We start from the raw sequence: 67979 nt of genomic DNA on the forward strand, positions 1-67979 counted from the left end.
AGCACATTCTCAATATGTGTGACATGGCCAACAAGCTTAAGGAGATGCAGATGAAGATCTCTGAAGGCTTTCTTGTGCACTTCATCATGACACTTTTGCCTTCACAGTATGCTGCGTTTAAGATTAACTACAACACCAACAAGACTGTCTGATCTATCAGTGAGTTGATCAACTACTGTGTTGAAGAAGAAGAAAGGTTTAAGACTGAAAAAATGAAGGATGTTGTCAACTTGGTTGGCAACCTCAGCATTTCAGGCACTCCTAAGAATCAGCATGAGTCAGGTAGCAGCAAGCAAGGCCAGAAGAAGTTTAAGAAGAATGGAAACCAGAACTTTGGTCCAAGGAACAACAACAAGTTCAAAGGAAAGCAGTCCCAAGGTGGAAAAATGTTGTGTTCATTCTGTGCTTCACCCAAGCATCTTCAGAATGGCTGAAACAACAAGGTAATATTAAAATTGATGTTGTTTCTTTCATTGATGAGTTATTCTTAGCATATTTATCCCCTAATACTTGGTTAGTTGACTCAGGTGCCACTGTGCATATTTTTAATTGATTACAGGTATTCAGTACGATCCGAACTATAAGAAGGGGGGATCGAAGCCTAAGAGTGGCTGATGGGAATATGGTTGAAGTCGAAGGTATTGGAAGCTTCACCTTAGAGTTGCCAGGCGGCTTCCAGCTTAATTTAGATGATGTCCTTTATGTTCCTAGTTTAAAGAGAAATATTATTTCTGTTTCACGTTTAGATAAATCTGGACATGTGTGTGAGTTTGCCAACTCGGTTTGCAATATTAAATTTCATAATATTAGTGTTGGCCTTGGTCATTTGCAAGGCGATCTTTATTTGCTCTCTCTTGATGATAATTATTCTGTAATGAATGTCTGTGATGCGATGCATAAGCAAAGCGTGATAATGAGACTTCTTCGAAATTGTGGCACTGTCGCCTTGGCCACATTTCGAGGGGGAGAATGGAGCGTCTCATTAAAGATGAGATACTTCAGGAGTTAGACTTTTCAAATTCAGAGCAGTGCATCGACTGCATTAAGGGAAAATATGCTAAGACTATTAAGAAAGGAGCGACTAGGAGTACGGGCGTAATAGAAATAATTCACACAGATATCTGTGGCCCTCTCTCAGTCACATCAGTAGACGGTTATGACTCTTTTATAACATTTACTGATGATTATTCCCGTTATGGACACATTTACCCCATCCAAAAGCGTTCAGACACTTTAGAAATATTTAAGATTTATAAGGCGGAAGTTGAGAAGCAGCACAACACTTCCATTAAAATTGTAAGATCAGACCAGGGAGGTGAATATTATGGGAAACACGCTCAATATGGTCAGATTAAAGGACCATTCGCTAAGTACTTAGAAGAAAATGGCATTAGAGCGCAATACTCTATGCCAAGCGAACCACAGCAAAATGGAGTCGCTGAGCGACGCAACCATACACTGCTTGATATGGTACGGAGCATGTTCAGTTATTCTAGTTTGTCTGTGGAGCTGTGGATGGAAGCATTAAAAATAGCTGCTCACATACTTAATCGGGTTCCATCTAAGTCAGTTCCCAAGACACCTTATGAGCTGTGGAATGGGAGGAAACCGTCACTTAATTATTTAAAAGTGTGGGGCTATCCTGCTGAGGCTAAATTATTTGATCCACAGCAAAAGAAATTAGATTCTAAGACGATAGGCTGCCACTTCATTGGATACCCAGAAAAGTCTAAGGGGTACATATTCTACTGTCCTGGTCGTCACACTAAGTTTGTAGAAACCAGGCAGGCTGTATTCCTAGAGGACTCAGGAGTTAGTGGGAGCTTACCAAGGAGGAAAGTGAGTCTCGAAGAACTACGGGTTGAGCTTCCTGATCCAGTAGTTCAAGAGCCTACAGAGGTATATCAGTTTGTACCACCAGTAATTCCTCCAGTTTAGGTAAGTAGCGCCATGCCTTCTACTGCTGCTTAGCAGGAGAATATGGAGCAAATGGTTGGGAACCAGGCGCAACCTGCGCCACAAGATCAGATTCCTCAACCAATTTCTCAACCAGTTGCGATTGAACCAGTAAGAAGGTCGCAATGGGCAAAGAGATCAGCTATTCCTGATTATTATGAGACATACTTAAGTGAGGATGTATATCATATCGGGAATGTAAGTGACCCTGCCACATTCAGACAGGCAGTGTTAAGTGAGAATTCCACTAAATAGATTGAAGCCATGGAAGATGAGCTAAGGTCTATGAGTACTAATAAAGTATAAGATTTAGTAGAAATTGCCGATGGAGTCAAACTAGTAGGTTGTAAGTGGGTCTACAAAACCAAACGTGATTCCAAAGGGAAGGTCGAACGATTCAAAGCTAGACTCGTAGCAAAAGGGTTCAAACAGAAGGAAGGAATTGATTATAATGAGACATTTTCTCCTGTGTCTACCAAAGATTCTTTTAGAGTCGTCATGGCATTAGTAGCCCATTTTGATATGGAGCTACATCAGATGGATGTTAAGACTGCATTCCTAAATGGAGACTTGTCGGTACCCTGTAGCAGGGATACTCACTCCTACTGCAGCAAGGCAGGACTCGCGTAGTCATCCATAACTACGCGAGGAGGGGCGGAGCAGCCAGGCCCCACGGGTCAGGCTCTTTCCTCACCGAACCAACGGTCCCAGACCCGCTTCCCGCTCTGGGACGGGTCCGGAGATGCCATGTGTCCCTGAGGAGGGGAAGCTCCGAGCCAACAGCCGAGGGCTCGGACCCCCCCCCCCCCCATAGGGGTCCGGGACCTCCCGCGTCCATCCGGACCTCTAGCGCGCGTAGAACCAACATACCGCCGGTGGGGGGGGGGTCCGGAGGCGCTACATGTCCCGCAGGCGCAGGCGCGGGCGCGGGTCTTCCGCTAGAAGACTCGCCCACCCACCGCATTCAATGCGGGTGGTTGAGGCGTGCTCTGCCGCCGCGGCACGCGTGGCAGCCTTTGTCAGGTCTCACTGTAGACCGCATATTACCGAGGTACACAGTGCAGCCGCCTGCGCCGCATCCGCGCAGAGCCCGTCTGCCGCATTAATTGGATACGACGGCACGGCACTTTTCCATCATACCGCCTACGCCGCAAGCTACACGGCCCGTTCAGCTATGCTGCAGGCAACGCTGCAAGCTATACCCTGGCGCCGTTTCGACAAGATAGGGCATGGATATGTTGGACGAAGGATCCCCGTGGGCAGGCAAGGAAATCTAGGAATGAGATCTCCTTCGCCTGCAATGCCATAATGTATGAACAATATGTTATTTTATACTACATCGATTGGGCCCACCTGTCGGGGACCCAACGGCCATGTACGCGCCTCCCTTGAGATATAAAGGGGAGGCACTCGCTACAGACTCTCAGACTCACGCTGGACTCAGCACTAGGCTTTCCCAAGCTCTCACACTCTCCAGACTCTCTCGAGACTAAGGCAACACAAGCAATACAACACACAATGGACGTAGGGTATTACGCTCCGGCGGCCCGAACCACTCTAAACCTGTTGTGTTCATCGTGTTCTTCAGCGAGATCGAACTAGTCCTAGCTAACCCCCGAGTACTCACCCTCTGGGCTTAGGCGGGTGCATTACGCCACCCGGCTGTGGGTTTGCACACCACGACATTTGGCGCGCCAGGTAGGGGCATTTAGCTGGTTTCAGTTCATCTCTTGCTCGTCTCCATGGTTCGGGTGGCTGAGCACTCCCACCACCACGACGACGTGGAGATGACGGAGGGTGTGGCGTCATCCGCGCCACATGTCTCTCGCCTTCCTGCTCCAGGGGCAACCGTGCCCGCGGAGCAGCCACCGTCGGCGGCGGCGCGCGCTACACGTCGGCAAGAGTCAGGGCGCCCGTCAAGGGCCCCCTCACAAGCTACGAGCGGAGGAGCACTGGCGGCAGCTAGGGAGTTGCTTCGCAACCCTCCGGCTACTGCAGCCTCGCCAGACGCCCTGAGGCAGTGACGGGACGACGTTGACCGTCTCCTCCATCTGGCTCAGGCCTCCCCCATTTCTGCAAGGACTGGGCAATGACCTCCGCCTGGCAATGCGGTGGTACCCTACCACCGGAGCCAAGGCGGTGCATCGGCGTCCGTGCGCTCTCCCACCGTGAGGGGTGCACGAACAGAAGACCTGCGGGCGGAGCTCAACCGTAGGAGTGCAGGTGTGGACGCCCGCATCTCCGTGGAGAGGGCGCGAGAGTGCCGCCTCAACATTGAGGGACGCAACCTCAACTCCGACTTGGACGCAGCGGTACTCAAGCCTCTGGTGAACGCCCGGATACAGGCGGGCACCCCGATGGATGGGGTGGGCTGCACTACGCTGTCGGATCACCTCCGCGCGGTGGCGTGGCCGTCCAAGTTCTGCCCACACCTGCCGGAGAAGTACGACGGTACCACTAACCCGTCAGAATTCCTGCAGGTGTACGTTACCGCCATCACAGCAGCTGGTGGTAACGACGCCGTTATGGCGAGCTACTTTCATGTAGCCTTGACCGGGCCAGCCTGGACTTGGCTCATGAACCTTACTCCTGGGACGATTTAGTCCTGGGAGGAGCTCTGTGCGAGGTTCACAGCGAACTTCGCCAGCGCGTACCAGCAGCATGGTGTGGAGGCTCACCTCCACGCCGTGAGGCAGAAATCCGGAGAGACGCTTCGGTCATTCATCTCACGCTTCACCAAGGTACGGGGTACCATTCCTCATATCTCTAACGCATCTATTATCACAACTTTCCGCTAGGGGGTACGTGATGAGAAGATGCTCGAGAAACTGGCGTCGCACGAGGTGGAAAGCGTTACCACGCTTTTCTCCCTGGCTGACAAGTGCGCCAGGGCCGCTGAGGGCCACGCATGGCACTCAGCCCCCCAAGACGGAGACGCCAAGGCTGGTGGCTACGGGGCTACCGCCCAGGGCGGTGGCAAGAAAAAGAAGAACAAGAACCGGAGTCGCGGGGAGCCACATCCCGGGACTCCAGTCGCTGCAGCGGCGGCACCAGCTGCTGCGGCAGCGGTAGGGGGCCAGAATGCGCATGGAAAATGCCCGCGCCTGCAAGGTGGCAGCGGATGTTCATGCCCAGTGCATCCCACCGCTCGCCACAGCGCCGCTGACTGCCGCGAGATCTAGAAACTCACGAAGCGGGTCAGTGGGCGGCGTGAGCAGGCCTCCAAGGATAGCTCATCCCCTCCTCGCCAGCGGTCTGGCAAGGAGAAAGCCTCCGACAGCGAGACCGCTGCCGGGGAGAAGGAGCTGGGGTACCAATCCCCCGCTCGGGAGCTGAAGGGCGTTTACCGCCATGACAACTCCGACTCCGACAACGAGGAGCGCCGCAAGAAGCTGTACGTAATGTACGGCGGAAACTGGGAGCTAGTCTCCCGGCGGGACGTGAAGACCCTTCGCCGAGAGGTCCTTTCGGTGAAGCCGGGGGTCCCGAAGGCGGCGCCGCACCACAGGTGGATGAACACCACCATCTCTTTCGGGCCATCCGACTGCCCGGAGAACATGGCTGGGGCTGGTGTACTACCTCTAGTCACTGCCCCTGTCATAGCCAACATCAGGCTCTATCATGTGCTGATAGACGGTGGGGCAGGCCTCAACGTCATCAGCTATGCAGCGTTCAAGCAGCTGCAGATCCCGGAGTCCAAGCTGACTCCCTCTCGTCCATTCTCCGGAGTGGGCCCACATCCGGTGTTCCCTCTGGGGAGCATCACTCTGCCGGTCACGTTCGGGACCGAGGAGAACTTCCGCATAGAGAGCGTCCAGTTCGATGTTGCGGAGGTGAACCTCCCGTTCAATGCCATCATTGGTCAGCCGGATCTCTACCGCTTCATGGCCATTGCCCATTACGGGTATTTGGTCCTGAAGATGCCTTCCCCTGCCGGTGAGGTCACCATGCGGGGTGACCGCACCGCTGCCGTTGCTGCAGTTGAGAGACTGCATGCTCTGGCGGTAGAGGCTGCACATTCCGAGGAGGACCCATCCACCTCGTGACCCAGGGCGCCTGCAAAGGCACCTAAGGTTCAGCCGTCTGATCCGGACGACGTTCCCGTGAAGACGGTGCAGATCGGAGCGGACTCCTCCAGGACCACACATCGTAGGAAACCTAGAGGAGAAATAGGAAGACGCGCTCATCACTTTCCTCAGGGTAAATGTGGACGTGTTCGCCTGGGAACCGTCACAAATGGCCGGGATCCCCAGGGAAGTGATCGAGCACAATCTGAGGATCTACCCCGACGCCATGCCGGTACGCCAGAAGCCTCGGAAGCAGTCCGTGGAGCGGCAGAACTTCATCCGTGAAGAAGTCCGCAAGCTGCTGCACGCTGGCTTCATCGAGGAGGTCTACCACCCCAAGTGGTTGGCCAACCCAGTCGTCGTCCCAAAGGCCAACGGGAAGCTTCGGATGTGCATCGACTACACCAGCCTCAACAAGGCATGTCCTAGAGACCCCTATCATCTTCCACGCATCGATCAGATCGTGGACTCCGCCTCCGAGTGTAACCTTTTGTCTTTCCTAGATGCATACTCTGGTTTCCACCAGATTCATATGTCTGGAGAGGATAGGAAACATACTGCTTTTGTAACAGTGGATGGACTTTATTGCTATATTGTCATGCCATATGGTCTACGGAATGTCTTACCCACATTTGTACGAGCTATGAACAAAACCTTCTGTAATCTAATTAGAGATATTGTTGAGGTGTATGTTGATGACATTGTGGTCAAGACTAAGGTAGGGTCAACACTAGTTTTGGACCTGTCCCTCGTCTTCGACCGGCTGCGCGCCACGCGCACGAAGCTGAATCCCGAGAAGTGCATCTTCGGCGTCTCGGCAGGGAAGCTGCTGGGTTTCCTGGTCTCACATCGAGGCATCGAGGCAAACCCAGCCAAGATCAAGGCGATCGAGGCGATGAGGCCTCCTGGCCGCATCAAGGATGTCCAGAAGCTTACTGGATCTCTGGCCGCTCTTAGCCGCTTCATATCGAGGCTGGCTGAGAGGGCCCTCCCCTTCTTCAAGCTATTGAGGAGGTCCGGTCCATTCTCTTGGACTGAAGAGGCTGAACAAGCCTTCTAGGAGCTGAAGCAGCACCTCACCTCATGCCAGTATTGGTGGCTCCAGAGCCAGGTGAGACATTGTTTTTGTATCTTGCTGCGTCTGCAGAGCCGGTCAGCATGGTGCTGGTTGCCGAGACGACGGAGGAAGCTCGCTAGGGGGACACCAGGGTCTCCCCAGCCAAGGATGGTGAGCTGGACCCCGGACATGGGGGTCCGGCAGACACTCCTCTATCTGAAGGACTGGACCCCGGACAAGGGGGTCCGGAGGAGCCTCGTCCCAGAGGGAACCCAGAACTGCTGGGGGGCCCAAGGACCTGACATGGTGGACAAGGGCGAGCTGGACCCGTTCACCAGGTTCCGGACCATCCAGAAGCTAGTCTACTACGTCAGCGAAGTCCTCCATGAGGTAAAGGCCAGGTATCTTGAGACGCATAAGCTTATCTATGTCATACTTATTGCGTTTAGGAAACTGTGCCACTACTTTCTGGCACACTAAGTTGTCGTAGTGACCTCTTACCCGCTAAGAGCGATCCTGCACAACTCCAACGCCACGGAGAACATCGCCAAGTGGGCAGCAGAGTTGGCTGAGTTCCAGCTGGACTTCTAGCCCTGCCATGCAGTCAAGAGCCAAATCCTGGCTGATTTCATAGCGGAATGGACTCCTTCCCCAAGCAATTCTGGGGGTCTGGACCTCAACGCCGGACCCCCAGAGCCGGACGTCAGGACACCAGTCTTCACCGAACCCCACTGGACACTCTTCTTTGACGGGCCCGTCCGCAAGCAGTGGGCCGGAGCTGGTGTGGTCCTCATCGACCCAAACGGAGATCAGCTGAAGTACATGGTGCACCTTGAGTTCAAGGCCACCAACAACATGGCGGAGTACGATGCTTTGATATTTGGCCTGACACAAGCCCTGTCTCTGGGGGTCCGGCAGCTTCTGGTGAAGGGAGATTCTTAGCTAATCATCAAGCAGGTCCGAGGGGATAGCAGCTGCAACAATCCCCAGCTCGCGGCATACCTCATCCACGTGAAGAAGCTCGACAAGGACTTCGACGCCTTGGAACTGCAACATGTTCCCCGCGAACTCAACTCAGCGGCAGATGATCTCTCCACGAGAGCATCTACCTGGGCATCCGTGCCCGAGGGTGTTTTCAAAAGACGGTTGCTGAGACCTACCTCCCAGCCTGCCGAACTGGGTGAAGGGGATCAAGCTAGCACCTCGAAGCTAGCGGTCCCGGCGGCATTCCACCTGTGGTGCCCACCCTGGGTTGTGTGCCCTGTTGAGGATCCTGGAGACCTCACAGAGCCACTCCCACCTGCTCAGGGAGCTCCCGATGCATGGATCTCTGAGATCCGGGACTACCTAAAAGACAATATCCTTCCTGATAAAGATGTGTCCGCTGAACGCATAGTACGATTGGCTAAACGCTACGCAGTGGTAGAAGGGGATCTCTACCACCGTGGCGCCAATGGTATCCTCATGCGGTGCATTTCCCAGGGAGAGGGCCGCGAGTTGCTCGCGGAGATCCATGGAGGCGAGTGTGGAAGTCATTCCTCATCTCGCACGTTTGTTGGCAAGACCTTTCGGCATGGCTTCTACTGGCCGACAGCACTCCAGGATGCGGCTGAGCTGGTAAAGTCCTGCAAAGCATGCCAGTTCCATGCAAAGCAAATACACACACCGGCTCAAGCTCTGCAAATGATCCCGCCCTCATGGCCATTTGCCGTATGGGGCGTGGATATCCTGGGGCCGTTCCCCCGGGCCGTCGGCGGGTACCGGTTCCTCTACGTCGTCATTGACAAATTCACAAAATCACCGGAGGTTACCCCTGTGGTGAACATCACTAAAAAATCAGCAGTCGCATTCCTCTAGTCCATTGTATGCAGATTTGGCATCCCAAACCGCATCATCGCGGACAACGGGACCCAATTCAAAAGGACTCTTCCAAGAGTACTGCGAGGACATTGGCATCCAGCTATGCTTTGCGTCCGTGGCACATCCCCGCAGCAATGGACAGGTCGAGAGAGCAAATGCAGAGATCCTCAGGGGACTCAAGACCCGCACCTACAACTGCTTGAAGAAGCATGGTGCCAAATGGGTTGATGAGCTTCCGTGCGTGCTATGGGGCAATCGGACCACACCCAGCCGAGCCACCGGGGAGACTCCATTCTTCCTGGTCTACGGGGCTGAAGCATGCCTTCCCCCGGAAATTCACCTAGGCTCACCACGGGTCCAGGCTTTTGATGAATCCATGCAGGAATAGCTGCTGCGTGACGATGTGGACTTCGTTGATGAACGAAGGTGGCGAGCAGCAATCCGAAATGCACGCTACAACCAAGCGCTCAGGCGCTACCATCAACGGTTCGTGCACAGTAGGCAGCTCCGGGCTGGCGACCTCGTCCTGAGGCGGATCCTGAACCGAGCAGGGCTCCGCAAACTCTCCCCCAGCTGGGAGGGGCCCTTCAAGGTTACAGAAGTATGCCGGCCAGGATGCGTTCGCCTTGCCACAGAAGATGGGGTGCCACTGCCCAACCCATGGAATATAGAGCATCTGCGTAAGTTTTACACTTAGGCAGAGCAGGAATATGAATTTATCCTTTGTAATAAGATAGAATTAGCGTGCGGCCCAGAGCGGTGGAGGTCCGCCCTCGTAAACCCAGACTCTGGCATCCATCGCACCGTCGGCTAGCATTAACGCGCGGCCCAGAGTGGTAGAGGTCCGCCCTCATAAACCCGGCCTCTGGCATCCATCGCGCAAGCCATGTATATCAAGTTGCAAAGGAAAGATTTGCTCCCAGTTCTGTCTTTGTGTCAAATTTTATTTCGCATTTCGATTCTCGAGCTTTTTCCTTTCTAACCCCCGCGCGGACTGCCACTCTGGTCGCTACAGCTAAGATCTGTATTGAGTTGTTGGACTACCGTACAGGTCCGGACCCCCTTGCTGCTGGGAGAGGGGTCCGGACCCCTAGGGACCTGCTCTGGAGAGGGGGTGTTTGTTTCCTGGGTGGTTCGGAGTCCTGTGTAGCCACTTAGCCGGTTCCGTACCCAAAGCCTACACACTCCACCACCCTGTAACGAGTGCTCTAGTACCCGGAGCTGGGTAATTAGGGGCCCGGACCTCGTTCTAGCTCAAGGGTTGGCTTCCTAAGTCCTACACGACAGGTCCAGCTCCATATCTCAAAGGATCGAGTACGACAGAATGACCTCATCCACTATTAGGAGGGGTCTGGAACGTCGGAGCCAGGTCTGGTTTAGTCGTGTTTGTTTCCTGGAGTGGTCCGAAGCCCTGTGTAGCGCCTTAGCCTGGTTCCGCACCCTAAGCCTACACACTCCACCACTCTGTAACAAGCATTGAACTACCAGGACTTGTATATCCGGAGCTCCGGACCTCGTACTAGCCTGGGGACCGGTCCAGAATAGGTCCCGCGGGCCTGCTACTAAGCTGTGACTTTGAGTGGTACGTAGGTTAAGCCTTGACTGGTGGTAGTTAGCCTCAAACTATTGAGCCTACCTACCAGGGGGTCCCAGCATCCGCTTTAAGACTTCATGCAGATCGAGGTCCAGTCTCGGTGGTAGACAGACTCAAAACAACTGAGCCTGTCTCCCAGGGGGCCCGGAGCGTTCGCTTTGAGCCAGACACCACGGATCGATTCTGCATGCGTAAACAGTTAAGTTGCAGTATCATTACTACCATACAAGTGAGTTTGATTTTCCTCTCTATAGTTTTTTCTGCTATACAGGGAATAAGTCGCTCGTTCGAGTTGCAATTTATGCTACACCTATGCCCAAGGACGCTTGCTCAACCTCATACGGGGGTTCGGAGTGTCTTCTTCGGCTCTGATGGCAGATAGGTCCTAACAACTGAACCTATCTACCAGGGGGCCACGGCGTCGGTTTGCTGCATACCACAAACCACAGCAACAGACTAACAGCTAAGTTGAAATTTTCTTCTATTCAAAATTTCAACAAGTACAATATTTTTACATCCACAAAAAACAAAACAAAAGTGCTACTGCTGTGATGGCCCAGCTCTGGAATCTACAGGCTCAAGCTTGAAGTAGGCAGCGACGAAGTCGACGACGTCCCGCACGCCTTCTCGAGCAGAGGCCTCCACCTCCGCCACTGGACCATCGACCACGGGGGCTAGCGAGATGGCTGGGTCGTGGCTCTGGAGGCAGGTCAGAATGTGCTCCACCACCATCCGGATCAGCTCGCGGCCCTCAGCTTCAAGCTGGCCAGCAAGGATTGGCTCCAGACGCCGGAGTCTGTCTGAAGCAGAGTTCAGCACTGGGAGGGCGTCAGCAATCGAAGCTGGCAGCTCTGCCACTTGGATTGGACTCATCCCAAGTGGCACCAGCACTGAGCTCGCTTTGCTCGCCTAGTCGACGATCCGCTAGGCCCCCCTAAGCTGGTCCTCCTGTAGCTTCTGGACCGCCTCCTGGATCGCCTCCTGCACCCGGGTGTCCAGTGCTGCCTGGGCTGCCTCCACCTCGCGGGTCCTCTCCTGGAGCTTGGCCTCCTTCTTCGCCGCCGACTCCTTCATGGACTTGAGGGCCTCGCGCTGATGCGCAAGCTGGAGCTCCATGTTGGTGGCGTGGGATTCTCGCTTTGCAAGGGACTTCCTATCCTCCTCGAGCTCCATCTCAGCAACAGCCTGCTTGCTGGCGGCAGCCTGCAGCTCCTGGTGCCATTGGTGCAGAGACTCGGAGAGCTTGTCGAGCTCCAGCTTGCGGACCTCGAGTCCCAGGCTGCGAGACTCAAACTCGGACCGCTGAGCCGCAAGGCTGGCCTCCTCCTTGGCAATAGCCTCCTCCCGCAGCGCCACGGCCTTTTCTCGACTCGCCACCGCAAACTCCCGGTCGAACACCTTCCGAAGATTGGCTCGGTAGGACTCAAGGTCGGCCTTGAGTTCGGACCGAACACGCACAGCATGGGAGGCTTCAGCCTTCGTGCGCCCCTCCAGGCGGGTGTGCCAGTCACTGAGGTGCTGGCGCTCGCTCTCCAGAGCAGCCCACTCCCGCCGGAAGGCCACCTTGGCGGTAGAGGTCGCATCCTCTATCGTCTGCCGGACCCGGGCCAGCACATGGGGCAGGGGAGCCGCTTCCTCCTCCGGGGGACCCTGCAGGAGCCGCCTACAAAAGACCTCCTCCAACTCTTCCTCTGCTGCAGGTTGGGCGCTGGGGGAGGGGACGTCCGGTACAGGCGTCGGGACCTCAGGACCCGAGATGCTCGCCGTTGCCCCGCCCGCTGCCGCTGTGCTCGCCATTGCCATTCCCGCTGCCGCTGCGCTCGCCGTCGCCAAGCACGGTGTCGGCGCGACTGCCGCCGTAGCTGGGGCCTCGGGGACCACCGCGTCGGGTGCGGCTGCGCCTGTCACTCCGGGGGTCCCACGAGGTCCGGGGGCCCGGGAGCTACCCTGGCCCGCGTCCTCAGCGGTCTTCTGACGCTTCGCGGCGGGCTCCATAACTGGGGTCCCGTCGCCCCTTGCAACCTGTGACGGCCCGCTTCCCCCGACGGCTCCGGGCCTAGCTGGGACCACTCGTGGCGGCGCTACCAGCTACGGCCTGCTTGCCCTTGGCAGAAGGGCCGGACTCCGCGGTGCTCGGCACGGCCTGTTCCCCGGACGCACCAGGGATCCGGGATCCCACAGTCTGGGTCGCCTCTAGTCTGGCGCGCTGCCAGCCCACCATCGTCGAGGGTCGGCAGGGTAGCCAGCACCGCGGTCCTCAGGCGTGAGTCCTCGCAGAGGGGGACAACACCCTGAGGAAGGATCAGGTGCTCCGGGATGAAGATCTCCCGGTCACCGCCCGCACCAAGACCTCCAGGGCTTCCTGGGTCAGATCAATGTCCTCCCCGCCGTGGGTCCTGCTGCTGTCTTGGGGCCCGGTGAAGCTCCAGGCAGGACGCGGCCGCTTCTTCAGAGGGGCGATCCGGCGCTTCAGGAAGTCCCCGAGCACGTGCAGTGAAGTGAGGCCGCCCTCCGCCAGCGCCCTGATCTTGCTCAGCACGAAGTCGAACTCCGACGGTAGGGACGGCTTGGCCCTCCAGGACTGACGGTCGGAGGCGGGTCCCCCAGTCGGCATGACCAGGCGCTCGTTGGCTTCGGTGGTGGCGATCACCCACTTCCTGCGTCAATCCTCCCACTTCCCGCCAGTGAGCCCGGGGATGTACGGCATCCGCAGGTCGCTCCTCGTCTGGAAGTAGTACGCCCCCCACTTCGTCTTTGCCCTTCCCGGACTTCACCAGGATGAAGAAGTGGCGGAAGAGGATGACGCAAGGCCGCACCCCCACAAACATCTCGCACAAGTGGACGAAGATGGACGTCAGGAGGATGGAGTGCTGCGTGAGATGTTGAAGCTGGAGGCCGAAATCTTCCAGCAGCAGCAGAAAAAATGAGGAGATCGGCAGCCCCAAACTGGTGGAAATGTGCGAGATGAACAGCACAAATTCCCCGGTGCGCAGGTCGCCGAGGGGAACCGAGCCTGCTCGAATCCCCTAGGCAGTCTCCTGTGGACTCCACCCTAGCAGGCGGCGCACCGTGTTCAGCTCCTCCTCAGTCTGGAAACGACAGGGGCGAACAAGGGACGCCATCTTGCTATGGAGGCGAGCAGCAATATGTGCAGAAGAGCAGGGGGCGAGGAGGCTCGAAGGCAAAGGGGCGCAAAGGTTGGAAGGAAGAAGGCGAATGCGGAAAAGTAACCACGGTATGCGGTTCGTCCCTTTAAGAAGCCTGACCCAACCGGCGCACCCCAAAAACCGTCGCTGGAAGCCAAGCGACGCTCACGCCTGGTGTTAGCCGCCCAGTCCATGACAAGGGGGCCCAGGCCCACCTGTCAGGGAGGGCGGGTAACAAACAAAGGCATGAAAAGGCGGGATCTGAACCGTCGCCCGCGCGCGAAGAGAGGCGGAAGCTGAGCTGACGTGCGCGCATTAAGCGCTGGCATGACCAAGCTTTTCGGGGACTGCGCTGGTGGTAAATATCCCGTTTACTCCGGCCGCAACAATGCCAAGCGTCGCTCGCGTGACTAGGTGTACCACTGTGCGTGGGGGTCACGAGTCAGTAAGCCGTTGCGATGTGATGAGGCAGCGAAAAACCCGATGGATGGTCAAAGCCGGTCAAGACTCCTGCAGTATGCATAGTCTAACGCTAGAGGCTTCAAGTTATACAGAGTCAAATCACGATAGTGGCCCCACCTGCGGGTTCATCACCTCTCCCGAGATGGGCCCGGGGGGCACTGTCGGTACCCTTTAGCAGGGATACCCACTCCTACTGCAACAAGGCAGGACTCGCGTAGTCATCTGTAACTATGCGAGGAGGGACGGAGCAGCCAGGACTCACAGATCAGACTCTTTCCTCACCGGGCCAACGGCCCCGGACCCGCTTCCCCCTCTGGGACAGGTCCGGAGACGCCACGTGTCCCTGAGGAGGGGAAGCTCCGAGCCAACAGCCGAGGGCTCGGACCCCCCCCCATAGGGGTCCGGGACCTCCCACGTGGCCCCACAGTGGACGTAGGCTGTAAGTGGGTCTACAAAACCAAACATGATTCCAAAGGGAAGGTCGAACGATTCAAAGCTAGACTCGTAACAAAAGGGTTCAAACAGAAGGAAGGAATTGATTATAATGAGACATTTTCTCCTGTGTCTACCAAAGATTCTTTTAGAGTCGTCATGGGATTAGTAGCCCATTTTGATATGGAGCTACATCAGATAGATGTTAAGGCTGCATTCCTAAATGGAGACTTAAATGAAACAATCTTTATGGCACAGCCAGAAGATTTTGCTATAAAAGGTAAAGAACATATGTGATGCAAATTAAAGAAGTCCATTTATGGACTTAAGCAAGCGTCCAGACAGTGGAACCTTAAATTCGATGAGGTCATTAAGAAGTTCAGATTTAAGGAGAATGATGTGGGTAGTTGTATCTACGTCAAAGTTAAGGGTGGAAAATTAATAATTCTAGTACTGTATGCGGATGACATACTGTTAGCGTGCAACGATAAGAACATGTTGCATGAGACTAAGAATTTTCTCTCATCCAACTTTGGTATGAAGGATCTTGGTGATGCCTCATATGTCCTTGGCATTGAGATACACCGAGATAGAGCTCAAGGAGTACTAGAATTATCTCAGAAAGCTTATATTGAGAAAATACTTAAGAGATATAAGATGGATAAGTGCAACACTTCACCTGTTCCTATTCAAAAGGGCGATAAGTTTAGTCAACGGCAATGCCCTAAGAATGACTTGGAAAGAGAAAGAATAAACAATGTTCCTTATGCATCAGCTGTCGGAAGTCTGATGTATGCACAAGTCTGTACGCGTCCAGACTTAGCATTTGCAACCGGAGTTTTTAGTAGATATCGGTCAAATCCAGGATGGGCTCACTGGGTAGGTGTCAAAAATGCATTAAGATATTGCCAAGGCACCAAAGATTACATGCTCACATATAAGAGGGCAGACAATCTTGAGATTGTATGTTACACTGATGCTGATCTTGCTGGTGATGAAGATGATAGAAAATCCACTTCTGGATATATCTTCACTCTGACAGGGGGAGCAATTTCATGGAGAAGTGGTAAGCAAGGTGTAACGGCTGCATCTACGATGCAAGCTGAATTTGTGGCATGTTATGATGCAACAGGACAGATAGTGTGGCTTAAGAATTTTATTCCGGCATTAAGAGTTGTGGATAGTATCTCGAGACCTATCACAATGCACTGCGATAACCAATCTGCAGTATTCTTTTGCGCAAACGATAAGTTGTCTGGTCCTTCCAAGCACATTGACCTCAAATATCGTGTCGTGAAAGATAGAAATCGGGACTGCACAATTAAGATTGAGCATATAAGTACTACAGCAAACATTGCGGATCCGCTCAGAAAAGGTTTATCACCAACCCTCTTTCTGAAACATGTCCTAGGTATGGGTTTGGTTGATACTTTTGATCAGGTCCTGGTTCAGGGCCATTAATATTTCCTCAAATAAGAATAAGAATCCTAACAAAGTTTTTTCAGTAAGACTATGGGTAATGTTGTCCCAGTATGCCGTTGTGCTACTGACGATGCATTGGTCTGGTAGTTGCTGATTTACGGAGGATGGATTTTAGTTTAAGTTAAGTATGAGTTAGTGACATAATAAAATTAAGTTTAAGTTAAGAATAAGTTGTTGACCTTCGGTCAAGGGGGAGAATGTTGGTTTTGTTTTTGTTTGACCTTGGTCAGCAACAGAATCGGCAGAAAAAGAGGGATATGTCATCCCGTGACCTTAGGGATCGGTTCCCAGCAAACTATCCGCGATTGTCTTGATCGGGAGGCAATCCTAAGCCCATTGGGTTCGGCCCTGGGCCTACAGTGCTTATAAATAAGAGGAGTCAACCCCAGGGTTAGCAACCTAATTATTTCCACCATCTACCGATCAATTAGAGCACTGGAAGGCTCAGAAGCGCGAGCACCACCTCCGGGGCAGTGCCGGTGGCGTCCTAAAGGTCGACGCTACACCGCCAGGACGCTCAAGGAGCATCTGCGCTTCATCCCGACGCCGTCCACGCCATCGACGTCGTCACGCCTGCATCTACTCCCACTAGCGCCATGGACACCACTACTGCTGGTATAGAATCGAATCTAACCTATTCCGCATCAGTTAATGTACTAGAGATGATCTACTTTGGATTAGTGATCCTGTCAGTCAAGTCTGTTCTAAGTTTTGTTAGATTAATCCTAACAGTACATGACAATTGTCAGGTAGACCGCCCTGATCCACATGCCGCAGAGCCCGCCGGCGTGCGTGCTCGCCCCCCTCTGCACGCGGGCGTCATTGACGGACAGGGTTTTTCACGATGCAGTACTTCCCCTGGCTGGTGGCGACGTAACCCCACGACGGTCACGGCGTGGATGTCTCGCCATGGATGTCTCACCGGATGTTCTCAGAGCAGAGCAGCGCGTTGTCAGTGAGCTTGGGCATGTGGCTGCCCCCTTTGTTCCGCCAATCGACGGTGCGCCAGCGACGCTCGGGTTCCACCACTGCGCCAGCCCAGCGATCGGGCGTGATGCACGCTTCAGCGCGCAGCAAGATGGCCAAAATGTTGATGAAACCATAACTTTTTTTTTTGCATTGCCCTTTCTCCCAAAACTTTGCTAGAATTTTCTGGTCTGCAAATACATGCTGATCTGAGCCATATGAGGCTGTAGAGTCGCTGAAAAGGAAAATTGCAGGCCCCACCTTTTATGGAGATATTTATTATAATGGCCATGTTTGGATACTCTAATTTGGTTAGAAGTTAGAGTTAGTTTCTAGCTCTAGACTATAATGGCCATGTTTGGATACTCTAACTTGGTTAGAAGTTAGAGTTAGTTTCTAGCTCTAGACTAACTTTGAACTAACTCTAACCAAAGTTGTGTTTGGATGCAAAAGTTAGAGTTAGATTAAAGTCACTTTTTCAATCATTTGCCTCCTTTAAACCTTTTTTGCAGCCGGATCTGTTGTGGCCAGTTTTTGTAGTGGCGGACTCGGGGGCTGCTCTGTTGTGGCCAGTTTTTGTGGTGGCGGACTCGGGGGCTGCGGCGCTTGTAGGCCGGCCCGCCGGCGCTCGGAGGAGCGCCACTTGGACGGCCCGCCGGCGCTCGGAGGAGCAGCATTTGGACGGGCGACGCTCGGAGGCTCGGAGGGGCAGCTCCGAGGTGTGGAGCATCAAGGGGCGAAGAGACGGCGAGACTCAAAGGGGCGGAGAGACGGCGCGGCGTGGGGGCTTGCTGCCGGCGCCGGAGGCCGACCCCGCCGACCCGGGCTCGCTGCGGTGCGCCACGTGCGGCTGCAGCCGCCGGGTCCCCGAGGCGCCGCCCCTCCTCGCGCTGGCATCCCCCCCTCCGCCGCCGCTGCCGCAGCCGCACGCGAGCAGGCAGCTCGGAGGAGAGGGCGAGGGGCGGTGCTCGGAGGAGGGGCGGAGAGGGGGGCGCGGAGGGGCGACGCCACGCCCCTGGATCGGGATCGAGCTCGGAGGGGGGCGTTGCTGCAGGCCTCCGCGCGGTGCCTCCGGTGACGGCGAGCACCACCACCCGCCGCCGGCGGCGCCCCGCAGCAAGGGCCTCCTCGTTCGAGGAGGAAGGGCCGCGGGGGCGGGGCGGCGAGGGGCGGACGTGGGGGGGGGGGCGTCGAGGGGGGGTGCGCTTGCGGCGAGATGGGGCGCGGTTGGGGGAGGGCTACCACAGAATGATCCGAATAGAGGAGAGAAAGAGGTGAAAAGTGGGGCCCACTCCAATCTAACCCAAATAAGCACATCTAACCCACCCTATTTAGATATTTTTGGGTTAGATGACCCCAATCTAACTCTAACCCATGGATCCAAACAGGGCCAATGTTTTGGACAACAAGAAATGGTTTCATTCAAGAAACAACTGATCATTATTGAGGCATGCGAAGTGGTCCTCAAGTATGAGTTTGCTATGGTTATCCGTAGCCGTAGTGCAAGGAAGAAATATTTCCTGGAAATAGCAGAATGGTTCGACATAATGTCATAATATTTTCGTTTTCTTTTATTTTTCCATGTAATTTTTTTATCTAATATATAATCGGTAGAAGCATAGCCCCTGCGTTCCCATAAGAAAGAACAAAAGTCTCGACAATAGCAATGGATCCGTTAGTGAAAATTACATTAAAAAAGTATAGTTATCATTTGAAATATAGTTTTATTGAAATTGTTGTTTGAAGTTTCATCTTGTAGACCATAGTTGATGTTTCTCGCTGTGTTCGCTTGGCTGTGGCTGATGGCTGCTGCTGATTTGTTATGAGATAACAGTACTGCTGACTGGCTGGTAGCTGGTGGCTGGTGCTGATTTAGTATGAGAGAATAGTACTGCTGGCTAGTTGGCTGACAAGACAAGCGAACACAACGCAACGCCTGTATTTTGAATGGGAAGGACTATATCTTCCTGATCATGAAAGTTATATAGCACTCTATCCGATCCTTGCTTCATCGATCTTACAGGACCAGCATTAGGCGATAAAATCAATCTTTGACTGAGGAATCTCACGTAGCTTTTCCTTCCTTTGTTTCGGTGTTGCGCCTTGTAAAAAATCCTCTTGTACATACCCAACTTTTTTCCTTATATATATTATTTTTTGAGAAATTCCTTATATATATTAAGAAAATAGGTACTCTCTTCGTCCCATAAAAAATGCAATTCTGTTTTTTCAAGACAAATTAGTGAAAACACTCTTATGCTCTCATTTGTTTGCTACACACTGTTAATTTTTGCATGCAAATCAAATCTGACCACTTAATCCAAATTAATTTTGACTATAAATAGTAGCAGCTGGCTGACAATGCATGCAGCACGGCATTTGGAACTGAGGCTCATGGAGTCATGGGCAAGATCGTCATTCCACCTGGAAAACTTAGAAACTATATATTCAAAAAAGGAAATAAATTTCTTCAAAGAAAAAAGAAAATAAAAGGCGCTGCAACTAATTTGAGATGCCCGTCACCCTTTTACTTTCTGTTTCCTGGTCATTTCTTCGTTTCCGTCAGCCTCCTTTCTCGCACCCAAATAGGCATTTCCTCGTTCTAAAATAAGAAGTCTTCTCACCGCAGCTGATTGCAAACGGACCACGAAAAAATAATGATTATTGCAAACCGACATCAAGGTATGTTCCTAACGTCAGATTTTGCTCATGTCCATTTTTCTTTAATTTTGTTCGACTCTCTTGATTGTTCATTCCATGTCCAGATGTTCTTCCCTTCCCCACTTTTTTCTAACTGTTCATCCGTGTCGTTCATGCCCCCGCATGCAGCAGCCCATGACGAGCTTGGAGGATCCTGATTCTCAATCATGGCTAACATGTTCTTGACGCGACGAATGCGTGGAGGATCCATTTGATCTTGTTGTTAGTGACAGTTACAAGTAATAACAGCCGTACGGGGGATTGATCTTTTCTTTTTATCATGCACAAGCGCTCCAAATCTTGCGAGCCGTACAGAAAGATGGAGGAGCACGCCGGGTGCAGCAATGGCGCGACGTCGTGCGACGACTCCGCCGCCGGCGGCGGCAGGGCGCCGTCCTCGGCGCACTGCTCCACGGTGTCGGTGTACCTCGCCAAGATCGGCGGCGCCCCGCGCCTCGTCACCGCCGTCTGGAGCAAGAACCTCATCAACCAGTCCTTCACCGTCTCCATCGACCGGCCCGGCGACGACGACGCGGCGGCGTCGGCGTCCCACAAGGTGGAGCTGAAGCCGTGGCCGTTCTGGAGCAAGAAGGGCAGCAAGGCGCTCGACGTCGGCGGCGGCGACCGCGTCGACATGTTCTGGGACCTCCGCGGCGCCAAGTTCGCGGCGAGCAGCAGCCCGGAGCCCGCCGGCGGCTACTACGTCGCGCTGGTGAGCGACGACGAGGTCGTCCTCCTGCTCGGCGACTCCAAGAAGGACGCGTACAAGCGGACCAAGGCCCGGCCGTCGCTGGACGACCCCGTGCTGGTGTGCCGCCGGGAGAGCGTGTTCGGCCGCCGCAGCTTCGCCGCGCGCGCGCGGCTCGACGCCAGGAGCAGCAAGGAACACGACATCGTCGTCGAGTGCTCGCCCGCCGCCGGCACCATCAGGGACCCGGAGATGTGGGTCACGGTGGACGGCTTCGTGCTGCTGCACGTCAAGAACCTGCAGTGGAAGTTCCGGGGCAACGAGACGGTGCTCGTCGACCAGGCGCCGGTGCAGGTGATCTGGGACGTGCACGACTGGCTCTTCGCCGGACCGGGCTCGCAGGCGGCCTTCGTCTTCAAGCCCGGCGCGCCGCCGGAGATCCAGGAGGACAGCGGAGGGAATGGCATCCAGAGTGAAGGGACTGACTTCTGCTTCTTCCTTCAGGCATGGAGGACAGAATGAGGCCGTGGCATGGAGGAAGGGTTGAAATTCAGAGGGTGGGTGCGGGACAATGCTCATGTTCTTATTTTGATGTGTGCCACTGATCTGTTGATACGAGCCACATTGAAAGCTTACTCAGCTTTTTACAAATTTTAACAAGGAATACTTCAGGTGAACCAAAGTTTCAGTCACTGGTAATTCATCCAAGTTCTAAGCACAGCAGATGAAATGCCAAACATGCAAACATTTCATCAAAACACCGCCAGGTTATTATTGTTCATCAACACAAGCACAAAAGGTGATATGATGAAATGTTTAATTACAGAGATGAGACTTCTCGGACAAATCAATAGAGAAATAATAATCTTACATTGTGCCCAATGTTCTTACGGCGTTAATACGAGTTGTGGCGAGTCACCACCGCCTAGCCGCCTAGGCGGGCTAAGGCGACGCCTAGGCAGGCCAAAATAGGGGAGCGCCTTGTCGCCTAGGCGACGCCATAAGAACATTGATTGTGCCTGAACTGCGAGATAAAGATTTCAGCGATTGCGAGGAGTTTTTGAGTCATAACAGATACCCAAATTAAAGAAAAAAAAAGGTATGAGACATCAGTCATGGCAAGTCCACTCATTCACTGAGTTATGGTGCACGGCACTCCACCAGAAAATGTGTCAAGAGACCAACGAAAGCTTATTGTGGAACAAGTCAAAGTTATCATCATAGCTCACTTTGGTTACAACCATAGATGAACCATTTCATTCATCAGCACAAAGGCACGGCAATGTGCACCTCAAATGCCTCATAATGGTAACAACAAAAACTGGAAGAAAAGAAGCTCTGTTGTGTCCAGAAGATGATCCCTTCACACCATCACAGCAACACCACCAGCAGTCTTGATCTTCTCTATGATTGCTTCAGCTTCCTCCTTTGTAAGTGATTGCTTCAAAACGACAGGGGCCTTCTCCACAAGCTCCTTCGCCTCCTTCAGCCCCAAATCTGTAAACGTCCTGATCTCCTTAATAATCTTGATCTTTGCAGCAGCATCGAATTTCTCCAACTTTACATCGAAGACTGTCTTCTCAGCTTTCTTCTCCTCAGCCTTTGCAGCGCCAGCCCCGGAACCACCCTGCGGACCAAAACTGAAACCCTGGCCAGATATTGCCTGCGGTGGCTCTTGGTTCAGTCTGAAGAGGAGGGCTGGAGCGATCTGTTTGATCTCCTCAGGAGGGAGAACAGCGATGCGGTCAGCTAGATCCACAACTTTCTCAGATGGTGGTGGCATGGCCCCATAAGGATCGTATACATCAGGGTATTTGTACTTCTTAGTACCTGTGTCCTTTGCAACCTCGGTGCTGTATAGATGAGCCCAAACTGTTGAAAGACGACTGCCAGAGGTCGACCTTGAAAGACATAGCCGTCTTGCTATTGTACAGAGACTCATCCTACTATCAGCTATGTGAGTGGAGCACTCTCCCTGCACAAGGACCCAAACAAAATTAACAGCAAGCGGGAATGCCGTGAAAACTTTCTACATGCTCAGAGATCATTTTGAACAGAAAATGGAGGCCTATGTGTACACCCCTTAAAAGAGGACAACTTAAATAAAATGTTGACAAGTCCAGCATTCCAAGGTGGCTATCTTACATGTTCTGAAGCTATAAAAAAATGTGATAGATGATTTGGATAAGCTGGCAGGCACTGCATTCGCACCTACACAAGCAGAATAACTGGATCCATGAAAAATGACTGTTACATAACCATTTCCCAACATCCATAAAAGGTGAGATGCTTTAGCTTCACCCAGTTCCCAAATACTGCATACCAATATGCAGGGGAGAGCAGCAGATACAACACGAGGTCCAAGTGTTGGTCAAGTACAAATCATGAGCAGAGAAATCTGATAATCAATCTGAACGTCAATATGAGGAGCAAACAATCACATTGATCTTGCCCTCACCAATTAATCAGTTCATTGGTTAATCAGAAAAAAAGATTTTTTTTTCCAACTGAAACCTAATAATCAATCTGAACGCTGATATCGGGAGCAAACAACAGGCATAAGGATCGAGGCTTCCAAATTCCAACACGACGAACTAAATCCAGGTCATCCACGATGAACCCCTCTAGCGATACTTCCTCCCAGGCGCGGACCCAGCATAGGTCATGGGTGTAGACATGTACACCCAATAATTTTTTGCAAACGAAATTGAAGTTAGAAGGTAATATATTGCAACTGGATTCAGAATTTCAGATCCGAATACAAATGGTTTTGCTAGGGTTTGGGGGTGCTCCGTCTCGCACAGCAGAAGGAAAGATAAAGGGGTGGGCATACCTGGAGGATGCGCTCGTCGCCGGCAAAGGGCTGGGCGAAGACGTGACAAATGGCGCCGCCGCCCGCCAGGGAAGGAAGAGCAAGGGAGGAGAGTCCGAGAGAAGGGAAAGGTTCGAGAAGCAGAGGGAGGAGATGGCCGTGCGCCCTGAGCGGGCGGCGTGGATTCTCTCACATGTGACTTTCCCCTTCTCAGATGCCACTGATTCCTCATCCAACGGCTGCTGCAGATTTTAGCTTCCTCAATGCAAAACTAATCAGTCCAGCTTCAGTTCTCGGCCCAAGTAAAACCCAGCTCGGAAAAAAATAAACATTTGAATTCAATTTTATTATTACTAATTCAAAGCCTATCATTTGTGGGAAAAATGATTTGCATTTGCTCCCTGTTGCATGGATGGAAGAACAAAAATAGGATTTTGAAAAGGAAAGATACTGAAAAGAAAATAGACTTTTGAAATCCTTTTTATGTGTAATGAAAAAGAGTTGTGTTTTCTTCTTATTTCTGTAGAATGTCTAGTAACAAGAATACGAAAGTGTAAATAGAAAAAAAAAGCCTCGCACGGAAGAGATTCTTTTCCGAGCATGAAACAGTTCAAAATACTAAAATAAATGGTTGTTTATTTCTGCATTAAAATTGAGTGTATATGTTTTTTCAACTCATTTCTTCCTGTTTAAATCTCCCCTACTGAGTTGGACATGTTTCCTTCCCAAGCTGGTCTCTTATTTGGGCTAAACCATCATTTATGTTAAATGTTGTGCTTAAAAAAGCTTGAGGGATTTAGCAACTATAGGATGGAGAATGGGTGGCATCCAAAGAGGGAAAGTCACGTATGGCTTAGGCTAGGTGTGCCAATTCTCTGGTTCAAAATTTTATACTAATTCTCCAAAACGATATCTCAATTTGAAAAACTAGTAAAAAAATTTGAACTAAAGAGGGTTGGAGGTGCAGCTAAGGATCACCCATTTGCACCTTTAGCTTTAGCTTAGGTGCTTAGCTTCAGCAAATTAGAGAATGGGCCCTAATAGGGATGCTCAAAAGGTATATTTTTTATTGGCATCTATCTACTAAATGTTGTCGGCACTTGGACCTTATTCAATTATATTGGATCCATTCCAGACCGGAAATAATAGGTATAACAGACTTATGATAGCTACAATAAGAGACGAGAATTTATCCCGACCTTTAGTTGTGTGCATCATGAGTCTCTCTTGTTATACCTATTATTCCCGATATGAAATGAATGATATATAACCGATATTTAACAGAACAAGGCTTTAGTGGGTTGCCTGAATTTTATTGCCTATAACGAAGACACTTGTTGTACAAAGAGAGATTACAAATGGTTGCGATTAAACACCCAGAGGAAGGAAAAAGACAAGGAAAGGATCAAAGCACTTAAGGGCTGCTCCAACGTATAATCATGAAGGACGAACTATGCCATGATTTTTTTAGATAACGAAATTACATTCCGGCCTCTGCGGTAACGCACACAGCCAAACTTATTACAGAAACTAAGAACAAAAAAAACTTTAGTACATGAAGATATGTGTACTAAAATCAACTAGCATCCATGGCGTTGAAGAATTGAGATCCAAGGACATCCCACCTCAGCGCGCCCGACGAGAAGGCAAAGTGGTATGTCGCCTTCCGGACATCCCTGTCCACTGCAACTGGCAAACCGGCCCATGCTCGATCCAAAAAGCATAATGTGGATCAGATCCGGCGATGGATATGCCGCCGACTCTTTGCGTTACCGGGTCGCCAAGGTGCATCGCGACGCCGAATGGTCGCCATTGGAGAAGCACCTGTCCTCGGCGAAAGAGAGGTCGTTGCTCACTGTCAGAATGCGTGAGCTACGGCCGTCGTCATCGTGTCGGCGAAGACGGGAAGTCTCCACTGGATCTGCGACCCATCCCCTCCTCTTCGACCTCCTCCTTGGGCACCCCCGCCTGCAACTTATGCGCGAGCGGCCTGAGGTGCTGCCGCCGACATCGGATATGCTAGCGGCGTGAGGTCCGAATCATGAGACACTTCCTTGCAAGGTCTCTGGCGACGAGTAGGAGTGCCTCAGCAACACCTCCAACGAGGGACACGGCACCAATGGCGTCGTTGTTGCCGGACTCGGCACAAATTGTACCAAACAAAGCTTTCGCCTGGCACTCCTAACGCTCGCCGCCGTCGCCACGGTGTGACTTCCGTGCACCACCGAGACGGCCGTCAACATGGTGGAATGCCCAGGCCGTCAATCTGGCCATCGGATCCCGCTGCTTGAGAAGGTGGGGGCGCAGCCATGCACACCCCGATGAACCGGACTTGGGGTTGGTGGATCCACCCTTAGGACGGCTAGATCTGGTCAAGGAGAATCGAATCCGGCCATGGAGGCGATGGATCCGATCACGAGACCACGGATTTGGGGGAGAACGGACGCCTGGCTCGGACGCGCGGCGAGGAACACCGGATCCAGCCGACGGCGGGGGAATCGCCTGGGGAAACCAAATCCGGCCATGGGGGATGTGGATCTGACCATGGAGACGAAGGATCCGGCCATGCTCCTCTTGAATTCCGACAGCGGCGGAATGGTGGGGGTGGGGGAGGCGGAGATTGCCCGGCCGCCACCTTCCTCACGGCTGCTCGGCTTGTTGGCCAGCGAGCCGCTCCGGTGGCGGCGGGGCGGGGTGGCCTGCTGGGGCGGCGGCAGGGGTTCCTCAGGGAGATGCTGCCAATTATGTACTGGTGGGCTCTGTTAGTTTGGTCTGTTTTGCTCCAGCGTTTAGCAAAGCCTAGCACCGTCTGTGGGGCCCAGATTGCAAAGAAAAATCATCCAATGTGCTACCCTTTCCTTGCGCTTCGTGCCACTGGCAGGTTACGGTGTGAGAAGAGAATATTTATTTAATCTTAGCTCCGGGTGCTGAGTTTGGCTACCGGTGCTGTAACTTTCTAGCTTGGCATCAGTGCTCCAACGTTTGGCACCGATACATCTGCATTCTCTCTCCTCAAAGCACCCCCTTGGAACATAAGTTGCAGCTGCCCTAATAAACTAAGACAGAAAAAAACTCTAATCTAACAACTTTCCTTTGTTTAGGGAGTCACTAGTACATCGGTTGGACCAAAGCTGAAGATCATCTGAGGTATCGTCTTGAGATCTGGATATTTATTGTCGGCACTCAGTTGCCGTGACTTAATGAGTTGCCAAATTTTGGCATTCCATACAAGGTTGGCACTCGCAAGATTAAAGTCGCCTTAATTCTAATTGAAAACAAAGATGACCAAAATACATGGAAATGGCAAAACAATTTGTCCTGGAATTAAAGATAACAACATACTAAGATCCTGTTTGTTTTCAGAAACTTCTTTTTAGTCCATGTTTACATCAAAAGGAATCTTATCATCTAGGAGTATAAATAAAATCTGTTTATAAAACTTTTGCACAGATAAGTGCTAATTCGTGAGACAAATCTAATGAGTCAAATTAATCCATAATTTGCTACAGTGATGCTACATTAACCATCCGCTAATTATGGACTAATATATCTTATTTAATTCATCTCGCAATTTAGCCTCAGAGTTTTGCAATTAGTTTAATAATTAGTTTCATTTAATATCTATAAATATCAAGATTCGCTTTGACGTGACATGATCTAAAATTTAACCTCTGAATCCAAACAATCCAAAACAACTAAAAAGGGTATCATAAGGAAACAAGCAGACCTTCATTAATGGCCTTACCACGACATCCTCAAGTGGCCGGCTTTTTCCACCAGCCGAACAGGGTGTTCGAATGGCTAAGCCGGCGAGGCGGCGATCTTGGAAGGAAGAGACGAAGTCATTTTTGCCGCGGAGCTGATTGGTATCGCAACAAGTCAAAATCGCACGCTCAGAGTCGACATAACCCTTGTGCTAAGAAAATTGTTTTCAGGTCATTATCAAGTTTGATGATCTCCTTCAAAAAAAAAGTTTGATGATCTCGCACAGTGTTGCCTAGTGCATACCAATACAATCTCCTATTCCCTGGCATCTTGGACTGGTGGTAATGGTCGAATGAGTTTGAGCATGGCCGAAGCCGTCGTGTCCGCGGTCGTCGCCGATGGGGCGGGCAGGGCGATATCCCTCCTAGCGGGGCAGCTCCGGGACCGGCGGGGCGTCGACGCCAAGATGTGGCGGCTACGGCACCTCGTCGTCAAGCTCGAGAGCGCGGTGGAGGCCGCCGGCGCGAGGAGTATCACGAGCCGCGCGCTTCTCGAGTGGCTCTCGGAGCTCGCCGGCGGCGCGCACCGGGGGCGCTACTTCCTCGACGCGTTCGGCGGCGAGATGACGGACGAGGACGAGGGTGACGGCCATGGCGACGCGGGGCTGCGCCGGTCTTTGTTCTCGCCAAGCTCGTCCAACCCCGCAAAGTGCCTGCGCGTCGCGGCCACGAGGATGCTGCTCCGCAGCGGCGGCGGCGGCGTTGGTGAGCTCGACGGCGTCCTGGCGAACGTGGAGGGCATCTCCGGCGATCTTTCCGAGTTCATCATGCTTCTGCAGTGCTGCCCGCCGGCGTTGCACCGGCCGCTGGCCACGAACATCTACGCGGACTCCCAGATGTTCGGCAGGCACCTCGAGCGGCGCCGTGTTATCGACTTCTTGCTGCAAGACGACGACGGTGGCGGCGGCGAGCCTGGCGTCCTTCCGATAATCGGGCGCGCCGGCCTGGGGAAGACGACCCTCGTGCAGCACGTCTGCGACGAGCCTGCGGTGCGCCGCCGCTTCTCACTGATCTTGCTGCTGGACTTCCACTGCATGAGCCTCACGGTGGCCAGCGAGACCGTGAAGCTTCTGCGATCTCTGTTTGCTGTCGCCAGCATGTCAAGCACCGGCCTCGCCGGCGCCGGCGAGCTCCTGAGGCTTCTAGAGCGAAAGCTGCGCGGCGAGAGGTTCCTGGCCGTGTTCGACAACGTCGACACGCGCAAGAAGCAGGTGATAAACGCCATCATGCGGGCGCGGGCGGCGAGGGAGCAGGGTCGTCGTCACCGGCACCGGCAAGCACGTCGCTGATCTCGGCACCACGGAGCCCATCACCCTGCGGCCACTGCCACCGGCGGAGTACTGGTTCTTCTTCAAGGCGCACGCGTTCGGCGGCGCGGAAGACACGCTGTGGCGGGGCGGAGCCGCGGCTGGCCAGGCCATCGCTAAGAGCCTGCGCGGCTCCTTCTTCGGCGCCAAGGTCGTGGGCGCGCTGCTGAGGTCGCGCCCGGACCACAGGCTGTGGCGCCGGGTGCTCACCGCCAGCCACGCCGAGCCGTCATGGCTTGGCAACGTCGCCGTGACGGCCGGCAGCCTCCTCCCTCCACACGTGACCGTGCGCGGCGTCGCCGTCTCAGGCTCGCCGGTGACAGGGCTCGTGGGTCTCCAGGATGCCTCTTTGACGGCTTCACCTCATGGCCGCGGCGGCAGCCCGCCGGAGTTGCCTGTTCTGCTGTGCAAGACGGTGTTCCCTTCTTACTGCCTGTACTACACCGCTTATTGCACGATTGAGAGAGAGGATAAACAATAAAATCTTTTGCATATAAACAGCGATGGCATTCAAATTCACTTTTTTTGAACTTTCTAGCAGTTGGTGAAAATCACTCTTTTGATTTATCAGGAAAAAAGAACTGCTTGTTGGATATGCAGCTCACGAATGATTTGTTTGAAAATAGTCATGAGGAAGTTCTGAAAATTTTGATCCGCTTGTCCAGTTACAGTGCATAACTATTCAGAGGGTCCCGATGTTTTGACAAAAGCTGGATGGCTGCTGTTTGACTCTTTCATTAATTCAACCTAGACGATGATTTCGTTTTCCATGGAAGAAAATTCAAGTTCAGTACGACTCCCTTGGAACAGCGTCTGTATTGACCAAGGATGATGATGATATCATGATACGATGACAGAAATGCAGAATCACAGGACCTTCAGCAACTGAACCTCAAACACCAGAGGCTCCTTGGCATGAGACAGCAGACTCCGCCGTGGTCCGAACTGTAATAATATCCAAGACAAGTTGAAGAGTAATTGTAAATGGAATATATAAATATATACACCATCAGGTACGTCCAAAATTTACATTTTATAGATGCACTGAACTACTGTAACTTCACAAGAATAGAAGTTATTAATCCTAAAAATGCTTAAAAACAAAAAGGACGAGCTATGGTTTTTCAAGGCTATACTGTTATACCTCTTCTGGTATGGGCTTCAAGGTCTCACTGATGTAGCCAACTTCAGGTGGAATTAAAGCCCTCCTCTTGCCTGCATATCAAGACAGGAAGAAAACAAAAATATAAAAAAAAATTGTACCTTTTTTAACTGTCAACATTCACAGCACCATCTGTCTGCTGTCTGGAACTAAGTTGATATCCAAAGTACCTCCAGCCTTCATCCCGATTAGTACATCTTTAAGGCCTTGAATAATCTGAACACCACATTAGCTATATTTCACATCAAACAAACTCACATAACCAGAAACTGAGGCAGAGAGAACCTAGAGGAGATATGAACTTCTGAAAATTGCGAAAAATTTCAGCAGTGAAGCTTATAACCTCTTCTCCACCAAGTGGGAGTGTGACCGGCTTGCTCTCGCCGCTGAACTGGTCTACTGTGCTGGGTTACAGAATGCAGTGAAAACATGGTGAGACCGCGTGGTTCGATCTAACCATATGGACTGCACATTGTCTATGAAAAATTCACACACCTATGCACGAAATAACCATTTGCACGGCGGCATACATAGTTGAACTTCACTAGATCGCCTTCCCGTGCTTCAGGTCCCTCCCCTTCGACGACATCTTCAGATCGACAAGCACAATTCTTCCATGAGTAGTCAGAAACTTTGCTGAAAACTCTGCAAGAACATGTCACTGCTACAGTGCTACTTGTACCTTCGAGTATCACTCCACTGTCCAGCTTCCGGTACCTGAAAACTTCAAAAGGAAATCAAGAGATCAGATTCCCCAACCACCGAATCCACCGATCTAACCGTTGCAACTCGTTACGCTGGGCGATTCAGATTACCTGATAACGTCAGGCTCCGGCATTGCTGCCTGCGCCGGCACGGGGAGGGCAAGAGGATCGATGCATGAGGCCGCTGCGCCAAGAACCACCATCCCTGAAACCGCCCTCCGCCTAGAGATCTCACAGGTTGCCTTCAGAGGGGGAGCCCTCCTGCGGCATGCCAAACGGATCTTCTTGGGCTCTGATGGACACCGGGATCTGATTGTGTGTGTGTGTGGGGGGGGGGGGGGGGGGGGGGATCGCATAGAGAGTTCAATGGAGCGTACTGAACACGAGCGAGACGCACAAATTTTCTCATCTAAACGGTAGAAGATGCAGTTGTGCATTACCTTGGGGATTGGGAGGTGCACGGGAATGGATTGCCGAGTGACATGAGCGACGCAGACTCCATCGTTGCGACTCCGAGGAAGGTTACGGACGGGGAAGGAAGTGGATAATGGCGCAGGGAGGAATTGGAATAAAGGATAGAGAAGAAAAACAGGTTACCTCTGACAAGATGACGAGATGGCCGAGTTGGTCTAAGGCGCCAGATTAAGGTTCTGGTCCGAAAGGGCGTGGGTTCAAATCCCACTCTCGTCAAATAATTTTACTTTTTTTCTTATGACTTTTTAACTTCGTAAAATATATTTTTTTGTTTCTGATACGACCTTCTTCCTTCTTAAAAGGGATAAATCTATTTTACAACCTCGAACTAGTCAAGAAGTCCGATTTTCAACTTCCTACTACGAAACCGGGTAACCTAGGCCCTCGAACTGGCAAAACCGTCCGAATCACCCCTCGAGCAATGTAGTAAGCTATTTTGAGGGCGGTTTTGCTACAGTAAAATTTTCGAATTTCTGGAATTTCACACCTCTCTCAATTAAATAAGAAAGAAAGTATAGTTAATATTGTCTAAAAATCATGATATTTTTTTGGGAGGTAGATAAAAATACAAGGAATTTATTTTGGCTAGATGTGATACATTAAACATAATGAAATTTGAATTATAAAATTTTAAAAATGGGTAGAATTCAAAATTTCTTGAATTTTTGGGTTAGCTAAACCTTTGATAAAAATGAAATAAAAATATGATAATTCATAATTTTTTATTTAGTTTAATAAAGTATTTTTTATTGGCCCAATTTTTTATGAAAGTTTTTGAATTCCTTCGCAATGCTCAAATTTGAATCAAATTTGATTCCTCAAATTTTAATTTATGAATTTTCTATAGAACTTGGGCCAATAAAAAGTACCTAACTAAACTAAATAAAAAATTATGTATTATCATATTTTTAATGCATTTTTATCATAGGTTTAGCTGACCTAAAAATTCAAGGAATTTTGAATTCTACCTATTTTTAAAATTTTATAATTCAAATTCCTTTATGTCTATTGTAGCACATCTAGCCAAAATAGATTCCTTGTCTTTTGATCTACCTCCCAAAAAAATATCATGATTTTTAGACAATATTAACTATGCTTTCTTTATTATTTAATTGAGAGAGGTGTGAAATTCCATAAATTCGGAAATTTTACTGTAGCAAAACCGCCTTTGGCTGAGCCAGGGTTGTTTTTCAAACGGTTTCGTTAGTTGGAGGTGTAGGATGTCCGATTTTATAGTTCAAGGGCCAAAATCGGACTATCGTGATAGTTCAGGGTTGAAAAACAGACTTTTCCCTTCTTAAAATCTCCAGGAATGCTCTTCTCAGTCTCAGCCGGACAACCTCTGAAAAGAATTTTGTTTGCGTCGATCGAGGTCTCTCGTTTTCTCATCAAGCTGAGTGTGTCTGAATTAAATTTTCTAAAATAATCTTGCTTCTTGCAATCCAAACTCTGAAAAAGTTCCCAAACATGGATGACGAACAAAAGCATTTCACTGCAAGTGTTCTTTTCCTTGCAGATTGGAATCATTTGAAGCTCCGGTCCTGCTGCACCGATGAAAGTTTAATTTACTTGGTTAAATTAGAGTAGTGCACTTAACCTTTTGAAATCCTCTCATCTTCTCTAACTCATTAATACTGTAGCAGGCACAAGTGGCGCACACGTGCAAAACCTTGACCACACAACTTGCTACAATTTGCTAGTGTCCTATTTGGAAATTTAAAAGATTCCCTTATGTGCTTAGCTATGAAATTAATTTTAGAAAACCAATCACGCCCTACCAGATTCGCAATTGCGTCGCTTCCTCCTTCGCCCTCTCTCTACCTCGCCGGCACCAAGAATTGCATCGATGTGCATTGCATCCATCCACCTCCTGCAAGAACCTTCTCTCTTCTCGAATCACAACCTCTTCCTTATTAGGTTTTGGTTCAACAAACTATTCGACGCTCTAGGCACACCACCATTGCTTGCCTAGATCTATTAGAGCCACTAACTATTTTGCCCAGGTCTGACGGTAGTGCTGCCATTAAAGTCTTCATCGAGATCAAAATCAACGTCTGACAACCTTATTGCTTCCACTGCCCATGGCAACCCAGGGTGGGGGTGGTGTTCTCACGGTTTGCCTCCTTTGATAACGGCGTCTGTGGCAGTTCTTCAAGATCCGTAAACACCGGTAAATCCCCACCTCTAATCCCAGTCTCTAGTATAAATTTTATTAGCTTATGGATATCAAGTAAATTCATTTTCTTACAATTGCCTATTTGGTTTTTTTCGATATTGGAATTTCTTTTTTTTAAGAAACCGGCAGAGCACTGCCAAATCATTTAAGGAAGAGAAGCAGAGTCTTACAAAAGTCTAAAAAGATATTACATAAAATAGAAAACACACAGACTCATCAAAAGTAAGAAAAACATAAGAACTATGTGACCCTCGGGGCTCTCAAGGCCGCTTGTCGCAGGCCCAACTCCTCTAGAATGCAGCCAAAAACCAATGGAGCTGTCATCAATCTCCCTTCAAAAACTCTTCTATTCCGTTCCTTCCAAATATTCCATGCCGTGTACATGAGCAGGGCTGCTACATGTCTCCGCTGCTCTTGAGGTATCAGCTGCAAGGAAGACATCCACCATGCTTCGATATCAACTCCTCTTTCCTTGAGGTATCAGCTGCAAGGAAGACATCCACCATGCTTCGATATCAACTCCTCTTTCCGGTGTTTTCACTATACCATTAGACCAACCTTGTATCAGAAACCAAACTTCTTGTGCAAACACACAATGAAGACAAAGGTGAGCTGCGGTCTCTGGTTCTTGGTCACACAAAGGGCAGTTTGGATCACACGGCCAAGCCCTCTTGATAAGTTTGTCTGCGGTGAGAATTTTAGACTGAACCAAAAGCCAGGCAAAGAACTTGTGCTTCCCCTCAGCATGAGCTTTCCAGATGTAGCTGGCCTTGAAATTGCAATAGGAACCATTAAACTGTGCCAAATAGGCGGACTTGGAAGAATAGGAGCCATTAGCTGTCCACTGCCAAGAGAGTTGAGCTTCTTGATCATTCAAAGAAACTTGCTGCACCAAATCCCAAAGTATCACAAACTCGACCATCTCTTCGACCGAACTCATGCGCCACAACCCCCTAGTCCAGGACTGGTCTTGTAACTCTTCATTCACTTTTCTATTCTTCCTCCAAGCCAGCTTGTAGAGCCTTGGCGCGATGTCCATTCGCGCCCTGCCATTAAGCCAAGAAGATTTCCAGAAATATGCTTTGTTACCAGCACCAATAGTAACTACCGTGCTTGCTCTGAAGAGTTGACGATCAACTGAGTCACAAGGCACCTCAGTGCCCACCCAAGGTCGGTCTGGTTCGGCCCATTCTAACCAAAGCCATCTCAAACGTAAGGCCATGCCAAATTTTTTTGGGCGGCTTGTTTTCGTCCACCGTACCAAGCAATGTCCCCCATTTGCATCCACAGCGTCTTTCCATAAGAAACTTCGTCGAACTCTATCAATTTGTTTTAAGGCCCACTTTTTCAAAGCGAAAACCGATAGAAAATGCACCGGGATGGAGGTTAAAACTGCATTCACCAACCGTAATCTACCAGCCTTGTTCAAAAGTCTACCTTTCCAACCCGGTAATCTTGCTGCTACCTTCTCAATTAATGGCTGCACCTCAACCCTTCCCAGTTTTCTGAAATGTAACGGCAAGCCAAGGTATGTGCAAGGGAAGCTCTTGATAGGACAATTGAAAAACTGCATAATATGGGGCACGTCTAGGTCCTCACACCTGATTGGGAAGCAAGCACTCTTATTTATATTGACCACTAGCCCAGAAGCTAGCCCAAAGGTTGAGAGGAGAGATGCCAGCTCCCTCACTTCCTCCATAACTGGATTAAGGAAAATAGCTGCATCATCAGCATACATACTTATCCTTAGTTTTGCACATCTGTGAGCAATAGGTGTGAGGAATCCATTTGAAGTAGCCAGCTCAAGCAACCTGTGCAAAGGCTCCATGGCTAAGATGAACAACATCGGTGACAAAGGATCGCCCTGCCTCAAACCTCTCCTGTGCCTGAACCATTTACCTCTTGCCCCATTTAGAAACACTGCCGAAGAGGTACTGCCTAACAAAATCGACACCCAAGCTCTCCATTTTGCTCCAAACCCCATCTGAGTGAGTACTTCCAACAAAAAGTCCCATCTGACACTATCAAAGGCCTTTGCAATGTCAAGTTTCAGAAATAGTGCTGGGTACTTGGCTTTGTACAGTTCTTTAATTAAATTTTGGGTATACAAAAAGTTGTCATGAATGCTCCGTTGCTTGATGAAAGCACTTTGGGCCCTTGAGACAAGAAGGTGAAGAGATCCTGCTAGCCGGTTAGCCATGAATTTAGAAATCAGCTTTGCAACACTATGTGTGAGGCTAATAGGCCTGTAGTCACTGACACTGCATGCATCACTCTTTTTTGGAATGAGAACAACATGGGCCGAGTTGAGGTGCTTAAAGTGTTGATCATGCTGCGCATAGAAAAAATTGATAGTAGTCTTCAGGTCTTCCTTGATGATACCCCAACAAGATTTATAAAAGATTCCAATAAACCCATCGGGCCCAGGCGCCTTATCAGATTTCAGCTCTTTTACAACAGCATGTATTTCTTCCTCGCTAAACTCATCCTCCAAATGGTCCAGGTTCACAAGTGGCAGCCCCAAAGCTTCCCAATTTAAAGTTTCATCTCTCACTGGAGGTGTGCCAAAAATCCTAGCGAAATGGTTCAGCAGGCAGCCTTCTTTATCCCCATGGCTCCTTAGAATTCTGCCATCTTCGTGCAACTCGGAAATAAAGTTCTTTCTTTTCCTTCCTTTGGCTTGCAGATAAAATAGCTTGGAGTTTGCTTCAGCTGCACGAATACTTGTCAGTCTGGATTGTTGTTTACACCTCAGTTTCTCAACGGCTGCCATGCTCAGGTATCTGAGTTTAAGATCTTTTTTTAACTATAATTCATCAGCACTAAGCTGTCTGAAATCTTGCACAACATCTAGAATACCAATTAACTGTCTAGCTGCACACATTAGAAGTTTGATGTTCCCAATCTTGGATTTTGCCCACTCCTTCAGTTTCTTTCCTGTTCTCCGGAGCTTGGTATGAAGGCGCAAAAAGGGGTTTGGAGCCCCAGAGGCCGCTGCCATGCTTGCTCCACCACCTGACTGAAGCCCTGCAACTGTGGCCAGAAACTTTCAAATATGAAGCCCCTAAAGGATTGCACTGTGCATCTTCCAGTTAACAAAAGTGACGCGTGGTCAGAGACCATCGACGACAAGGCTTGCAACATACACCCAGGCATCATAATTAAGGTCCTAGTCAGCCGTGCAAAAAGCCCTATCAATTCTTGTTTGCATTGAGTCATTGCTCCAAGTGAATTTCCTTCCTCGTAAATTTAATTCCCTTAAATCAAGATATTGAATAGCATCCCTGAAAGCACTCATTAACCTTCTGTTAAGGTTTATGTTACTTTTGTCCCTTGCATCTAGAATCAAATTAAAGTCCCCAATGAGCAGCCATTTATCAGAGACAATAGTGCTAACAGCTCTTATTTCCCTTAAGAAGTCCAACTTCTGTTGATCACCTTGTGGGCCATACACAACTGTTATCCACCACTCAAGAGTTATCCACATGAGCTTTCAGTTTTGCTGTGACAGTGAACTGCCTGAATTCTGAAGCTGTGATATAGTAATGATCCCCATCAACCGCAATAAGCGCTCCTCCTCTAGTCCCACCTGCAGGCAAATATGCATAGTGGGCAGTGAACTTCTGACCAAGTGTTTCACCAACAATATTCTGAATGACCGCCAATTTTGTCTCCTGTAAACAAACAATTGTATGTCCACTGCCAAATCATGCACCACTTTTCTTCTAGCTGCCTCATTTAGCCCCTTGACATTCCAATTAAGAATTTGACATCTCTGCTCACTCATGAAGAACCCCGAAAGACTCAGCCAAGGCAAGTGAAGATGGGTACAGACCATTGTCCAAACCCCCCAAGCAGACACACCACCACCACAAAAACCCCATCCATAGCATAGTTTCCCAAGTACAAGGGGAAACTGCCCTAAAAAGCCACAACACACTAAAAAGCCACATCAAAAAGGAAGCACACGCACAAACCCACACTGGGTTACAGCAACACACACTTGAACTGAACATGGGAGAAAAACACACACACACACACATTGTAACTGAGCGAGGCCCAGTCAACAACATTCTGCTTCCAGTGCCACCTCATTAAGGATGTCCAGCTCTCCGGCTTCTGGTAAGCCAAAGAGCTCCCTATATCCTTTAACTGTTTCAGTTTGAATAGGCCTAGTGAATTCTTGTGCAAACTTGTCGATGCCATCTTGCTGTGCATCCAAGGTTCCAATTTTCTTCATCAGAAGTTTAGTAGCCTGCTCTTCCATAGTCAAATTACATTTTGGCTTGTTGGCTAGCCTCTCGCTGCGCCTCTTGCTATCTGTTCTCTCTTTATAACTACTCCCTATGTTTTCTTTTCCTTTTGTCCGACTTGCAGAATTCACGGTGGCAGGCGAGTTCAGAATGGCGCTGTTCAGGTGCTTAGTTAAAGGCACAATATTCTCCTGATTTGCCTGCAGACCACCTTGCTGTTGTTCAGAAAAAAAAATATGCCCATCGCCAGCACGAAAATGCTCAGCGTGCTCCACCGCTTGCTCAGCCTGCTCCTCCTCTTGCACAATAGCCTGTTCGTCCACCTGCTCCTCCACTTGCTCTGCACCCTGCTTCTCAACTGCCTGCTCGGTAACTTCCTTGACATGTTCAAAATTATGCTCAGCAGGCTGCCCAACATCTTGCAACTGAAGCAGATCGAGCTCCAACAACCTCACACTGAGAGAAACAGCAGTTTCAACCCTAAACATATTGGAATTTCTAGATTTCTATTTTTTAGTATTTCCACTACCAAGTTGTTTGCATAGGGTTACAGACCCAATTTCAGATCGACCCCCTAGTTAACAGTTTTGAGACCAAAGCGCACTAAATCTACAGAATATGTTATATACGCAAGAGATGAGGGACCAAATACCAAAGACAGCTTCTCTTCATTTTTTTCCCTGAACCCACCGGGCACAACCGATACAGAAGAAAGCGGTGGTGCTCCTGCCCCGCAGGGGGCGAAGGCCGACGGGGGATCGACCTGCTCCCCTTGAATCCGCGGCGGCGAGGCATCGGCGGCTCCTCTTGAGCACGCGGCGGCTGGGGATCGAGGGCTCCTGTCGCCGTCCGAGCAGGCTGCGACGGTGGGGTAGGTCACCGACGACCACATCGCTGAATCCAATGAAGGCTTCAGCCTCTTCGACAAGGTTGGGGCTACACTCCCCATCTCTCCCCTGGCATCCTTGACCTCGATCTGCTCACCCCTTCGACAAGGGCTGCGATGCTGCACGGATTGTGCATTTTGCTTTGTTGGGCGGCCATTGAATCGTTGTTAACCCTGCTGCTTCGCCTCCTTTTGGGGTTCCTCGGATGCTCGATAACTGCTTCGTTTTTTTAGAAGGAGATGATATTGTGGACCCCATATGATAGATTTTGTCCACTTCATGGTCTTCGTACCTTACTGCAGTCCAATGAAAACCCTAGCCATGGAGATCGTGCGGGCACCTAGGAAAATTTTACATTCCTAACAAGATCTGCCTCCTTAGTTGCTATTATGCTAACTTTGTCATGCCTGTGCCTAAGAATTTGTTAGCTATACTACTTTTTATGTAGACATGCTCTGAGATCATGTTTAGATATTACGTGAAATATAGTTTGGTAGCAGAAACTAGCAGATCTTTTTGTCAGTGATTACGATATGTTTATATGATTCGTGCATATACCAGGGCTCTTAACATTTTTAGCTATACCATTGGTTATCGGCACCTTTTGGCAAATAGTTTAGATCAGGTGGCTGCATATGTCAAGTTACTAACTGACAATTGGCCTGGTATTTGAACTTTCATCCTATGAGAACATTCTTCTGTTGAGTTGCTTTGCATTTTTAGGGGACATGATCTACGGCATTTCCGTTTGCCTACTTAGGTAAGAAGCCAATATCTTAATAATATGTCCCTTAAAGAAACTTTACATCTTGCTTTTTATCATTCAGAATAGGGATTCATCATGATCTCTAGATGGAAATGCATAAATGTCATCCAGATGATGGAAAATGATCTTTGTGATGGAAAATGCATAAATCTCTACATGATCTACGGCCTTTGTGATGGGGGTGTCGTCGTCGAAGCCAGCCATGGCAGGGTAGCGGTAGGTTTAGCGGCGTGTAGGGGAAATTGGGGATGTGGGCGGGCAGGGATGGCAGCCGAGGAGGACGCCTAGTCTAATACCAGAGTTGATATGGCTTATTTGCTAAAGATCACAATTAGCAGATTGATAACTCCCTAGCTCGCCCCTGCTAGAGGCTCTGAGCACCTAGGAACTAACTTTCTTCCTGATCCTCTCCTATAGCCGCACATTGGCTTATAAAGAGAGTCCTAAGCCTAACAAACTTATCCCTAAAACTCAGCCAAACTGAACAACCAGCTGAACAAACTCCGACAACTTAATACTTATTCTAATTAGTTGTGGACACTGGCGCATTCTTCCTGTGCTGGTATTTATTGCCAAAGAATGTGTCCACAACACTGATCAAGTGGGAAGATATTATTACTTTTATGTTATGTACTAAAGGGTATACTTTTATTTCAGTACAGTTTTATCACTGTTCGCCTACACAGCCGTTTACACCGTTTACACGGCGTGTAAATGCTACTCGATGGGTAGCCATGTAGGCCGATTAGCCGTGTAAAGCAGTGCAAAACCGTTTCGACCGTTTAAACAGCCGTGTATACCGACTTTTTGCTAAACGATGGGTGACCGACCATTCACCATTTAATGTTTAGGCTAACACAAGTTTTATCAGCAAATCTCCCTACCTTGCTGTTTTTATTGCATGCTGACTAAACTTTTACCTTGGACAGAGTTGAAGATTGAATCCTAGCCATGGACTGCAACATTGATGATCTTGATAAGCAAAATGAAGGAACAGAAGCTCAAGTATACGTTCCTCAGGATGCCCAAGGGATTGTCCTTGCTTTTCTACCTGGTAGGGTTGTTGTCAAGCTTCGCAGTGTGTGCAAGTTCTGGCGAGACTGCATTGAAGAGCCTAGTTTTGTGAACAGTCACCTGAGCAATGCTTGCCGTTTCTACCAGTCCATTGCTTGTTTCACCTCGCTTGATCATGGCCTAGTCCACATGTACACATTTGATCCTGCCACAATGAATTTCAAAAGCGTGGAACTTGTGTTCTCAAATAGGTTTCACATGTCAGGCCCCTGCAATGGCTTGGTGTGCCCATATGATATAAAAGGAGACGCTGAGGTCTTGAATCCCACAACAAGGAAACACTTGAGGCTGCCAGATTCAGTACTCAAGTCACGGTCTCTTTACTCTGAATATTTTGTTGGATTTGTGCACTCCACAAAAGAGTACAAGGTAGTCTCTGTCCGTCACTGTGTGCGGTTCTTGGCATTTGAAATATGCACTGTTGGTGCATTGTCATGGAGAACAATACGTGAATCTGCAGAGCTTCTGAAGGCAACGAAGGCAGTCATTGTTAACGGTAGCATGTACTGGCTACTTCTTCACAAGGCATCCTCCAATTTGTCTCGAGAAATCCTGATGCTCAATCTGACAGATGAGACGTTCACAAAAATTGCCATCCCTGATGCTGTAAAAAAACATGATATGGAATTATTAGAGGGGGAAGGAAAGCTTCTTTTGTTGTCAAATCATTATGATAGATCATCTAGAATTACAGTTTCAGATATTTGGGTGGTGGACTTGACTCATCAAGACTGGATCCACTTGCATACAGTTGCTCCTCGGATGCCTGTGGGCATGAACCCTTTTTTCCAGCTCAAGTCAAAGATCTTCTTTGGCAACCAAAAGCGACTCATCTGTGTAGATCTTGAAGATCGTACAGTTTCATACATCGAAATGCCTTCTGGTGAGACTTTGATATCTTGCGGCATGTTTGTGGAGAGTTTTGCACCTGCTGTGACAGGCTTGGTGAGCTCTACCGCGTCATCATATGGTAACAGTTCTGGTCTCAATGAACCATCCTCAGCAGACCCTGGACAATCTTTTCAAAATGCTGAATCATCCTCAATAGGCCGTGATCAATCTTCTGGTCTCACTGGATGGTCCTCAGCTGACTTTGAGCCGTCCTTTAATAGAGCAAAGAGAACAATGGACATGGTGTGGAAGATATGGAAACATGGTGGTCTATCTCTGTGCTGAACATCAGCCGGTTCCTTTAGGCTCATACAAGTTGCCATCTTTTGTGTGTAAGGTGCGATGCTGTGTTTGCTCATAGGTACGGTACTGGTGGGAATAATAAGCCATGGCAATGGACAGAGGATGCCAAAACAAAAAGGGGGGGGGGGGGGGACTGAATAAACATCAAGCTTGGAGCGCCTGGCTTGGTCTATGGATTATCCTCTACGGACACATCAGCTGGTTCCTTTTGCCTCGTACAAGTTGCCATCCTTTGTGTGTCCTGTATTTGTTCATAACTCATAACTGTGGTACTCGTGGAAGTAAGAAGCCATGGCAATGGGACAGAGGATACTAAAGGAACTGAATAAACAGCAAGTGACATGGCTGTGACTGTGCTTCAAAAATGACATGGCTGTGACTGTAACCTATAAGTTGTGGGCAATAATGTTTACCCCTGCTTGTGGGGTTTGTACAGCTGAGAAATGCTGAGGTTATTGTTTTGCTCTGTACCTGTAAGCTGTGTCTGTATGTATGCATTGAGTTTGTGAGCAAAATGGATCAGTAAAAATTGTTGCTTATATTATTATGTAAATATAGGCAAGACAAACTCTAGGCTCTATGAGCAGCTAGAACATAATTCTGCTGATTCGGCTGGTTTAGAAGCCAGCCGAAATAGACCAGCAGAGCAGAGTGATTCTGTTCAGCAATGCCACCATTCTGCTCATACAGTGGGCAAGGCCAGCGATGGCGGGAAGCCGAAGTACGGCCAGCAGCACTGGCCGGCTGCGCCACCGGCGCACCGTGCCTGGCAGATCTTCTCCAGCTGGAAGCTCTTGACATCGATTTTAAACAGCTGGGCGTCCCTGACGCGGTACCTCGCCATGAATGCCGGCTTCTCCTCGCTGACCTCAAGGATCAAGCACCCGTTGGGCGTGCCCCGGATGCAGAACGGCCGGTGGTACGCCGCCGGCCACGGCAGCAGGATCGTCTTCTCCAGCTGCCACCGCGGCGAATCGGCGTCCTGCAAGATCGTGTAGTAGTGGAGATTGGCTCTGCCGCCGGGGTGGTGGAAGTCGTGCGCGAACATGCCGACCTTCCCGTCCGGGGCCTCCACCACGGCGACGTGCTCCTCCTAGTAGCCGGCCGGCGAGGGGATGATGGAGAGGGCGAGCTCCATGGCGCGCGTGTCGAGCACGAGCCACCTGTTGGTGAGGCAGTCCACCCAGTAGAAGCGGCCGTGCGCGTAGTGCCGCCGGTTCCAGACGGTGTGCATGGGGCAGCTGAACGGCGGCCGGTGCCTGCGCCAGTGTAACACCCAGGTGTTAATCACTTGTAGTTAAGGTTAATCATGTGTTTGACATCATCATTAGCATTAATCGTGCTTGTAAAAAAATTTGGATTAAATTTTTGCTAGCTTGTTAACACATGAAATTATGACTAGTTTTCAAATCCAATGAAAAATGTTTTAAAAATAACTTTTAAATTCTTGCTCAAATAAACTTTTGCCTAAAATCAAAGTTGTAGGGTTTTGCAAGTTAAACAAATTTCATGTTCAAGGATTTTCAAGTTGCCACGCAAAAACTTGAGAAAGATTTGAGTTCTGAAAAGGGCCATATTTCGAAGTTTCAAGAGTTAAAAATTAACTTTTAAAGTAGGCTTCAAATGAAAATGTGCCTGAAACGGAAGTTGTAAATCTCGAAATTTTAACCAAGTTTGGTTTGGTTTAAAATTTCCTTTGAATTGGTAAAAGTGAACAAAAGCTTGAAATATTTATTTTGGTTTTGAAATGGTTTTCAAATTCCAAACGGAATTGCAAATTCACAAACATTTGAACAAACTTTACCCAAATTTGGAGCTTACACATGGGCCCACCCTGTCATCCACTTCCATCCCTTCCTGTGCTGCACAGGGCATGGTATGGAGGGGAGGCGTCTCTCGAAGCTCCCAGCGTGGCTGTCGTGGATGCTCTTCCGTTTCCTGGCCAGCGACGTCGCCAAATCGTCCACGGCACAGCGCCACTCGCGCCGAGCGTCCCCGCCCATCCCTTGCTGCCGCGTTGCCGTTCTCGAGCCGTCTCGAGCTCGCCTCCTCGCTATCTCCCCTGCGCGCTTGCCGCCGTCGCCCAGACCCTGCCGGCGTCCCATGCTCGCGCGCGAACGCCGCTCGCGCCGCGCGCTCGCCGCACGTCTGCGCGCCGCGCCGCTGTCACCGGTCGTGCGCGCCCCGCCCCTGCGCCGCCCCGTGCTTCGCGGGTCGCGCGCGCCCAGCTCCGCCTGGCCCTCGTGCCGTCTCGCCCCACCGCCATCTCGCCTCGCCGCTGCCCGCCATGGCCGCCGCCCTGGTCGCCGTGGAGCCCCCACTTCCGCCCTCTCTCCGCCCAAGATGACCCGCCCATGAGCTTCCCCATCTCTCAGTGAACCTCCCCGGCCCGGCTGCCCCCTCCAAACCTCGCCAGAGTACCCCCGCCGTCGTGCGCCACCACGGCCGGCCGGCGGAGCTCGTAGAGCCGCCGCCTCCGGCCGTCCCAACCCGCGCCAAGACCGCCCCGAGGTAGCTCTCGACCTCCTCCATCTTTCCCCTAACCTAGCCCTCGCCGCCGGCGAGCCATGCCGCTGGAATCTGCCGGCCAGCGCCGCCCGACCCCCTCCCCTGTTTCAATCTGGCTAGGGGCATTTCTGTGAATCCCCAAATCTTTACAGGGGTCTAACTGCAAAAGTTCATTTCCTTTTTAGTTTAAAAAACAGTGAACTTTGGAAAATCATAGTAAATCATAGAAAAATCAGAAAAATACAAACTAAAATTTGTTGGATTCCTTTTCCTAAGATCTACAACTTTACTTACAGGTTAATCTTTAGTTTCTAAATAGTTTTTGCTCTAGTTTAAATGTTAGTTTAAGTGGTTGCAAGCTTTGAAAATGCCTAGTAAATAGTACAAAAATGAGAAAAATATAAAACCAGTTGGGTTGGTTTTGTTTTGACATGTAGAACTTAGGAAAATATTTAACCTGCTGTTTGTTTAATGTTTGTATGATGTATTGATTTAATCATGAGTAATGCTTGTTTTAGCTTATTTATTTAATATCTGCAGTTTTGGAAGTCCAAAAATTATGAAATTTATGCAGTATCTTACTATTCGCATGCTTAGTTCACCGTAAAAATTTGGTGCCCAGAAGTTATGTGCATGTTTGTAAATATGTTTTTGTTCTGTTTGTCTTGCTAGGGTTAAATTAAATGTTTTCTGTTGTCAAAAAATGTTGGCAAAATATTGTTGCATGCCTTATCAATAACTCATCATGCTGGTAAATTTTGGTTATTAGTTTTAGGCGGCAAGTCATGTATCTGCTTTTGTTTAGTTGCTAGCCATAGCTTTTCTGTTATAATGGTTGCTAGGCAATTCTTTTCTGCTGGTTTAATTTCAGTAACTCATGTTGATCTGGTATAAGTTTTGTTAACTCTTTTAAATACTAGAATGTAGGTTACTGTTATATCGTTTGGTCCCATGTATCTTGTTAGTTAAATAAATTGTCCTATTTGTTCTTTCTTGCTTTGTATCTTTGCTTAGCCTTTTCTAAGCAAGCTAGTAATGCTTTTTAGTAGAAAACACTTCAGCCTAAAATACTTGAGTAAACTCTCGTATGTAGCACCAACTCCTTTGACTTTTGAACTTGGTTGTTGTATTCACTCGATAAATGATTGCCCAGTCATGTCTTTCTTCTTAATTGTATCGCATTGCATTGCATCAGGTTCGTGCCCATGCAAGCGTGACTTGTGACTGTCCTGCTTGCCCTTTCTGTCGTATCGTCTACTGCACTTACATGCATTCAAACATCCGTCTTGGTGCATCTCATTTAGGTACGCTAGATGTACAACGCGTGGACGTGAAGCACGTGCGGACGGAACCGAACCACAAGACGGTGTTGGGTGGACGCATCCTGAAGAGAGAAGGACCCGCTGGAGCAACCAAAGACCCGGCTCAAAGTCAGAAGGGCCCAAGGCCTTGTTAGTACTAACACTGACTCAGTGTTATCCCAGGCAAGCCCCGGCGCATAACCCTTAATTTTAGTATTCAATGTTTACTATATAATTATTGTGCATTTACGTTTCTAGGAGTTGATTGGAACCTTAGATGCATAATCCCTAGGTTTCCTCGGTTACTCTACTAGTGTGCAGGTCGTTAGTATTGCAATGCTTAAATAGGTTTCGGTAGAAGTCGAGTGATTCCTGTCACTCGCGAGTTATAGTATCTTGTTACTTATGGCAAATTTGTTGGAGAAAGAATTGATGAGGAAAGAGAAATGGAGACCGGGCGGAGATGAATATGATTATGGATATGAAATGGATGAAGAGTATACCTCCGCCTGTGTCGATTAAGTCCCGTACCGTTGTCTGGACCTGCTGATCGAGTTTGAACAGTACTAACCACATGCCGAGAGTAGGAGGTAGTCGAAACCAGTAAGCTCAGTACCATATGCGCACAGGTAGACGGACTTGATACAGTCTTCACCAGTGGAGCTAGTATAGAAACTCATGGCTGACCCGTCGTTGGTATTGGTGGGGCTAGCAGTCCCGGGTCGCAGGGCAGTTCGGCTATTTGGTGTGCATATGTGAAGGGTTGCCACGTATGGTCCGATGGGGTCTATATCAGGGTTCACCTTACCGACGGTAAAGCGATTTTCGCCAACTAGCGGTATCGGTAAATCGGCGGTAAATCGCCGAAAACCGCTAGAAACCGCTCGAAACGACAATTCAAATTCAAAAAACCGGTAACCGTTGTTTACCGACCGGTAATCGATGTTTACCGACCGGTAACCGTCGTTTTTAACCGGTAAACACCGTATGACTTTGGAAAATTAAAAATTTTGGCAGCATTTCACCGTAATTTTGTAAATATCATTACTGATGGTATATATCAAACAATTATATAACATTTACACATACATAGAATAGAAGTTCATATCCATAAAAATAGAAATTCACATTCATAGTCCATATAGATCATCACAACAATAGTCTATGCAAATCATCACAACCATAGTCCTCACAAACCATCATCGTCAATATATATAATACATAGTAGTGGTTTCCAGTCTAAATGAACAAATGAACAAATGAAAATATATGTACATATTTGAAATATGAACACACATATATACATATAGCTAAAATGAACAAATTAACATCCAACTACCATGAACAAATGGATCCATATAGCTAATATGAACACATGTTTTTGAATATAGCTACACAACAAACATCTAAAAATCAATGTAAAATCAAGAAATACTCACAATGCAGTGGTTTCTGGTACAAACGCGCCGATTTCCGCTCGGAAAACGCCGAATACCGCTCGGGATTACCGGTCCGAAAGTTTTTTTATTTTTTTGAGTGCCCAAACAGTCAAAAATTTGAACATGTTCTATATTAGAATGATGTATGTCATCTCTACTTTCTTACCATATTTTTTCCTTTTTTATTTCAAATATTTTTGAAAATTTTAAATTCGGGCGAAATTTTTCGAAATTTACCGCCGGTATGGGTTGCAGCCTAGTAGCGGTATCGGTAAAAATCGGCGGTAACCGGCGGTTACCGATCGGTAAGGAAAACACTGGTCTATATGTGATGTGTGTGTTAGGTCCACCTTGCAAGGTTAAATCGGATCGATTCACCGTCAGTCGCTCTCGCTCTCGGATATGAGCACCTTGATCGCAGCACCGCATCGTAGTAAGGAAATGGAACATGAAGGATATTTGGAAATAATTTTCTGAATTAATATTCAATATTTACCATGTTTGCTTTAGCTATGCAAATCTTAGCTGATAATTTATCTATATAGAGTCTTGAGCTAAAATATTGAAAGTAAGGATCCACCCTTAGATGCTTTTCCGCAAAACCAACCCACCAGCCCAAAAGCCTTGCATGTCTAGATAATGGGCTAAGTATACCCATAGTCGGGTAAGCCTTGCTGAGTATTAGTATACTCAGAGTTTGTTGTTATCCTGTTTTCAGGTGTTTGTTGCTGGTTGGAGCAGACCAGGATTCACGTCGGTGGGCTCGATGTGACATCCTCCCGACTTCGTAGATCTCGTGGTTTTCAAACTGAACTTCCTTTCGAAATTTTCGCTGCACTTTTAACTCTGATAACTTTTATTTAAACTTAATTGTAATACTTTTCTTTGTAAACTTAATTTTGGGAACTTTAGTCTGCTTGTAATCATCTGTGCTCGTCTTCGTGCGAGACTTCCGGTGTTTTCGATCCTTAACCCAACATACTGCCAGATTACACTGTTTTAAGCGCGCTATAACTTGATTAACGCTTAAAATGATAGTTAGTGCACTTAAACCGATTTAATTTAGGCGGTTCTATCACAGCCAGATGAAGCAGTCCGGCGACGGGAGCGCGCCACCGCCCGTCGCGCGACGAGAAGGCGAAGACGGCGACCTTCCGCTGGCACCGGGCCGTCCAGAACACGGTGAACGGCGGCCGCTCCGCGTCCGGCTCGCAGGGCTCAGCGGGGGCGAGGAAGGGCTCGCACGCACGCCGGCCGCCCAAGACGTTGAGCGCGCCGTCGACGGTGCCGGCGAGATCCTCCAGGATGGGCGGGAGCAGGACGTAGCGGCGGGACATCGGGTCGCAGACGGCGAGCTCGGTGAAGACGGTGCCCCGCTCGGTGCCGGACGCGACGTGGTCGAGGAAAAAGCGGTCGAGGGAGAAGGTGAAGACCCCGAGGAGCGCGCCGGGGTCCTGGTGCAGCGCACGGTGGCGGCGGAGGAAGCGCGGGGAGGAGACGAGCGCACGGAAGGCGCCGCTGGCGGCGGCCGCGCGCACCAGCGCGGAGCGGGAGGGCAGGCGGAGCAGGATCTCGTCTGTGATCTCGTCGGGGATCTCGCGGGCCGGCTCCTCGCCTTTCCCGCCACCGCCGCCGCCGACCATGGGCGCTTGGCTCAGCTGAGCAGCTGCTGCTGCTCGAGTGCGTAGTGATGCCGTGGGCTGTGTGAGCCTGTGACTTGGGCAAAATATATATTGGTGGTCCTACCGAGCTGTGATCCAAATCTCCGAACTTTTAAAATACTAGCATAGACGCACGTGCGACACGCACGTGATTAAAAAATCTAATTAGCTTTTCATTAAAAAAAATTATGAAGCTCCAACCCGAGTCTATCTATTATGTAAACTTCTTCCCGTTTCATGCCATACTGTGTGTTCAGGGCCAGCTTGATGGATAAGTTTTGCCAACAGCTATATATATTTCAAACAGTGTTCAGACATTTAGGAATTCAGAAACTCTGTGTGTGGTTTGCTGTCCAAAGTTCAGAAATTCAGAAACCATGCTGTGTGCATGCGAAGAACACAGGTCTTAAACCTTTCATGGCATTCGAAAATACACAATTGCAGGTGAGTATGAGTCGGTTTAAATAATTAAATCAAACATACAAGGATGATTCTTGTAATGCCATCTTATTCCTACGGAATAGAATCTGCTGTCAGTGCCACATGTTGAACCTGACGTTATCAATCGTGAAAAGAGAGGACAGAAGCTGTTGCTTTGCACAGCGCCTGGAGCTCGTGGCGTAGGATCCATGAATCCATGGCCGTCGTCACCTCCTCCTCGTCCATCTCTCCATCAGTTGAGTGCCGGAGTATCGATCGGGGGTGTGCGGCAAAAGGCGGGCGGGTTGCAAGCTCGGGGATCGCACGAGCTAGCGCGGAGCCTGGCGAGCGCAGGATGCTGACGGGAGAGCCCAAGCGCTGCTCGTTGAGGTCCCCAGCGGCGGGGGCGGGGGCCACAACAGGCGGAGGTGATCGGGGCGCCGATGCCGAGCGGCAATAGGCGGGCGGACTGCGAGCTGGGGGTCCCACGAGCGAGCGCACAGAGCCTGGCAAGCGCAGGATTCCGACGGGGGGAGCCCAGGCGCTGCTCGTTGATGTCATGTCCCCGGCGACTGCCACAATTGGCGGCGATGACCGGTGACGGGACGAGCGGGTCCGCGCCGGCGGGTACGGAACACCCGGTGAGAAAAACAATTGTATTTTGACAAAAACGCTCTCTAACTCGTAGTTTTTATGAGTCTACATCACCTCCCACCTCCCTCCGTCCTTACGGGCGGGTCCAATGTGAGGGGTAAGATGAGTCCAGTTTAGATAAAAAAATTTCAATTGTTTTCGATCTTTATAGTATAGATACTGAGCAAAAGATTCATCTTAAAATGCATCTTTAAACTATATTGAGCAAAAAAATACATTAGATTTAATAGATTCGTGTCATGAATTAGTCTAGAGGTTATCCAATTAATTTATCATTATTCTATATTTAGTACTTCTAATTAGTATCAAATATATGATGTGACAAGGCTAAAGTTTAGCTGGAAAACGAACAACCACTTATTACATGGTGTCATCTGGATCTGGATCCCTAAATGCTTTAAACATATATTTATTTTACAAACTTGTATGATGAATGTGAAGAGTTTGCTGATCCAATAATATATTTTGAGAGTTTAAGAATCTAAGTGACATTCAAGCACAAATTTAGGGATACGGAGATGCATTTTAAGAGTTTAGGGATATGAGTGATACATCAGAATAAATTCGAGGGTCTAAAATATATTTTGAGAGTTCGGAAAAGTTAGATAACACGTCGAAACAAATTTATCGACCACCTATGTAATTTACTCGCAATAAGCCAGGTGGTGGCCCACTAGGCCTGCGTCGCCAAATCATGGCATCCGGATCCACCGACAGCAGAGAGGAAATCTTATTTAAAATACTAGTAGGGATATGATTCATTAGCGAGAGGATATCTTATTTAAAATACTAGTAGGGATATGATTCGTTAGTTTGAGGAACGACTCCCATCTTCAGGGATCAGCTTCAGGGATCATCTGCACCGATGTGTGGTGAGCCCGGCTTTGAGTTGCGGTTTGACACGGCGATGGCAGCCATTTTGAACCATGGCAATCTCAAAGCCTTGATTTGGAGAGGAAGGGGAGCTGATGTGGGGGGGGGGGGGGGGGGGGGGGGGGGGGGGGAGGAGCTAATAGACAAATGGTCATGCTAATATAGTTAGAGCCTATGATTTCTTTGCGAAGCTTGTGGTTGCCCCCATTATGATGACTAACCTAGAGGAATTATGTTGCTCAACCATGCTATGATGCAACATCAAGAATTATAGAGCTAGAAAAAATGTCAATGATACATTGGAAGTACTATAATTCTAGGGAAAGATCGAAAGAGTAGTAGAATCATGGTGAATATAATTTTATAGGCGGAATCACTAGAAAAAAAAAAGAAAATATACCGGCCTAACATCACTAGCCTCCGGCCTAACAAGGTTTGAACAAAATAATTCTGAGGAACTTTAAGAGGACTTACATAATGGAACTTTGTGAGGATCATCTTAGGGACAGAAAAGGATGTTATATTAAATGTGAGTTTTGTATACTGTTTTTAAACAGTTTTTCTTAGATTACACGGGAGGGAAGTTGTGGAAATCAGATCCAAATGATTTGAATAGACAATTGTTGGTTGGGTCGTCGTTGTCTTCGATAACGTGTTATCCTCCAGCAAAATAAAGTCTTCCATAATATGAAAGTGAAATCTCAAAAAATTACAGCCCCCATAGTGTAAACAGCTAGCATCGCGCTCCGTAGGTTACAACGTGTGTACATCACTACTAGATTCACACTGTAAATAAAAAAGAGAGCGATTTCCTTATATGCCACCTAGAAAACTCGTAATCTCTCATATGTTATTGTTAGTGTCTGTAATACATGAGTTCCCACTCCCCACAGTCCCACAGTTACACATAGTCCCACAAGTTTTCTGCTGTCGGTGTTTTACCATCACATCTACCTAAGGATACCCTTAGATAGATGGATGGTCGTGGGAAGTTGCCAAGATCAAAGAACACGATGGTGCAAGCAACATAAGGGTTTAGACAGACTTGTTATTGTTGTGTCTGTAATACATGAGTCCCCACTCCCCATAGTCCCACAGTTACTGACAATCACATATAAGTGATTTAAGGTTGAACTAACAGTATGTGAGTACTTTTTTCTAAAGAAAAAGAAACCTCCCACAGGTTCCTTGCATCCCCCCAGATCATTGCCACGCCAACTACTGGAAACAGTTCCTATGATGTACTGTAGAGGGACTTCACTCCTATTGACGTGCGGACCCGACCATGCTGGGATCCACATGTCAGTGAGTCTTATGCGGTACTGCAGAGGAGACTCATCCCCAACTACCACTAGGCCGCCACCTCCTTGTGCTCAAGTTCTCAATCTCCATGGTGTCAACGACTCTAGCCAGCTGATGGAGCCTAACATCAACGGCAAGCAAAATAGATTTACAGTCTTGGGAGATGGGAGATGCCCAAATGTTCTCTCTATTTTGGGTATCACAACGTTGGGCACATATTTTTGAGGTCTTGTGTTTGGGGTTGAGGTTATGATTCATGGTTTCAAGAGGATTTGATGACGATATTTGATCAAAATGGTACTACACGAATTTTTGAAGAGAACTTGCTGCTATATCGATCGTCCTAAGGATTATTAAAAAGAAAAGATAAGGTTCATGATGAAAGCTAGCTCTGAGTAGCGTAATATAGATCATCTGTGATACTTTCCTAGATTTTTTTTCTTACTGATGTGAGCTGTGATATTTTGCTATTGGGTTTGATGTTGCTGTGCTGCTGGAGTGGTGTGAGAGAAAAACAACGTTGGCTGGCTGGTGGCTGGAGGCTGCTGCTGGAGTGGTGTGAGAGAAAAATATTGCTGGCTGGCTGGAGGCTGCTGGAGCAGAACAGGGTCATTGGTGTCAATCTATTGAAGACAAAAGATGAGAGCGACGAGCTCTAGATTTTTTGAAGAATAACGAGCTCTAGATTCGAAAGGAGCATCTGCGGTGTAGCAAGACTTTACTAGAATTTTGCGCGAACTAGCATGTGCGTTGCATGGTGTTTGATGAGCTAGAAAATTAGCATGGCTAGTGTGTGCGCGCGTGCTCGCCACTTTTAATGGTGAGGTCGGATGGTAAACTTGTTGAGTAGTTACTAGTTAGTGACTTCTAATACGTACCGTATTAGTCTATAATGTTGTGGAGCTTCTTCGTTGTTACTCCAACCCTATTCACATGCTAATTGGACAGGGGTGAAGTCTTGTGGGACACTTGGACGTTGTTGGTGCAATGGTACTAGTTTAGGTCATTTCCAACGTGGTTTTTTTTCAAAAAATATCACATCATCTAATGAAATTTAAATAGATAAATAAAATAAATACCAATGCGTAATTTTATTTCGTGATTTCATAGGAGCAATAACATTTAATTACGATGCAGGAGAGTAGATAAAGTTGGATGAAATGAAACCGTCTAGCTCCCTGCCCCCAATAAGGTAAATGCTTGTTTGAATAGGTTTTATAGTCTTGGAAATAATGTATGTCCACTTTTATCCAGATGAAATGCATCCCTTATCTCCTTTAATAAATTCCTTGTTATGTCATCATTTTTATATATACAGCATCTCATGTAATAAGATTGAAACTCTTATGAAACCTTTAATGAGAATGCCATTTTGAAACAAAAGTAAAATTGGATTACACAACATATTCTTTTTTTCACACTAAACAATAACACCAAATCACTACGCTACTCGTGGTTCCAATTATAATGAGAAACAACTAAGAAAGTATAATTTTTTTTCTCTAAACATCATATATTTAAAAATGAAGGAAGTAATAAATTATGATAGTGAGGCTTGTGGTTTTGCACAAAGTAAATTCAGTATGCGGTCGCGCTCCATCCACTTTGGTCCCGGGATTCATCCAGATTCTTCATCCTACCAAATTTATCCGAAAGGTGACGCGTTTAGCGCGAGCGTGGCTATTGGCAATTGTTGTCGTGATGCACGCAGCTACTGTACATGTTCGGGTGCTTAGTACAAATTGTACAGTTTTTTTTGCGTCGTTTCCGTGATGACCTCTTCTTTCTCTTTTTTTAGAGGGGGCGTGGCAGAAAACAACGGCGACATATAAAAGTCGTGGTTTGTGGTTGGCATGGACGATGCTAATCTTGGACTTTGGAAGTATGCGAGGCCACACGAAGGTGTCGCTCTGTCGACGGAGGGCCTGGGGCACAGGAGATTGACACGATAATATGCGAATGGGTGCTGTGATGCTGTCTAGTTTTTGGCCTGTTTATTCTCAAAAATTTTTATGCGCTACAGTAATTTTAAATGTTTGACCACTAATTATAAGTATTAAATATGAATAACTGACAAAACTCATTACATAACCTTCAGGCAAAATCCCGAGACGAATCTAATGAACCTAATTATACAATAATTAGACAATATCGTGCTACAGTAAATAATTTCTAATAATGGATTAATTAGACTTAATAAATTCATCTCGTAATTTCCCGTCCATCTATGTAATTAATTTTATAATTAATTTATATTTAATACTTCTAATTAGTATTGTAAAAGTTCTTAAAAAATTTGCTCAAAATTTTTTGGGAACTTTCTCTAAAAATATAGCGACTAGCGTCTTGTCTAGTTGTGTGATGCGACAGAATTGAAAGTTGTGGGACGGTGCAACGAAGCAAGATCTGAGAGCAGGTATTATAACGGACTGAGAACCGGCTGAGATCTGACGTGGAGAGGAGAGAGAGCGGGAACGGGCTGCCGCTGAATCGCCCGCTGGCACCGGCTGCAAGGCTCCCTCTCTCACTGCAACGCAATCAATGCGGGCACGCATGCTCCCAGCCGGACTATAAAACCTGCTCTGATATCGTGGACGGGCCAAAAATATACTACGCAAAATAACTTTGGTTGTTGTTAATACGCAAAAATTTACTTCCAGTCAATAATTTGTGGTGGCAATTTTAACCATCGGTTTGGTTTCTACAAAAATGCGAACGAATTATATTCAATAAAAAAATCATACAATATAAACATTTCAGGTATATAAAATATCATATTTTTAGAAATGACTAATGATTAAAATTTACAAATATTTGTCTTTCTTTTGTGAGGAACAAGAAAGTGCAAACTTCTGTGAAGTATAAACTAAAGGGAAAAGTCCGGTTTACACCCTCCAACTATCGTAAAAAACCGATTTTCGACCTTTAAATACGAAACCGGACAACATTGGCCATCCAACTATCAAAACCGAACAAATTTGGCCCCTGGGTGGTTTTGAAAGTGGTTTTCCATTTTGTGAGAATTAAAAATATTCATTTTACACTAAAAAAATTATAAGTAATTCATTTTAAGTAAAAAAATATGAAATTGGTATCAAAAGTTTTCTAAAAATATAACATATCTATTGTCACATGACTTGTGAGCTATTCAGATCTATTTTTTTATGTTCATAATATTTGGCTACTTGCAGTTATACCTATTATTTTTAATAACTAAGATTCAAATGGAGCAATAATAGATAGGTTATATTTTTAGAAAAATTTTGGTACTAGTTTCATATTTGTCTGATTTAAAGTGAACTACTTTTGATTTTTAAATTTAATTAGATTTATTTAATTTTTTAGAAAAAGCAAAACCACCCCAAGGGCCAAATTTGCCCGGTTTTGATAGTTGGATGGACTATGTTGTCCGATTTCATAGTTAAAAATTGGAAATCAGACTTTTGCGATAGTTCGAAAGTGAAAATTGGATTTTTCCCTAAACTAAATGAATATATACACAGAAATGCATACGCATCTGGCTGGCAAGGCGGGTTGGACTCAGCCTGGAGATATATGGGCATAGGGATAGGCCAAGCCAAACAGAAACCACTATCGGGCCGAACAGACAACCCAACCCAACGCTCATTAACGGGCAAAACCCCCCAACCCATTTCCAAACCCCCTCCCTCCTCCACCTCCCCTCTCCCCTCGCTTCCTCGCCGCCGCCGCCGCCGCCGCCACAGCCACCGCCACCATGCTCCGCGCCGCCCTCACCTCCGGCGGCGGCCGCCTCACTGCCCTCCTCCCCCGCCACCACCCCGCCTCCTCTCCTCGTCCTCCACCATCGCCTCCCTCTTCTCCGATCCCACCCCTCCCGCGGACCCCGCCGCCGCGATCCAGTCCGCCGGCGTCGATCTCTCCCACCCGGACACCGTCCCCGCGCTCCTCCTCGACCCGGGGCTCGCGGGAAACTACCCCGCGGCCTCGCGCTTCTTCTCTTGGGCCGCGTCCGACCCCGCCGCCAAGGCCGCGCTCAACTCCCGGTCCTTCAACTCCATGCTCCAGCTCGCCGCCGCGCACGGGGACGCCGACCGTTTCTGGTCTCTCGTCGCGTCCATGCGGTCTAGGGGCTACGGGATCTCCAAGCCCGCCTTCCGGGCCGCCTCCGAGAGCTTCCGGGCCAAGGACATGGCCAGGGACGCCGACCTGCTGCCGGTGGCATTCGCCGCGCACGGCAGGAACGCGGCGGCGGCCGAGGTATGCAAGATTCTACGGGCGCCGGGCAAGGATGACACCCAAAAGCTAGCCATGCTGAGTGGATCGAGTGTTGAGGTGACTGATGAACTGGTGGCATTAGTGGTGGAGAAGGTCGGGCAGTTCCCGCAGCAAGCAATGGTGTTCTTCCGGTGGGTGGAACAGTCAGCTGGAGCCGGGATCAGTTGGGGCAAGGTTTACAATGTGATGGCGAAGGTTCTCGGCCGTGAGGATTGCATTGAGGAGTTCCGGGAGGTCCTGCACAAGATGAGGGGCAAGGGGCTTGAGATGGATCGAGATGTGTATGTTACTGTCACCGACAGATTCCTCAAGAGGAAGATGGTTGAGGATGCTGTGGACCTGTTCCGATTCATGACATGCAGGCCAGAGAAGCTCTCGAGGGATGATTTCATATTCTTGCTGAAGAAGGTCCTAGTGACTGGGGATTTGGATTTCAAGTTGGTGACGAGAGTCTTGCAGTACTATCAGCATGTGGGCAGCAAGGTCAGAGACTCAACTTTTGATTCTGTTCTCAAGTCGTTGAGGAGTGTAGGGAGGCTTGGGGAGAGTGACAGAGTTCTGAAGGCGATGCAGGAAGGTGGTTTCGAACCGGATAGTGCTGATCATGAAAAGGCTGTTCTTGCAATGTGTGATGCTGGCAATCTGGAAGAAGCACGAAATTATTTGACTGGTGTGGAAGAGCCAGGGCATAAGTTGGGTCCAAAGATATGGTCTTGTTTAGTTCAGAAGTATTCTCTTGGTGAAAATGTGGATACAGCAGTGTCGTGCTTCCATGAAATGCTGGAAAAAAGCGGCACCGGCAACGAGAACGTGGGTTCTGCTCTTGAGGTGCTGGTTTCTGGATTACACAAGAAGAGAGGGTCGAAGGAAGCATTCAAAGTTCTGAAGAACATGGTAACAGAGAAGGCTGTGGTTCCTTGGCAAACTACCTACAAGTATTTGGTCCACAAGTTAATCCGCCAAGGACATCTGAAACCAGCTTTTGAAGTGCTAGGTTTAATGAAAAGCCATGGTTATCCACCTTTCGTTGATCCTTTTATCCCTCATATTTCAAAGTCTGGGACTGTGGATGATGCCCTGGGTTTGCTGAATGCAACATCTTTGAGGGGGTTGCCGTCAAGAATAGTTTATCTGCGCTTATTTCAAGCTTTCTTCAAAGAAGAGAGGCATGAAGTTTCCCAACAGCTGCTTTCCCAGTCTCCTGCTAGCATCCAAAACCATGCAGATATTCGTGATATTTTCAATAAGCTGGAAGAACCTGTCGCAGCAGCATTGGCAGAGGGTTGATACGTGGCTAAATTGAGTTTTTGATGCCCACATTTGGATGGCAAGCTGAATTTGCCCTTTTGACTTTGTAATAGGGATTTGAGCTGATATCAGAAACTTTAGCTGAAATGCTTGCACTATTTTCCAAAGAAATAAGTTATTATTTTCTTAAAAAAAAATCTCCTTAGCTTCTTTCTGTTTGAGCCACATATTACCATGCCTTATGCAGTTATGCTGGCAGGGCCGTATGAATCAATAGCTGTTGTCTTTGGCTGCTTTGTTATTGGAAGATGCAAAGATTGGTTCTTATCCAAATTTGAAATGTGCATATATTTTCACATGAAATATCTTGTGATGTATTTTGATTGTATATATACAACTCTACTTGAACTCCTAAATTGTAAACACTGAGTTCATAAAATTTATGACATGATGTCTGTGGCTATCTGTGCAAACACTCTGTACACATGGGCTGACCATCTGTATAAAAACTGGGCCGAAATCTATAGTGGACAAGAGCTGAAACAAACTGAGACTGGCGAACTATCACGGATCGTGTCCGCAGCTGATAATTCCTGTCATCTTTTCATCTACCTGAATCAATAAATGCTCGTCTTATGCTGCTACTAGCTTTTTCCTGGAACTGCATTTCAAAAGAACAGGTCAGTGTTGCTGCTGTTCCAGATCAAAGACAGTAATTTACCGAGTTGCATGTCGTTCAGGGTTGAACTACACTAGTTACCAGTAGATGGTAAGTTACTCTGAACATCTATCATTTCTGTGCTGAATTCAGCAATTTATTCTTGGGGGCAACCAGTTGCCTTTGAAAGGGTACCTTTTCTTGATGTAATCTCCTTTTCGACTTCTACAAATATCTCCCTCAACCTGTTGGTGGAATTCGCAATGACATTCTTTGCAGCCTTCTTCTTGTGCTTAGCGCCTTTCAACCATGCAGTCCCTAATAACACCTTGAGGTTGCAGGTGTTCAGTCTCAAGGCTGTGCTCGTCATGTGGTACTTCAACTGGATCTGCAATGCCAGCAAACACTGTGACCTGACAATTGGAGGTAAAACATGGGACTGCTTTGGACAAAAACAGCTTTGGTTATCTTACACTGGAGTAGTCTTCATGCTGGATGCCTTGGAGGGTCATCACCTCCTCGATGACCCAGCCTTCTTGGTTTGGTAACTTATATTTTTGTTGAGTGGTCGTTGCTTCCCCTCCATATCTTGACAAGCTTTTGTCAAACCTAAAGCTGATACGCCTTTGGTATATGTCCCGGTTCAGTAGCTCCCATTCTGTCGCTGAGTAATCAACACAACCAGCTCTCTCCATCACTTTATGTTCCAGTGAACCTCCGGAGAACATCTCCATCAAGTCACTGATCTGCAAATGCAGAATAACTGAGATTTTAGCAGATTCTTTTGCATTGCATTGTATAAAAGTTCAAGAGATGAGTCCATTGACAAGATCACAAGACAGCAAAACTCACGTCAACAGAAAGAACTGCTGAGTAGACTTCTGACATTTTTACATCGTCATTGGCCAACAGAGAACCTTCTTCATAGGGAAGCTCTTTCAGTTCAGATTCTTTATCAATTATCTCACCTTTCTGTTCCAGACCTGATGACCGCATTTTCCATATCGCCATGATAATCCTGACAGAAATGTTTGATATGTTAACACAAACATGTCAAGAAGCCTATTGCAAATACTTATAAAAACACGAGAGTTCACTAAATACTTTGTAGAACATGAAAAAAAGTATAGTGATCTACCAGTAAGGAATATATGGATAATAAAAAGGAATTTATTATTAATTTACTGCACTACTCCTGTTCCTGAAAATATGAGTAGGATGAATTGATATTGGTTATCCAACTGTGTATGTTTGTTTCGTAGAGTCCAAAGAGGTATTTGTGTGCCTGTGGGGGTTGGCCATCATACTACTCCCTCCATCCTTAACAAGTCATTCTAATCTTATCCTAAATCAAACTATTTTAAGTTTGACCAAATTTATACATAAGATATATCAATATTTATGACGGTAATATTATTCTACACCTTAGGTGTAGCATTTATTCTACACGCAGCAGTCAAATTACTAACTGAACTGACCAGAAATTTCTGAACCGAGTTACTGAATTACTGAATCACGTTCAGTAAAATGGTGTTCAGTAATCGCGCGCAGCAATTATTACTGAATATTTGTTTAGTAGTTAGTTGGGTGTAGCTACACCTAGGGTGTAGAATAGCATGTGGGTATTTATGATACCAAATGGATATATTTTCGTAAACTTGGTCAAACTCAAGTAATTTGACTTAAGTTGAAACTAGACTGACTTGTTTTTTGGGGACGGTGGGTGTATGGTCAACATAAAACAACACCAACTATACCTTAAACAATCTATACAATGAAGAAATTCCAGGTATTTTTTTTCCATCATGTCAACCATGCTGCCTCAGTAAAAATTTATTATTGAAACTATTACATCAGGAGTCAGGAACACAGGATAAAAAGACATGGTAAAGTATTTAAGATTGTTCTTATTTAAAATCATCTGAACCAAATGGTGTGATAATGATCAATAAAATCAGGTTCTTAAACTATAATTGTCTCAAACAAATGAATAATATGGTTCAATATCTCTTCGGAATTCTGCATATCAACATGAAAATTAAAACAAGGATACCTCATACCTGTGAGCATCATTGAATGAAACAAATGTCTGGAAATGGAATTTCAGTCTTCCTTGAGGATCCAATGTTTTGGCTCCATGCCTAGCTTCAAGACCTCTGTCTTTGCGAAGGATGATCATCAAGGATGGACTGCCAACTGTTGCAAGTTTCGGTGGAACAACCTGGATATCATCAATGTCTTCCCAAAGAAAGAAAAATTTTGTTTTCCGGCCAAATATATTGGCATAAAACCCAGCTATTCTTGGGGAAAGAAAGAGCCGCCCCTATTAAAATGACAACTACCTCAGTTACTGATTAGACCAAAAGCAGGTGCAAAGGATAAAAATAAGATAACAAGTTGCAGCATCAGTGTGCCACACAAATCATGACCAAAAGCAGGTTCAAAGAATAAAAATAAGATAACAAGTTGCAGCATCAGTGTGCCACACAAATCATCAAAAAGTGTACAACGATGACCCTATTTCACTGGGAACCATGGTATATAGACTTACAGACTACAATTCTTATGTGCTTTGTTAGTTTAACTTCATGTGCAAGGTTTACATTGATTAATTTCACATATGCGAGGTCCAGCACTGCATATTGGACGCTGAAAATAAATGATAATGATGTATTTCAAGATAGTATCTCCTATTCCAAGCAAAAAATTCAGCTGTAAAATCAATGCCAAATTGCCAACTCGACACATGCAAAGTCATAACATTATTACATTATTACCTGAAGTGGCATTTTCCGTTTTAGATGGCAAGTAAAATCGTCAATGAGGAATTCTTCAGGAGGAAGGCTAAAGAGCTTACGGAATGCTGAATTTGTCTGCGCTGAGCGCAAGTGTATCTGAACATTCAGTCATGCAAGTTTAGTATTAGAATGCATTGTGGTGGCACTAAAGCAAATTTGGAGAACTTTTTCCTCGATTGAATTTTGAACAACTTGTACCTTCTTGCCAACTTCTTTCCCCATTTTTTCTAGATAATCCAAAACAACTTCAGTCCCCCGTGAGTTACTCAAAAAGATGCGCAGATGCAATTTTGGCTGGTGCCCTTGGGGAAACCTTCCAGCAAGAGGAAGCCACATGTCACCCAAATCTGACAAATTGTTTTTTACAAAGTTGACTTCCGTTTGACCAATAGGAGTTTCATTGCTTGGACCATCTGAATCATGCACAACCACGTCCAACCTTGCTGGAGGGTCATCCATCGCATCAAATTCAAATATCTCTATAGAGTTGAAAAATAAAAGAATCAAGCAGATTCTTAGAAGATCAAGAGCTAATTTTATCTTTAAGGTTAGAGGAAACTCAACCCAGAACCGATGCTTACCATTCCATTTTGGTTCAGACGTCTGGTACTTGACTGAGCTAGTTTTCCTCTTTCCATTGCAGGTGAAAACTACATAAGGATCAGGCAAACCAGGTGTACCAGCACTTACTACACTACTTCCCTCAATAAGTGCAATTGTCAATAACCAACCATCTCCATGAGCTTTGACTCCATGATCACTACCTAATATTGAAATAAGAAAAATGCTAATTAGATGTCTTCCTCATAAGGGAATGACGAACTTCGCAATTTGCAGCTGAAATGAATGAATCATATTTTTGAATATGAATAATTTGCTCTTTTATATCATCTAGAAGACTCAATTGAGAAAATATCACTTCATTCTTGATTGACATCTACTAGATCGTCCATCACAAAGACAATTAAATATCCACTGCTTTTAGAATAGGGAGATTTGTTACCGCGCTGTTTCCAGGCTTGCAAAAAACGTCGCCCTACTTTGATGATATTATGCCCCTGAATGATCAAAATGATACAAAATACAACCTCTCCAATGGAATCTGGAAGATCAATACCAAAGTATTCAAGTCCCCCATGCACCATATTGGGTTTAGCTAGATGAAGATGTGTAATAATATACAGTGCTGTACTGAGTGAGAATATGAATGCGAAGCTCCCAAGGAAGCGGGCAACCAGCTTCCAGTTTGATTCTTTCTGTGGCTGCAGAGAAGCTAAGATTTTATCTTTGCTATTAACATCATCAAGCTCAGCTACCTTGACTTTCCGGGACAGTACTTCAGTAAACTGTGAATATCCTTCTGCAAGGCCTTGTCTTGTCCCATTCTCGATCATTCCTTTCAACATCGTACTCTGAACAAAGTTCAGACGCCAACTTACATTAAGTTGTGTGGTTTGTTCTTCAGAAGCAGACTGGGGACCAGGTATTATACGGTACAATATCTCCACCTTGAAACAATTACCACAAGGAACGTCAGGAGTGCTAACACTAGATAAAACTGCAAAAGAATTTCCAGATGCCTTCAAGTATTTCTGCTCTTCAGTGGCTTTAACAGATTTAACTAATTTGCTTGCAGCTTTTGTGTAAGTTAATGTTCTTTTCAAACAATTCTCACTATTCTCCTGTTTCCAAGGCTCGATGTGAAATCCACTTGTTCCTTGAAGTTCGGCAACTTCTGGCCAGAAATCTGAATTTGCAGTAAACAACATTGAATTCAGTTCAGCTGGTGCGATGCTGTAAGATTGATCCACTAATACACCACCAGGCAAGTTTGCTGGCATTTCACAAGCTTGGTCTTTGGACTCCATAGTTTTCAGTAGTTCATGAAGACTGGCCTCAGGCAACATGCAATTCTCTCCATTTTCACGAGAGTCAGAATGCATTTTTGCATCTCGAAACTGGTCTGTGACAGGATCGGATGCTACAGAATGTGCAGCATCAGCGGATTTCCTGAAGTATCGAGACATGACCTCAACTACTGACGATGTATCAGCAATGGAGCTACCGTCATCTTCTTCAGGCTCCAGAAGAATGGACTGCTCTGTGCTGACACAGGATGGTGGGCCTGTGCTTTTAGAGCCTTGCTGCTCCATGATACTTAGGGTTAAACCATCCAAACTTCTGAGGGATGCCTGATCCATGCTGCCACAGGCTGAAAGATCCAGACTGCCAGTAGTAGCTGATAATGACGAGTCAGTAGTTGCAACTGATCTGTATGAGCTGCACGATATATCATCGATATGTTGCGGTGGAGCTTGATGTGTGTCCTCACAAAGGGTGGCCCTAACTGATAAGTATACCCTCAGGCAAATTTCACCTGCAAGGAAATATAACTAAACAGTGAATAATGCTACCTTGAGTTACCACTACATTTCACTTTCCAGAAAATTCGAAATTCATAACTGCAGTAAAGCATTCATCAGATTGGGGATAACAGAACAGTTGTAGATTGGGGACAGATACTCTTGAATCCGAAAAAAAAAATCAGTCAATTAGGGAGGCATTCCTCTAGGAAGTCGCGAATTTTACTAGAAACAACAGGAGCAAAGCAATATGATTTCATTTCCCTGAACAAGTAGAGTGCCTATTATGAGGTGTAATCCATGTATAACATCCATTCTCCTACCCACATTTCCTTGGATTCTGTTTCGATTGCTTTGGATACTACTACGCGACGAAGCATTGATTTGACGATTCCATTCCATGGCAAGAGGGAAAACGGATGGGAGTACCGCGCCTCTTCCTCTTGAACTTGCCGCCGCTCCTGGGCTGGAGCTGGTACCACTTGGTGCCGAGCGAGAGGTCATCCGTCTCCATGATCGCCGTGAGGGGCAGCCGCACCCGCCCCAGGAACTCGGCGCCGAAGAAGCGGTCCTCGTTGAGCACGGAGACGACGAGCTCCTCGGCGACGTCGCCGACGAGGAACCCGAACTCCTCGTCCCACACGGGGGTGAGGCTCCGCTTCACCACCGTGGTCGCCCGCGGGCGCCGCCGCCCCAGCTGCAGCCGCACGTAGGGGTCGCTGGAGCCGTTGAGGTAGATCGCCGGCAGGCCCCGCGCCTCCATCACGTGCACGCGCAGCAGCATCGGCGCGTCGTGGTGGCCGGGCTCCGCGCGACTGGGAGGGCCCGTCGCCGGCGGCCTCGCCATCTGTGGGGCCTCGCGAGACGAGACGAGCGGGTGAGGCGGTGCTCGGCAAGAACGGGAGAGATCGGGCAACGGCGGGCGATCTGCGGCCTCCCCGGAATTGGGGATTTGGATGAGGCGAGAGGTGGGGGATTACCCGCGGCCGTTTGAATTCGAGTCGTGTTTATCCCGTGGCGCATTTTCGCCCTGGGCCTGTTCCGAGAAACTTGGGCTGCCTCAGGTTAAACTGAGATCATTCGGGAGCAGCAAAGAGTCGGATGCACTAAAACTAGACAATGTGGTGTAAAAATCTAGAGGGGTCCAAACAAATTAGTTTCCGTTTCACCGTTTGGAACCCTGCATAAGCTGCAACTTTTTCTTACGAAATACACAAAATTCATGCACTCCATACAAATTGAATTCCGCGTGAGGCAAACGGGGGAACATCGCAATTCAAAGATGAACACAAACTAGCCTCTTTTTTCTTACTCTGTTACCGAGCAGGCAAGCACACTGTCCAAGTACATGGAATGACGGAAATGAAACAGCCCGAACAAGAGTTACCAGACTAATACACAGGGAAGCTGATAACGTATGATGATCACTGAAGCAAACAGCAACTAGTTCAAAATTAGTAAAATCTCGAATGGTTTCTCCCAGTGGTCAGCTTGACAATCTTCCTCAATAAGATTGCGAATATCAGAAAAAGAGGAATGTCCAGGAGCCTGAACATAAATAGCCAATTTCTTTCTTGCTTTCGCATGGTGATGGCTGAGCTCCCCAGTGATACACAGCATACGCCTTAGTAGCAAAATCGGGCGTTACTACTCCTTCCCAAAGTCTGCGCTGTAGTGCGCACTCGATTCCAGCTTCTTTGCATCATTTAGCTTGCGCACAGCCTGAAATGAAGTTTGTAGGTAGGGATGTGAGTCAACACCTGACCACCAGTTTGTTCAGGTACAGATAGAAAAGGTGTGTAAAAAAGCGCACCTTCATGAAGTCTTCATGGACCACATAGTCCCTTTCTGCCCGAATTGCAGCCATACCAGCTTCCGTGCAGACATTCCGAAGATCAGCCCCATTGAAACCCTAAAACCAGACGAGAGTTAGGAGAAACTAGGCAACAAGATTTAAAGAAGTTAGACACAACCATACAATTAACTCACTTCTGCAAGTTTCACGACAGCTTCATAATCAATTTCCCCATGTTTGGCAATACCAGCAGCATGAATTTTAAGAACTTCCATTCTTGCCTGCTCGTTGGGTAGTGGAATCTCAATCTTTCTGTCTAAACGTCCAGGACGCAGGAGTGCCGGGTCCAGAACATCAGGTCGGTTCGTAGCCATGATCATCTTAACCTGTTCAAGCAAAAACATCCTTGTCAAGCTAAATGCATACAGAACCAACAAAATACAAGGTGCGAGGCTGTGCTACATTCTTAGAAAAACAAGGCACAGCGAGTGGCATCTGCTTAATTGTGCCAAGCCCACAAAATCGACAACAAGAAGTTGGATAGATCAATAAATCAATATTATATCTAGGACTCTAAAGGTCGTATCCTGTTACTAATATCCTCAATTAGAGTTTCAATACAGGTGTCAACGGACCATGCAGAACCTAACCAGGAATAGAAGTAGCTAACTTGCTATCCCGAAAAAACATGATCAATTGGGAGAACAATGCAACGAAACCAAATCTCAAGTCTGTCCACTGATAAATCAGTGTACACAAACGATAAAGCAGCATACAGACATTGTACCTTTAGGAATACAGTATTCCAATTGTTAAATAAAGTTTCATTATGTTACAGATCCGTTATGGTATCAAACAGCATTGCTCAACAGTACTACAGAATCAAGCGGATTGGATTGACCCCACAAAATCGAGAAGTTACAATAATAAATCACATGATAATGATACCCAGATGTTATATATCCAAGAAATGTGGTGTGCAAAACTTTGCTTAGATTCACTTGCATCTGCAGAAGTATCAATATACCTAGAAAACTATATGAGCAAATATCAACATATCAAATAACAAAATTTACCTTCCCAAGCTCATCAAATCCGTCTAGCTGGTTAAGGAGCTCCATCAATGTCCGCTGGATCTCACGATCAGCACTAGTTCCCTCACTAAATCTTCGCCCACCAATGGCATCAATTTCATCCATGAAGATGATGCATGGCTAAATAAGAATAATTTGACATTAAAAAATTATTAGAGCAATTGAAGTAAGATGAATGATGCTACAGATTAAAAGGTAAGGGAAGTGCATTATTGATTTGGTAGAGTCCCAACTACTCAAATGAAGTCACTGGTCCCAATGATTTATTTTCATGTGAAGCTGACAATTTGGAGACTCAAATGTAGGAGTGGTTTCCATATAGTTCTTCTCATGCAAAACTAACATGATATCCACACATTACTCGGTTTTAGAAACGAAACATATCTTTCATTTCATGTTGACAGGAAATATGATTTAATTTCAAAATATATTCAGCAAATAAACTATTGTAATAATGCATAAAGGCTCTGCATATCTCATGGTTCTAGCATCTTCCAGATAAATGGAAATATGTTTTGATAGCACAATATATTCATCATCAAATGAATATGCATATATAGTTTTAGAGGATAAGCATCCTCTATTATGCCCATGGTAGGTCTTCCAGATAATGAATAGTCAGTTCAGATCCAGCAGAAATAAAAATAGAGAGATATAAAGACTTAGGTACTTACTTGGTGATCTCGTGCATAGCCAAACATTTCTCTAATCAAACGAGCACTTTCTCCAATGTACTTGTCAATAATAGCACTTGAAACGATCTGTTTCCAAGATCATATAATGTAAGCATTATATTGGAAGTGTAAGAACGACCGAATGCTATCCATGAAGTGAAAAGCCACACACCTTCAAAAAGTTGGCATCGATGTTACTGGCGATAGCCCTCGCCAATAGTGTCTTCCCGGTCCCTGGAGGACCGTAGAGTAGAACACCCTGAATGTTTAAAATAAACAAAACATTGATTTCCACAAGTCAGAACATTACATGTTTACCTCTTTCGCCTCATGAATAATTTGGGGTCGAAGAAAAATATATATAGCATTTACCTTAGGAGGCTTAATCCCCACCCGAAGAAAGAGTTCAGGGTTCATAAGCGGTAACTCAATGGACTCCCTGAGTTCTCTAATCTGATCAGACAAACCACCTACAGCAGAGTAACTGACATTTCCTGGGTCTTCATGAAGCATGTTGTATACCACGGGATCAACCTAAAGGATTTTCATTCCATGTAATCAAAATCAAATTTTCTATATAGCCATTAATCTTATTATAGCAATCTAAGAATAGTACAACAAAAAAAACACATAAAATGATTCAGACAAACAAATATACCTCCCGTGGTAGAGTACGCATTATTGTCAAGGTCGTCATGTCAAGTACAACACGAGTTCCAGAAGTCAGCTTCTCCTTGTCCACTTTACTTCGGCAACCAACCACATATCGGGGACCACTGCTGGCCTTCACAATGACTAGAAGAAATAGGTGTTTCGGTTGTTTAGTTTTTGTAGTATTACAAGGTCAAAAGGAACAGCAAAAACTGATAGATAAAAGTGAGGGAAAAGTGACCACTCCCAAGCCAATGTTAACTAAATACAGTTCAAAATACCAAGAAAATACTTTTTACTTACAACGTTCATTATCAAGAGGCCGGAGGACCTCTCCAATTATTTGACCCACGCTTTGCAGAGATTTCAAGTCGTCTTCAGTCTTGGCAAAGTCCTTCTTCGCATTTTTTAGGCTTTCTCTCACTGCATGTAAAAGCAAAAACAAATCAAGCCAAATAAATTGGAAGAAGGTTTTCAGAGAACAAGCAAACTTCTTTTATTACCCCCGAGAACAAAGGCCATTTTTAGCACCAAGGCTTGTAATTTTGTGCAGAATTTACTATATTAGACTACAGCAACAAACTTATCCTGTAGATTTTTTCTATATTAGACTAATAAAAGAGAAACAGAAGCTTCAAATGTGAACAATCTTACAATACAAACTTACGATCACTTATTTACATACAACCAGATGGCAATTGGTACACAGCATATTATACCCTGGCTTTCAACATACCACATAATCAGATACAATGGCCCCAAGCTTGGACTAGAGCACTTAACCATACAAGTTCCTTACCAACAGATTTATCAGCATCCAGGCCAGTGGGACTACTCTAGGATTGCTAGACCTGTAACTTTGCTCAATCTGTGATACAACATGGATACCATACAATTTCTAACCCCTCAAACGAAATCAACCTAAATAAAATGCATCAAATACACGAGCAATAACCTCTACGAAACTTAACTATTGATTGATGCTCCAACAAACATCTCTAGTCTTTCATTGTTTAAAGGCAAAATCTTGATGCCAAGTGAGCAAAGCTACCGAGTGATCAACAAATACTGCGTGGCTCAATCAGGTCGGGGGAAAATATTGGGCCAAATACTCCCCCACAACTACCGAGGTTGACCAAACTAAACCCAAGGTCACTTCATAGCTGCAGTACTTCAGATCCAAATCAAGCGCCCAGCATCCACACCACCAGATTCAGTGCCCCAAAACCCAAAATTAGTCAACAGCCCGAGCCAACTCCCAACACCCGAGTCCCCGATCTAACAACGAAGCGCATCGCCA

The 67979-nt window shown here is 47.5% G+C and overlaps 8 protein-coding genes, 1 non-coding gene and 2 pseudogenes across 12 annotated transcripts in view; 5 read left to right on the forward strand and 6 right to left on the reverse strand.

Moving 5' to 3' along the window:
• Positions 1-11458: 11458 nt before the first annotated feature.
• On the reverse strand, positions 11459-12331 carry LOC120653253 (uncharacterized protein At3g61260-like). The gene is made up of 2 exons (XM_039931030.1): positions 12081-12331; positions 11459-11813 (listed from the first exon to the last, which is right to left on the reverse strand). Exons 1-2 carry the CDS (start codon positions 12329-12331, stop codon positions 11459-11461), a joined length of 606 nt encoding a protein of 201 aa, XP_039786964.1.
• A 7671-nt stretch (positions 12332-20002) lies between these two features.
• LOC120653929 lies at positions 20003-20932 on the forward strand. Its single transcript, XM_039931595.1, has one exon. The coding sequence runs from the start codon at positions 20003-20005 to the stop codon at positions 20930-20932; it is 930 nt and encodes a 309-aa protein (XP_039787529.1).
• A 646-nt stretch (positions 20933-21578) lies between these two features.
• On the reverse strand, positions 21579-23463 carry LOC120654998 (50S ribosomal protein L7/L12-like). Of its 2 annotated transcripts, none has more exons than XM_039932713.1 (2): positions 23244-23463; positions 21579-22385 (listed from the first exon to the last, which is right to left on the reverse strand). In XM_039932713.1, the coding sequence occupies exon 2, from the start codon at positions 22350-22352 to the stop codon at positions 21774-21776; it is 579 nt and encodes a 192-aa protein (XP_039788647.1). In that variant the 5' UTR covers positions 22353-22385; positions 23244-23463; the 3' UTR covers positions 21579-21773. The 2 variants fall into 2 exon arrangements, with proteins under 2 accessions (XP_039788647.1, XP_039788646.1); XM_039932712.1 differs by lacking the exon at positions 23244-23463 and adding an exon at positions 22556-22621.
• Positions 23464-27174: 3711 nt separating this feature from the next.
• LOC120654999 lies at positions 27175-28812 on the forward strand (annotated as a pseudogene).
• Positions 28813-28904: 92 nt separating this feature from the next.
• LOC120655000 (peptidyl-prolyl cis-trans isomerase FKBP16-1, chloroplastic-like) lies at positions 28905-30762 on the reverse strand. Of its 2 annotated transcripts, none has more exons than XM_039932714.1 (8): positions 30600-30762; positions 30271-30468; positions 30138-30172; positions 29951-30044; positions 29799-29859; positions 29626-29671; positions 29438-29508; positions 28905-29238 (listed from the first exon to the last, which is right to left on the reverse strand). In XM_039932714.1, exons 1-8 carry the CDS (start codon positions 30659-30661, stop codon positions 29161-29163), a joined length of 645 nt encoding a protein of 214 aa, XP_039788648.1. In that variant the 5' UTR covers positions 30662-30762; the 3' UTR covers positions 28905-29160. The 2 variants fall into 2 exon arrangements, with proteins under 2 accessions (XP_039788648.1, XP_039788649.1); XM_039932715.1 differs by having other exon boundaries at positions 30271-30420; positions 30600-30745.
• A 6-nt stretch (positions 30763-30768) lies between these two features.
• TRNAL-AAG lies at positions 30769-30849 on the forward strand. The gene has a single exon. It is a non-coding gene; the product is annotated as a tRNA-Leu (tRNA).
• Positions 30850-37254: 6405 nt separating this feature from the next.
• LOC120655001 (putative F-box protein At3g17500) lies at positions 37255-41551 on the forward strand. Its single transcript, XM_039932716.1, has 2 exons — positions 37255-37991; positions 39645-41551. The coding sequence occupies exon 2, from the start codon at positions 39667-39669 to the stop codon at positions 40963-40965; it is 1299 nt and encodes a 432-aa protein (XP_039788650.1). The 5' UTR covers positions 37255-37991; positions 39645-39666; the 3' UTR covers positions 40966-41551.
• A 31-nt stretch (positions 41552-41582) lies between these two features.
• Positions 41583-47874, reverse strand: LOC120653254 (annotated as a pseudogene).
• A 7305-nt stretch (positions 47875-55179) lies between these two features.
• Positions 55180-56685, forward strand: LOC120653256 (pentatricopeptide repeat-containing protein At3g02490, mitochondrial-like). The gene has a single exon (XM_039931031.1). It carries the CDS (start codon positions 55180-55182, stop codon positions 56683-56685), a length of 1506 nt encoding a protein of 501 aa, XP_039786965.1.
• A 285-nt stretch (positions 56686-56970) lies between these two features.
• Positions 56971-63521, reverse strand: LOC120655002 (C2 and GRAM domain-containing protein At1g03370-like). 2 transcript variants are annotated; one of them, XM_039932718.1, is made up of 10 exons: positions 62895-63518; positions 61106-62479; positions 60684-60866; positions 60301-60581; positions 60082-60198; positions 59365-59627; positions 58157-58322; positions 57778-58050; positions 57500-57692; positions 56971-57307 (listed from the first exon to the last, which is right to left on the reverse strand). In XM_039932718.1, the coding sequence occupies exons 1-10, from the start codon at positions 63310-63312 to the stop codon at positions 57291-57293; spliced, it is 3285 nt and encodes a 1094-aa protein (XP_039788652.1). In that variant the 5' UTR covers positions 63313-63518; the 3' UTR covers positions 56971-57290. The 2 variants fall into 2 exon arrangements, with proteins under 2 accessions (XP_039788652.1, XP_039788651.1); XM_039932717.1 differs by lacking the exon at positions 56971-57307 and having other exon boundaries at positions 57314-57692; positions 62895-63521.
• Positions 63522-63740: 219 nt separating this feature from the next.
• Positions 63741-67979, reverse strand: part of LOC120655004 (26S proteasome regulatory subunit S10B homolog B) — a 4689-nt gene continuing 450 nt past the window's right edge. The window contains exons 2-10 of the mRNA XM_039932719.1: positions 66983-67102; positions 66687-66823; positions 66401-66562; positions 66201-66287; positions 66029-66115; positions 65337-65474; positions 64455-64646; positions 64279-64377; positions 63741-64187 (exon numbers count right to left, since the gene is read on the reverse strand). Of these exons, the coding sequence (XP_039788653.1) occupies positions 64113-64187; positions 64279-64377; positions 64455-64646; positions 65337-65474; positions 66029-66115; positions 66201-66287; positions 66401-66562; positions 66687-66823; positions 66983-67102 (1097 nt within the window). The 3' untranslated portion in view covers positions 63741-64112. The remainder of the gene's footprint in view (positions 64188-64278; positions 64378-64454; positions 64647-65336; positions 65475-66028; positions 66116-66200; positions 66288-66400; positions 66563-66686; positions 66824-66982; positions 67103-67979) is intronic.

Source organism: Panicum virgatum, chromosome 1N, assembly GCF_016808335.1.
Source record: "Panicum virgatum strain AP13 chromosome 1N, P.virgatum_v5, whole genome shotgun sequence".
NCBI lineage: Eukaryota > Viridiplantae > Streptophyta > Magnoliopsida > Poales > Poaceae > Panicum > Panicum virgatum.

What these genes read in the sequence shown, in the direction of transcription:
- LOC120653253 (XM_039931030.1), bottom strand. Translation starts at nt 12,331, where the DNA reads ATGGCGAGCACAGCGGCAGCGGGCGGGGCAACGGCGAGCATCTCGGGT. An exon ending in AAGGTGGCCTTCCGGCGGGA is followed by an intron (nt 11,814 to 12,080) that starts GTGGGCTGCTCT and finishes TGAGTCTCGCAG; the next exon opens with CCTGGGACTCGAGGTCCGCA.
- LOC120653929 (XM_039931595.1), top strand. Translation starts at nt 20,003, where the DNA reads ATGCACAAGCGCTCCAAATCTTGCGAGCCGTACAGAAAGATGGAGGAG.
- LOC120654998 (XM_039932712.1), bottom strand. Translation starts at nt 22,615, where the DNA reads ATGCAGTGCCTGCCAGCTTATCCAAATCATCTATCACATTTTTTTATA. An exon ending in TTTTTATAGCTTCAGAACAT is followed by an intron (nt 22,386 to 22,555) that starts GTAAGATAGCCA and finishes GTCCTTGTGCAG; the next exon opens with GGAGAGTGCTCCACTCACAT.
- LOC120655000 (XM_039932714.1), bottom strand. Translation starts at nt 30,661, where the DNA reads ATGGAGTCTGCGTCGCTCATGTCACTCGGCAATCCATTCCCGTGCACC. An exon ending in TCCCACTTGGTGGAGAAGAG is followed by an intron (nt 29,672 to 29,798) that starts GTTATAAGCTTC and finishes TGTGGTGTTCAG; the next exon opens with ATTATTCAAGGCCTTAAAGA. An exon ending in AATCGGGATGAAGGCTGGAG is followed by an intron (nt 29,509 to 29,625) that starts GTACTTTGGATA and finishes CTTGATATGCAG; the next exon opens with GCAAGAGGAGGGCTTTAATT.
- LOC120655001 (XM_039932716.1), top strand. Translation starts at nt 39,667, where the DNA reads ATGGACTGCAACATTGATGATCTTGATAAGCAAAATGAAGGAACAGAA.
- LOC120653256 (XM_039931031.1), top strand. Translation starts at nt 55,180, where the DNA reads ATGCTCCAGCTCGCCGCCGCGCACGGGGACGCCGACCGTTTCTGGTCT.
- LOC120655002 (XM_039932717.1), bottom strand. Translation starts at nt 63,312, where the DNA reads ATGGCGAGGCCGCCGGCGACGGGCCCTCCCAGTCGCGCGGAGCCCGGC. An exon ending in GGAAAGAAGTTGGCAAGAAG is followed by an intron (nt 60,199 to 60,300) that starts GTACAAGTTGTT and finishes CTGAATGTTCAG; the next exon opens with ATACACTTGCGCTCAGCGCA. An exon ending in AACGGAAAATGCCACTTCAG is followed by an intron (nt 59,628 to 60,081) that starts GTAATAATGTAA and finishes TCATTTTAATAG; the next exon opens with GGGCGGCTCTTTCTTTCCCC.